This window comes from Tenrec ecaudatus, chromosome 1, assembly GCF_050624435.1.
Source record: "Tenrec ecaudatus isolate mTenEca1 chromosome 1, mTenEca1.hap1, whole genome shotgun sequence".
NCBI classification, from domain to species: domain Eukaryota; kingdom Metazoa; phylum Chordata; class Mammalia; order Afrosoricida; family Tenrecidae; genus Tenrec; species Tenrec ecaudatus.
Genome location: NC_134530.1, coordinates 201,997,617 through 202,058,564, shown reverse-complemented (window position 1 = coordinate 202,058,564; position 60,948 = coordinate 201,997,617). Strand labels below are relative to the sequence as shown.

Sequence of the window (60,948 nt, the reverse complement as noted above, 5' to 3'; positions counted from 1 at the left end):
TAATATTGACATATTATACACTTCCATAGTTAAATCGCTTAAAAAATCATTTTATTGGGGGCTCTTACAGCTCTTATAACATCCCATACATAAATTGTATCGAGCATATTTGTGCATATGTTGCCATCATCATTTCTAAAACAGTTTCTCCTTTCACCCACAGTTCTGTTATTTGTCTCCTTCTAGGAAGGGGGCTCTATAGCCTACCTTGTGCTGGGTTCTCCCTTTCTCCGCTTTACCCCATCTCCAACCATCTCCTCACCCTCATGATATCACTACTCTCACTACTGTTCCTGAGTGGTTTATCTGTCCTGAATTCCAGAGCTATTATCTGTACCAATAAGGGTTCTCCCATCTAGCCAGATTTGTAAGCTAGAACTGGGTCAAGGTAGTGGGTGGAGGGAAGAAGCATTCAGAAGCTAGAGGAATGATGTGTGATTTGTTGGTTCTATATTCCACCTTGGTTGAATAATTCCTTCCTTATAACCCTTCTATGGGGATATCCAAATGTCTACAGGTGGGTTTTGGGTCTCCACTGCAAACATCCCCATTCACATCAATATAGTTGTTTGTTTGAATTTTTGGATACCTGGCACCTGATCCTGTCAACACTTCATGATCACACCGGCCAGTGTGCATCTTCCAAGTGCGCTTATTTGCTTCCTTGATGGCTGGCTTCTTGTATAACTTCAAGCCTTTAAGGCATTTTTATATTTTTAAGTGAACAAAAATATTGAATGCATATATATATATATGAAGGGGAAATATTCATAACAATTACAATCCTTCTGCAGCTGGTCACTTTCTTCCATAGCTGGCCTTTAGAGCAACTTTCTTCCACTACCCATTCAGTAACTATGCTCTGCCCTCAGCAAGTGACTCACCCAGCCATTGTTCTTTGGCTGGTGGGGTGATCCAAACCTTCCTGGCTTGGACAGTGATAGTCATTTCAGAATTGGGGTGCTGTAGTTTACCATTGTCTTTAATCACAGGGCATGGTAATACTAAGAGACACCTTAAGGAATCTTCTGGATTACAGACATAACCATTTTTCCTCCATTATGTAATGCAAATTAATTTTTCCCTTCATTATCAGGGTCAATCACACCACTCAATACAACCACACACTTCTCTGCCGGTTGATTCAGAAGCGTGATGAGTGTGAAATGGCCAGGAGGCGTTCTTAACTTCCAGGTCAGCCCACGTCTTCAGGTTGGAGTATGCCTCTCTTTGCAACGAATACTTCTAGACCTGAGGAATATAGGGTTTCAGGGACAGGAATAAACATGTTTCAAGTGGGCAATTATTAGTGATAGTGAATGGTGCCACTTCCATTTACCCCCCTGGTTCCTAGACCAATGAGCCGTAGGTGTTGGAGAAATGTTTCCTTTTATTGGATACTCGTTTGAAGCATATGTAGCCTCCAGGAAAACATTGCTCCAACCATGTAAGGTGTTGCCACCTAGCAGGTGCTGTAATTGTGTTTTTGGAAGCCCATTCCATTGTTCTATCAAGCCAGATGCATCAGGATGTTGGGCAACATGGTAAGACCGATGAATTCCACAAGTTTAGGGCTACTGCTCAAATTCATTTACTGTGAAGTGAGTCCCTTGCTCTGAAGCAATGCTGTGCAGTGAATAAGACAATCTGTAAGTCCATGAACAGTTGTTTTAGCTGAAGTACTGCGTGCATGGAATGAAAATTGTATACAGAGAAAGTGTATATTCTCGGAAGAACAAAATGTTGCCCTTCCCATGGGGGAAGTGGGCCTATCAATTTGGCACCATGTTGCTAATTGATCTCCATGATAAATGGTCCCACATCTTGGACTTAGTGTTGGTCTCACTTCTGTCACACGAGGCACTCAGCAGTAGCCATCGTGTAATTCATCTTGGTGAGTGGAAATCCATGTTGCTGAACCCAAGCATAACTTCCCTCTGCACCACAGATGCCACTTTGTTCATGTGCCACTTTGTCAATGAAAGGAGTGTCCTGCAAAGAGGATAACTGGTTTTCAGACTTGATTGTTAAAATCCTCCTCTGCAGAGGTAACCCTCTGTTGAGCGTGCATAGAAGACACAAACATCTGAAAGCTTGTTTGGCCCATCCAGAGAAGTCTCTCCACCTTTCCCCCACGCATGCTTATCACCAATTTTCCAATCTTGCTCCTTCCCAGTCCCTGGCCATCCAGCCCACCCATTGGCCACAGCCCATGAACCAGGATTCGTCATGCATTTGGCCATTTCTACGTCCAAAAATCAGGTGTACAGTTTAATGTCCTGCCTGATGTATTTCCCGTCACCACTGTCCTTCAGAGAGATCCCATGGAGGGGCTGAAGTGCTGCTGCTGCTCACTTTTTAGTGGTGAGTGCGTGGTAGGTAGAATCATCAGTTAACCAAGTGTGAATTTCCTCTTCCTCAGTCAACCAATCAGAAAGCAATCTTCATGAGGCCACGTGGGCTGACTGGGATAAGAGCAGTAGGGTGACAGGATGCTGATCATCAGCATTTGGGCTAGTTCATGCAGCTTATTTGTACCTTTAGGTCTTGCCCTGTCTAACCCCATACATATACCACTTCCATTTAATGATGCAGCACTGCTTTATCTAACTGTAGGCTGTGGTTCAGACAACACCCGCTTCCTGATGGGCAGCCCAAAGCACCTGAAGATGTTTGGCCCGTGGTGTGGTGTTCCGTGTCCACTAAGACTCTGTACCAGGTCAAAAGCAGAGTAGATATCTTCAAAGGTTAGTAGAACTTTGCTACTAAAGGTCTGTGCTGTGATTTGCTAATAGGGACATGCTGAAGATTTCAAGTTTCCATCTCTATTTGCTACTGACAGCTCAATTACCATTGGATCAGCTGGATCGTATGGCTCGGGTAGCAGGGTGGCTTGCATGGAAGCCGGATCCTCTTGTAGAACCTTCTCTGTTCTAGACCCATAGAGAGCTGGCAGCTCGTTCAGTCACTTGATCCATAGGCCAGAGTAGCACATCCAAATGAGGGATAAGTTGCTTCCAGAACACAAAGAGGCCTACCAGGCATTGCACACCATTTTCAGCTGTGAGAGGAGCCATGACTTATCCTTGACCAGGCCACTGAACTTCTAGCAATCTCATTCAAGTGACAGGAGGCTCAACTGTTGTCAGCTTAATTACCCATGCTCTGACATGCAGATGTCAATTGTCCAGCAGTTGATAGTACTGTGCCAGAAAAGATGTCACTGGGATTTCAAATATCAATAGGATCCTCCAAGATGAATGTAGTCCAGTCGGACTTCCAGATTTCAAAGAAGGAATAGGTTTCTCACTTCTGAGGAATTAGCAACAGAAAGCCTTATAAGTAGCAGTGAAACGGTGTAGATACTGAAACCTCATGAACATTAACAGAACGCTGTCAGATACACTGACAAAAGAGGAGGCCCTGAGGCCAGAAGGCACTCAAACTATGACTGAGGAAGAGGTTCCTTCTCAATGTAGACTCAGAGCGGCATAGATGGAGGAAACGTGTGGCAGTCTGCATTTCCTAATGGGGTATAACGGAAAATGAGGAACAGCGCAAACATCTGTTAGTAATCAGGTCTTGGACTGTGTGAAGTATTAAGCTAGGTAAATTTGAAGTCATGAACAATGAAATGGAATGCATGGAGATCGTTCCCCTAGGCATTTGTGAGCTGAATTGGACTGGTATTGGCCATTTTGAATCAGATAATCGTATGGCTTAATGCATCAAAAATGACAAATTCAAAAGGAATGATGTCCCATGCATCTTCAAAAAGACCATTTCAAGGTCAGTCTTGAAGTTCAGTGCTGCCTGTGGTAGAGTAATACCTATCCCCATATAAGGGAATGTAGTTAATACAACTCTTACTCAACATTCTGCCACAGTCACTACAGCTAGTGATGAAGAAGTTGAAGAATTCTACCAACATCTTCAGTTGGAAATTTATCAAACATGAAATCAGGATGCCCTGATAATCAATGGTAATTGGAATGCAAACATTTAAAACAAAGAGGAAGGAACAGTAGGTGGACAATATGACCTTTGTGATGGAAATGAAGCTGAAGATCATGTGATAAAAGTTTGCAAAACCAGCACCTCTTCATTGCCAACAACTTTTTTCAGCAATATAAACAACAAACATGCCTGTGAACTTCTCTAGACAGAATACACAGAAATTAAATCGACTGCATTTGTGGAAAGAGACTACGGAGAAGGCCAATATCTGCGGCCAAGAGCAGACCATCAATTGCTCACATGAACTTCAGACGGAAGTTGAAGAAAATTAAAGCAAATCCCAAGTAGCCTTACTTCTCACCAACACCAACGCTTCATCTATTGGTGGTGCTATTTGGGGTCTTAACCTTGGCAACTCACACCGTGGATTAACAGCATTCTCTTGAGTAACACTGAAGACTTATCCAGACCCACAGACACCGAGTCTGAGTTCTCCTTGCCTTTAGTCTGAATCAAACTTGAGAAGAGAGTTAGAAGACTCATCTGTTTCTCTGGGACCATTCTCAGGACAAAATGTGCTGGGCTGAGCTCTTCGTTGGTGTTGTACTTGCCATATCACTGAAGACCTTTCTCCTTTTCATTGCTGGCTTCTTCAGAGATATTGACTTATGGATTCTCTTGACTGCTGTACCTCCAGGGGCTGACAAACAGGAAATAGGAAGATAAATCAGTAAGAACACAGGCTGGTAGATACAGGGCTGAATAAATCGGAGCCCAACCAATTGAATACAAGGTACATTGCCAATCTATACTAAGAGTAAGCCGCAACCCAGTGAAACCGCTCTCAACTGTTGTTAAAGCTGCTATTGAATATGAGTTGATATGCCATCCTATTGCTCTCACTATTACATGGCAACATCACAGACGATCCCATCGTGGGGTTGATCTTATCACAGAAGAATTCAGGCCCACCTAAAGTGACATAAAACCTAACCATCGTACACATGTTGTTGTTGTTAGATGTCATCCCTAGTAAGCCTGTGCAGAACAAAACGGAACAATGCTGGGTACTGCCCCATCTTCACAATTGTCTGTATGCCTGAGTCCATTGTGGCAGCCACTGTGTCCATCCATCTCTTTGAGGGCCTTCCTCTTTGGTCAGCCCCTCCACTTTATTGAGAATGCTGTCCTTCTCCAGGGACTGGTCTCTCCTGACAACATGCATGTAAGACAAGTCTCACCCTCCTTGCCTCTAAGGAGCACTCTGACCGTACTTCTTCCAAGACAGACTTGTTTGTCCTTTCAGCATTCCACCACAATTCAATGGTATCAATCCTTAATTGGTCTTTCTTCTTCTACATCCAACTCTCATTATGCAATTGAAAATACCAGGGCTTGGATCAGGCCACACTCCTCCACAAAGCAATATCCTTACTTTCCAATACTCTAAAGAGGTCTTGTGAAGCAGCCGAATGCAACCCATCTTTTGATCTCATGACTTCTCTTCCATGAGCATTGAGTTTGAATCCAAGCAAGGCAATATATTTGGCAACTTCAATGTTCTCTCCAATTGTTATGATGTTATCCATCGGTCCAGGTCTGAAGAATTTGGTCTTCTTAGCATTGATTAGTAATTCATACTGAGGGCTGCAGTCTTCGATCTTCATCAGTGATGTTTCCTGTCCTCCTCCCTGTGAGTCCACGACTTTGTGTCATCGGCAAGTTGTTAGTAAGCTTACTCTTCTCCTGATACCACATCTTCATATAATTTAGCTTCTCTGATGATTTTCTCAGAAAAGACCTGGAATAAGAATGGTGAGAAGATACAACCCTGGTGTACACCTTTCCTGGCTTTCCACCATGCAATATACCCTTGGTCTGGAGGCACAACTGCCTCTTGGCCCATTTTAACAAGGCCCATATGAACAAAGTGAACTGTTCTAGAAGTCCATTCCGTGCAAGGTTAGCCACAGTTTGTTATGATCCACACAGCTGGATGTATTGGCACAGTCAATGAAACACAAATAACTATCTTTCGGGTGTTTTCTGTTTTGAGCCAAGATCCATCTGATGTCAGCAATGGTATTCCTTGTCTAAGTCCTTTTCTGAAGCCAGCCTGAGCCTCCTGCAACTACCTGTCCATGTACTGCTGAAATGTTGTTAGATGGTCTTCAGAACAAATGTACGTGCCTGTGATAGCAATGATATCATGGCATAGTTTGAGCAGTATGTTGGACCACCTTTGTTTGAAATGGATATAAACATAAATCTCTTCTAGTCAGTTCACCAAGTAGTTGTCTTCCAAATTTGCTGGCATAAAAAAGTCAGTATGCCTGTTGCTTCATCAGCTTTTTGAAACATTTCCTTTTTTTTTTTTAAAACCATTTTATTGGGGGCTTGTACAATTCTTATCACAATCCCTACATACATTCATTGTGTCAAGCACATATGTACATTTGTTGCCATCATCATTCTCAAAACATTTGCCCTTTACTTGAGCCCTTAATATCGGCTGCTCATTTTCCCCGCTCCCTCCACATTCCACCTCCCTCATGAACCCTTCATCATTCATAAATTATTATTATTTTGTCATGTGTTACACTGTCTGACATCTCCCTCCGCCCTCTTCTCTGTTGTCCATCCCCCAGGGAGGCTATACGTAGATTCCTGTAGTCGGTTCCCCCTTTCTACCCCACATTCCCTCCAGCCTCCAGGCATCGCCACTCTCAGCACTGGTCCTGAGGGGTCATCTGTCCTGGATTCCTTGTGTTTCCAGTTGCTATTTGTACCAATGTACATCCTCTGGTCTATCCAGGTTTGTAAGGTAGAATTGGGATCATGATAGTGGGGGTGGGGGGGGAAGCATTTAAGAACTAGAGGAAAGTTATATGTTTCATTGTTGCTACCTGCACCCGGAATGACTCATTTCACCACAACCCTTCAGTAAGGGGGTTTCCAGTTGCCTACTGATGGGCTTTGAATCTCCAGTCTGCACTCACCCACATTTACAATGATATGATGTTTTGTTCGTTGATGCTTGATACCTGACCTCTTCGACAGCTCGTGGTCACACAGGCTGATGTGCTTCTTCCCTGTGGGCTTTGTTGCTTCTGAGCTCGATGGCCTCTTGTTTACCTTCAAGCCTTTAAGACCCCAGATGCTATATCTATTGATAGTCAGACACCATCAGCTTTCTTCACCACACTTGCTTATGCACACGTTTGTCTTCAGTGATCATATCAGGAAGGTGGGCACCCACTGATATGATTTTTAGTTCTTTGATGTCTGATAACTGGTCCCTTTTACACATCCTGGTCAGACAGGCTGGTGTGCTTCTTCCATGTAGGCTTTGATGTTTCTCTGCTAGATGGCCGCTTATTTCTCTTCAAGCCTTTTTTTGATCTCTAGGCGTGTCCTTCAGTCAGGTCCAATGGGCACCATGCTCTGGCCCCAGAGCCTGTCCTTTGTACGCCCTCAGGGGCTCCTTGCTCTGCTCCCACGGTTGCTCTGCCACACGCTTTTAGTGGACACGCTTTTAGTGGTTTGCCTCAGTGTCACAGGGTCAGTCTGGGGCAGTCCTGACACTAAGTCTCCAGTGTTGTCCCTCTTAGGGCCCTGGTCATCAAGGGATGACATGTCTCGTAATGGGATGAGCCATATTGTCCACTCTGTGCATTGGCTTTTCAGAGTGGGGATATCGTCCTCATGGGCCAGGATGTGCTCCACTCTCTTCATCCCTCTTCATTTGCTCCCATGGGCTCTGATCAGGCATGCCCCTCTCCCCTAGCTGCAGCTTCAGTGGAGTCCTCTAAAGTAAATTCTTCTGGGGGTGGGGCAGTTGTCCATGTAGCTAGTATGGTGGCCAAGCCGTCAGGCCCCTTCACTGGCTCCCCACTCCTTGCGGACACGCTGCATTCGTCTGGCACTGGCTTTAAATCTGGTGCCTTTTCCCTGTGGAGACACAGATAATACCTCCCCTTGGGTGGGTCAGTGCCCTATTCCCCACCACACATCCTTATTTTTTTCTTTCCCTTTTCCTGCCTCCCTGCCCCCTTTTAATTGGCTACCATATGTACCCCTGGATTTGGTCTGGCCCCTGCCATACTACCCGGACCTCGCCCCTGCTTTTTGAAACATTTAAATGGGTGTTCCCTTAATTCCTGGGGACATGTTTTGAGCTTAAGCTTTCACTGCAACTGTAACTTCTTCCTTCAGCAACATTGGCTCTTCCTTGTTCATATGCTACCTCCTGAAGTGGTGGAATGTTGACGAGTTCTTTTTGGTATAGGTACAGTGACTTTGTATATACTTTTTAAGCTTCCTGCATAAGTTTAGTTTAAGACATGCTAAGCCTGTTCTTCTTTTAAGGTTTTCTAACTCCAGGTTTTTGCACATTTCATTATAAGATTTTACTCACAGGTCACCAGTGTATGACAAACTGACAGACAAGTGGTGGATCACACACAGATACTGGTTAGACAATTAGGACAGCATCTCCATTGGAGAATACTGCCAAAGTGACACACACATAAGTAACTACAAATATATGCATATTTGTATTAGAAATGTTATTCCTGGGGAGTAGAAATGACATAGAAAATAATGTGTTAGAGGTATAGAAATTGCATGTCTATGAGCTTCTTGATATATGAGAATAGAAGAAAAGTGGTCTGATTAAGAGAGCTAGACAATTGCCCTACGTGAAGGGGTGGCCCTGGGTTAAGGTAGATGAGGCTTTATCTCCTAAAAGAACTGGTAATACCAGGAAGAGGATGTTTCCCTCCTATCGGCTCCAGGAAGCAGTACTTTGCAGCTGTAAGAAAAAACGGTCTTCGTTCTCCTTTAAAATGTGATCAATGAGTAAGATTTAGGAAGGGCAAAACTAGGCCTACGACTTTCTGGCAATATAATGAAACACTTTCAGCTACACAATCATTGGAACAAATTGACAAGGAACATTAAGTGTCTCTATTACAGTAGAAGTATAAAAACATGAGAAGAAATGTCATGCTGGAGCAGATCAATCATTTAAGCATTCCAGTAAGTGGTATAGCAAAATGTTACCCTCTGACAGCCTGACATGCATCAGCCATCAATTAATTTATCTGAACTATTCTTGATTCTATATCTTCCAACAACATCACCTTTCTGGGAAAGGCCTTTTATACGCGTATCATCCCTTTTAAGTGTGAAAAGTAACACTCATTCTAGTAATTAGAGATCAGATAAAGAGATCTGAAGTTATCGAATACTCATCCTTCAAAATGTTTTATACTTCAATCACCCACAGTCAACTTTTATCTTCTGAGGAAGTCTTTTTCCATGGGAGCCATCCTTATGCGGTCACTGGTCAAACCCATTTCATCTGCACCTCTATCGAAAAGTCCATTAGACTTTTTTTAATGTGATAATTTACTGGAACAGTATTCAAATCTGCTCTAAAATTCTTTTTGAGGTAAAAGTATTCAAAGAATTCTAGATGATAATATTCCTAGAAAGACCCAGAGATTCAGTTTTCAAAATTCCGGCTATCTTCAAAGACATTTCTCTAAATTACAGAGAAGGTATAATTAATCCACTTAAAGCTGATTGACTCAAGGGCTTTGTAAAATTGGCAAAAATCCTGCCTATAATATAAAACTGATGCATACCTTCTCAAGTTCATTTTTCACATTAATGTTTTAATCACTACTGTAATTTTCTTAGTCCATAATCCAAAGGAAAATGGACTAATTCCTAAAATAATTATCTTACATAGAATTAAAATTTTCATTTTTTAAAATAAAATAGTGTTATATTAAGTAGGGTAGATTTTATCTTAAAGAGTTAAGTGTTTCAAATAGAAAAGTTTCATTACAAATTTGCAAAACTCTCCAAATATTAAATAGGTCCAAAGAATGTCCTTATACTAAAATCAAGGTTTACTAGTTTTAAGAAAATGAATAAGTATCATGGTTGGAGGAGAGACGGGAAAACCCAGTTATCATGGTCACACAAAGAGGAATGATATTCTCTTTAAAATCTACCCCCTGCTTCTACATCTTGTTTTTCTAAGTCATTATAGACCAAACAGAAAAAAATACCTCACTGCTATTTCCATCAAGTTGATGCTGGTCCATAGTGATCTTATAGGATAGGGTAGAACTGCCTCTGTGAGTTTCCTAGACTGTAATTCTTTACAGGAGTAAAAAGCTCTGTCTTTCTTTTGCGGAGCGGCTGGTGATTTCAAACTGCTGACTCTGAGGATCGCAGCACAATGGATGACCATTACTGCCATGAGGGCCATTGCAGATAACAAGTATATGAAAAATTATATGGTTTTTCCAGAATATTTTGCCTTTTGATAAACATGATCAAAGAAATGTAAATTAAATAATTTTAAGGTTATCCTGATTCCATACTATACATATTTTTAAATAAAACCATGAACTTCATATATATCTTGTTTTAAATTTTATTTTGATAACGTCAATATGGTTTTGATTCATGTTGTTGAGTTTAATTGTCCCCAAGCAAGGAAGAATTTATTTTAGTTAATCATTAATCCACTCAATGGATAAATAAAACATCAATTATATAAAAATTACCCTATAAAGACAATTCATTCACAGGTATGTTTATCACTTCTCTGCTTATAATATGCATTGTTTGAAAAAATGAAATCAAACATTATCAATTGCTTAAATATGCTTTGTGCTGATATTTATAGTCAATTAAAAATAAATTTCTTATAATGGATGTCCTATTTATGTTAACTTACTAATTTAAAGAAGGTAAAACATTTGATTTACAGTCTGGTTATACTTAAATATACTTCTGCTGCCATAATAAGTAGATGTAACAAAGTAGGTATGAAAGATAACATAATGCATATATTCATGGATTAGAATAAAAAAGTCATAAACAAAATTTGTTTCTCTATTAAAGGTATACTGAATAAAACAGTTTATTTTTATTGTGCATTTTTCTTCTTCAAAACTATTTTATTGGGAGTTAATACAGATATCATATCATCTCACCTTTCAAGCACATTAAGCAGTATTTTCTAACTGCTACCACAGTCAGGTTTTAAGCGAGAACTAGAAAAGTACTTCATATCTTGTAAGTAGAGCGTCAGTTTTCTAAAGTAGAGGGTCAGTCCGCCAGTCATCTGACATGTTGCTGACCTGTGATGGTTAGGGCGCTCCTATGATGCTTGTAACTCTGCTCCTGGTCCTTGAAATATCCGTTGGGCTTCCCACATAGAAAGTTCCAGTGATGCTTCCTAACGAACATAAACTCAGAAGAAGTGCCTGAATTCTGAAAAAGAATGCTGATAGTGAAAAAAGTTGAACCTTAAAAATATTATAAATAGCATGGAACATTGTCTCTTATACAGCCAGAAAAAGAGCCTTTCAGGTTGTAAGCACCTAAAATACAACTGTGACAAAGCTGCCTCCACAAAATACAGTTTAACTTAATGACACAGAAGGTGTAACACATTTGAGACCTTCACCTGCTGATAAGTCATGACTTAAAATGAGAGGGAACAGATGAAATGGTTTCATTACTACTCAGAATGTGAAAAGTAAAAAGTGTGAATTTAGGAAAAATTGAGGCAGTAAAAATGCTATGGAACACTTAAATCCAGATATCTTAGGAATTAGTGAGCTCAAGTGGCCTGGTAGTGGCCATTGTTATGTGTGATGATCATCTGGCCTACTGAGCTACTCTTCCTAAAGCTTTCAGTGGCGAATCCCTCAAACTTGAAACAATTGCTGATGAGAATAAAGGGTTGCGACTCACAACTGGACCAATAGGTAACCTCCTGATAAATGGATTACAGGTTGAAGTTGTCAAGGATTTTGCCTTGTTTCGATCGCAAGCAATGCTCATGGAAGCATCTCTCAAGCAATCAAAAGTAATCTGCTACATAAGACCTCTTTAAAGTATTGAAAAGCAAGGATATTACTTTGCAGGCTAGGGTGCAACTGAACCAAGTGAGAGTATTTGCAGTCACCTCATATGCAAAGGAAAGTGGTTGAAAGTTGAATAGGGCCGTGTGAAGAAGAACCCATGCACTAGAATAGTGGTGTTGGCGAAGAATATTGAACATATCATGGACTTCCAGAAAGACAAAAATCTTTCATGTAAGAAATATGGTCAGAGTGCTCCCAATGGGCAATGATTGCAATCCTTCTTACATACTTTGGACATGTTGTCAGGATAGACCAGTTCATGGAAAATGACATTATGCTTAAAACTAGAGGGGCAGTCAAAAAAGCAAGGCCCCTAACAAGAGGGATTGGCACAGTTGCTGCAGCAGTTGGCTCCGCATCCGAACAATTGGGAAGATGGTGCAGGATTGGGCAGCTTTTCATCTTATTGTGCATAAGGTGACACATGCACTGACTGTATGGCACAAAGTAACAACAATCTTTCATAACAACAAACTAGCAACAATTATGTAAAGAAAGACAATTTGAAGTGGAATGGAATCGCATTAATTGTCAAAAAGAACATTTCAAGATCCTTGCCACTGATTTTGGATCACTTGTGTCCTTGTCTCTGGGTTTGTAAACACCCACTTCCTTTCCCCGCCTCCATTCTCCCATGTCCACCTGGGAACTTATTGTTCTCTCTTCTGGCTTGTTTATCCCGCCTATCCCTTCCAGGTAGACATGCAGCGACAACAATATGCATCATCACAAGACTGAGTACAACGAAGCAACACGAGAAAGTCTTTTAATCACTCCAAACTGCCATCTATCAAAGTATTATGACAGTCATTTATGTTAGGTTTCAGGGAAATTTTATAGAGATCAAGTTAAATTTCTTGCTTTGTCAAGAACAGGGGGAAAAGGATTACATCTATAATTATCATGTTATGTTAAAAAACACACGGAATTGTTACCAAGTTAAACAGTAAAATTTAACTATTCATTATTTTCAGTGCACATACAAGAAAGCATGTATCTAAATATTTCTGGATTCATTAATGCATTGAAAACATGGCGTATGATGTCTTTCCAGTATATGTTATATAAAGTCTTGGGGGTTACTCAGAGATCAATCAAAGTAGAATCTCAATACATCCTCCTCAATAGTAATTCAGTACTCCTAAAGAAAAGGAACTAGTGTGATAGAAGAGCCCTGAACATGTAGTGGGAAACCACTAGATTGCTCACCACAAGGTCAGTGGTTTCAACCCCCAGGTGCTCCAAGAGGGAAGGAGAAGGTTATTTAGTATCATAAAGTTTTAGTCTTAGAAATTTAAAGAACATAACTCTATGCTGTCCTGGAGGGTTGCTATGAATCAGTATCAACTGCATGGCAGTTAATGAATATAAATGGATATTCAAGTATTAGACTAAAACTAATGTAAAAATAAACCTAGTTAAATCATTATATAAAAATTAAATAAACTCATTAAAAATTCAAAGTCTCAAAATTTTAGTAGTGTATTTGAAAAACTTCTATGGTGAATATTAACGGGCCAGTGTGCACTTTGCAATACAATGTTAAATAAAATATTTTCTTGAAATATGAAATCATAGATGTTTTGAGTGGTGAAATGCATTTATTATATACATTTATTGGTTGGTGACTAAAAATTGACATGATTCAGAATGACTTAATGGCTGTGGATTTAGTTTGCTTTTTGGTTTTATTCAGAGGCAATCTGGAATCTCTAAAATGATAAGACTGACTTGCTCAAGAATGCATTACTCTTGATTTTGTGTCACATGCCTGGAAGAGCAATCTTCTTGGAGATGCCATATGCCACACCAAATTTAGGCAATTCTGTTAATACAAATTTATTACCTAATCAACAAAAGGTCGCTGGTTTGAACCAACCAAATGCTCCATGGGGGAAAGATGCAGCCATTTGCTTCTATCAACATTACAGCCTTGGGCATTTTTACTCCATGTTGTATAACAAATATGAGTCGGAATCAGAGGCAAAGAGTTCATTTTCTTGTCTTTTGGATATTGAAACATCCATGAGGTTTTGTTACCTTAATTTGATAGTCTCTGTTGACTCTTCAGTGGCATCCTTTAAAGAGATAAAAATAGGTGATGGTAGGACTTTGAGGAATCCCATGTACACATAGGATTGCTATGTATTCACACATAGGATTGTATTGTAAACATTGTAAACACATATGTATTTACACATAGGACTGTATTGTAAACATTGTAAACACATATGTATTTACACATAGGATTGTATTGTAAACATTGTAAACACATATGTATTTACACATAGGATTGCTATGCATAAACTAGATAGCAACTAACAGCAGTAATAATATGGTATAGTCACAACAAAAGATTCAAACTTTCTGAAAACTGCGAAGATATTGTAAGCCTAAGCAATGTTCCAGTCTATTGTACTTAAGATTGTCATGGGCCGAAGTAAACTCATTGTAACTAACAACAATTTGGTATATACAATCTGATAAAGACATGCAATTTTAAAAATAGGTGTGTGACTTTATAGTTAGTCTTGATTAAGAAGAGAATTTGGGGAGAAGTTCAGAGGATGAAGCAAAGCTGAAATTCAATACTTAAATTCTGAACTTTCAAGATGGAATTCATCTCTGAATGTCATCATCTCAGAGAGTTAATAAAATGAGCAGATTAAAGTAGGAGACAGGTACTAACACACGAACATAGAAGTCTGTTTGTGTGGGTTCTGGTATACTGGTGTACCACAAAGAAACTTATGAATTCTGTATATACATTGACTATCTGTTGTTTTGGGTGGAAATGTGTTTTCAACATTAAATTTAGTAAAAGTACATGAAAAATGTTTCTCTAAAGAAGTTTGGCCTGACTCACTCAAAATTACTTCTCCCATTGTCTTTTATCCCTCTCATTTAAAATGCGTGCTCTGTTTGCATGGAATTGCTAGCACTATGAATGCACATTCAATTTTCCTATTAAGGTCTACAGAGTTCTGGGTGTCCTGCTAGCTCCCACACTTGGCTGTTATCTGCAAGGGGGGAGGTTGTACTCCTCTCAGAGGAACCTCAAAAGAGAAGAAAGACTTTGGTATCTACTTCTGACAGATCAATTATTGAAAAGTCTACGGAGAACAGTTCTCACACACGTAGGGTCACTGTGAGCTGAGTCGATTCCACACCAATTATAATTGTACATATGAAAGTATAATTATATATGTAATTATATGCAAAATCTACATTTGCTACTATCATTATGTTTCCTCAGTCATTATAATTTTGCATATGCACACACACAAATCCTATTGTTGATTTTGATTTTCCAGTTGATTCTGACTCATTGATACATTACAAAGGATTTCAGAACCGATGAGTTTTACAAGAGAAATTAGCCTCATTTTTCCACCGAGGAGCCATTGGTAGGCTTGATCACTTAACTGTGGTTAGCAGACCGCCACTGATGCCACCGACATAGCTGACGGGACATCAAGGCTCCTTACCTGCCTCTTAGTCACCTTTGTTCAACTTGAGTTCCATGAACGCAGGGAGTGGCTTTTGCCTCTTTGTTACTCTGGTGGGAAACATAGTGTCTGATACATACTAGGTATCCAGTAAATGTTTGTTCAAGAGTAATTGTAATGTCTGTAAATGTGCTTCCAAGTGGGCTAGATTTCATATTAGCAATAGGGACTACTGTGGGGGAAGAAAATTATGGCAAGAAAACCGTACAAGAACACCACAGTTTGAGGTGAAATGTCCCCCGAAGTCTCTCACTATAACATGAATGTCCCTACTTCTATTTTTGAAGATTTTTTTGTGATATTAGGTGTTCATTAAGCATCAGTTAAAATGTAAATGTGTTGCCATGAGGCATAATATATCAATTCATTTACATCCAATAGCAAACAGCAGAGCTAGAGTATTTAAAAAAAGAAACTCAAAATAAGTAAAATTAGATGAAATAATATGCTCAAATAAAACCATTGCCTAGGGAGAGAAAAAAATGATAGGTCCCACAACGAAATCTAAACAAGAAACATTTGAAATGGGGTGGGACATGAAAAAGCCATCTGTGTCAACATATCACCACCTTGTGGCCTGAAGGACAAGCATCAAGCAATTAGAAGTGGAGACAGACAAGGAAGACCATTGTCTAGTAGGACAAAGGAAGTTTAGAGGAAAACCACACAACAATATCAAAATTAAAAGGATAAAATACTATCTCTCAATAGCTCAACGTGGAAAATGGCAGGTGATGATTTTTTTTACTGTGCTTTCTTGTCACCTCTTCATATTTGTTACCTTGCTGGGTTACAAGTGATCACACAGAGGCTGGCAGCCACCACCAAGTCCTCTACCTTTCCCCTAAACTTATGCAGGCTCCTCATTCATGTCAGCGTTTGAGACCCACTGTGAAATAATGCTGAGTGCGTCAACCTCCGGTTTCCGGGCTTGCTGCCAGACGCACACTTGTAGTTTTTCTCTACACCAGCATTGAGGATACATCTGTCACCCTCGACCTGGTTAGAGTTTACTTTCCTTCACTTTCTTCTTCAGTCTTGGATCATGTCCTCAGATTGGAGGGGGCGGGGGGAGGAAAAAAACAAAAAATGTCTTTAAGTATTTTCTCCCCTAACTAAAAATTAAGTTTAATATCTTTTTAGTTTAAGCTTCCCTGTAGCCTAGTACCAATTTCTATAGCTCTGTGGGAGAAATGCACAGCCGTTCATTACAACCGAAGGCCAGCTGCCCAGCGTCCATGTAGAATGTCCCAACATGCCTGCACGTTGAGAGAAAGCACTGCTTTCAGCAGCTCTCTGCATCACCTTCCAACACTCCCTCCTTTGTGAAAAGCTAGCACTTTAAGGTGAAAATAAATGTTGATTTTGACCACCTCAAAGGTGACTGCAGAGTCAGGTTGAGGCATGAATATAGAGAAGTAAACTATGGCTTCTTAACATATCAGTGAGTTAAACTTTGATATGAGGAGACTGTGTAATCTCTCCACAACGTTGTTTCCGGCCTGAACATTGGAAATAAAACCAGGGACTATCTTCATTTCCTAGGTTACTCCTTGAATAATTCTTGCAAGGCAGTTAGGACGACGTGTGTCACGGGGTCTGCCACTGTGTATATGAAAAGTCACTATGGATAAAACTAGTCATATCAACTCTTCTGTCTAATTTTCAGCTCAGAGTTATATTTTAATAGTGTGAAACTTGACATCTGGGTTTCAAAACTGCCATTATCTCTAAAGAATCTTAATGGATAATCTACTTCTTTGTAAAGGACCCCCTAAAGAGTTGGCACAGGAAATGTTGGAGCCTGTTCAGAATTTTTAAAACAGAATAAAAAAGGGCACCAATTGGAGCACCAAGGAAAGTTAAGCAGCAAGGAAATCTCAGACACACTCCCCAGCTTTCATTCAACAGTTTCCAGAGGTGGAATGTGAGCGGTTTTGTTGAACTCTGAACTGCTTGTTGAACCCCTTGTATGTGATAAGGCTCACCGAGGGCACCGGGGAGCGACTGCTGGGCTTCTGACCCAAAAGTCAGCTGTCCAGACTCACCGGTTCTCTGTCTAGGAGCAAGGTGAAACAGGTGGCTTCTGGAAACATACCTTCAGAAATGTTACAGAGCTCTTCTGCGCTGTGCTACAGGGCTGCGGTGAGTTGGAATCGACTTGATGGCAGTGGCTTGGGTTTGGTTTTTATATGATCGTGAATTTAAATATTAAAAAGAGACCCCTACATTCAAGGATATTCTGCCCAATGGAAAACATATATTTTAAACATTAACAAGTATCGGCAAAACACCTTAATTAAGAGCAGGTGCTCTAGAGCTAGAAAGTCTGAGTTCAAATTCAAGTTTCACCACCTACCCTCCACATCTATCAGCTTGCGATGATGCCTGAAATGCCCTGGGCCTTGGTTTTCTAACCTGTGAAATAGACATGGTGGTAGCATAACCATGCCACACACCAGCTATAAGGGTTCAATATGTTAATATCGAAAAGGCTTCTTCAAAGATATTTGACTTTTACATTAATGTTTTGACTTTTTAGAAAGCAAGCAGTAAAACCACAAAGAAAGAAGAGCTGGAAGTAAATTCCGGGAAGAAATAGTCTAAAATTAATTCATTAAATAAATTACAACGTTGTACAAATCTGCATTTGATAAATGTCTCAATCCAGATGATGGAGCAGTTGGTGGGCATATGGATAATGAAAGAAAACCAATAGTATGCTTTCATATGTGTATTACTTATGTTGCTAGAATAAATGTAAATTATTTTTGCCAAATGTATTACTAGTGTTTAAATTGTGTAAATGGAGGTATAATTTTATTCAATATGTATTTGCAAAACTAATAAGATAGACAAACCACTTGCCACTTTTTACTTGTGTGGCCTTGAGAAAGTTACTAAAATTACTAATCAGAATTATCATGTATATATAAACTTTATTATAATACATAATGGTTTAATAGTTGGAGCAGTACATTGACAGGAGGATTCCAGGGCCTCAGGCCAGCTTCAGAAGAGGTCTTAGAACAAGGAACATGATGGCTGATGTCATTTGGATCTTGGCTCAAAGAAGAGAAATACCAGGAAGAAGGTTTACTTGTGTTTTCTTGACTGTGCCAAGAAATTCAGATGTTTGGATCATAACTAACTCTGGGTAGCCTGGAGAAGGGTTGGAAATCCAGAGTATTTCATTGTGTTCCTGGAGAATTTGTACACAGAACAGGCAGCTGTGCAAAAAGAACAAGGGTGCACGGTTTAAAATCAGGAAAGGTGTGCATCAGGGATGTATCCTCTCACCATGCATATTCAATCTGTCTGATGATAAAAAAAGTCCTCAGAGAAGCTGGATGGTGTGAAGAGGATTGTGACATCCAGATTGAAGGAAGGGTTCTAACCAACCCGCGGTATGCAGAGGACACAATGTTACTTGCTGAAAGTGAGGAGAACTTGAAGCATGTGCTGATGAAACCAAGGGTTGCAGCCTTAAACATGGATTACAACCCAAGAAGACCAAATCCTGCCAACTAGAGCGGAGGATAACATCATGGCAGACGGAGAAAAGGCTGGATTTATCAAGGATGTTGTCTTGCTTGGATCCACAAAAAGGCTCATGGAAGCAGCAGTCAAGAGATCAAAAGATGTGTTGCATTGGGTAAATCTGCCGCAGAAAACCTCTTTAGAGTATTGAAAAGCAAAGATGTTTAAAGGGCTATGGTGCACTTGACCCAGGCCATAAGATTTCCAATTTTATCACATGCATGTGGAAGTTGGACATTGAATAAGCAAGACTAGAGAATTGATACATTTGAATTGTTGTACAGGAGAAGATTTATATTGTCGGGGGTTCTGGAGCAGTGGGTAGGAGGAAAATGAGGAGCTGATATCAAGGGCTCAGGTGGAAGGAAGGTGTTTTGAAAATGATGTTGGCAACATATGTACAAATGTACTTGACACAATAGAGGTATGTGTGGATTGTGATAAGACCTATAGGGGCCCCCAATAAAATGATTCGAATAAAAATTTAAAAAGAAAAGAAAGTCCCACGGACTGCCAAAAGGACAAGCAAGTCTGGCTGGGAAGAAATAGGGCCAGAGTGCTCCTTAGAGGCAAGGATGGCAAGACCTCACCTTACATACCTTGAATGTGATGTCAAGAGAGACCAGTACCTGGAGAAGGACATCATGTTTGGTAAAGAGGTAGCAAAGGAGGGAACAGCCCCCAAGGAGATGGACTGAACAGTGGTTGCAGCAATGGGTTCTGGCAAAGGAACCATTCTGAGTATGGCACAGTGCAGGCAGTGTGCCATGCTCCTGTGGACAGGGCCACTATGATGTGGAATAGACTCAGCGGCACCTAGCAACAACATGATAATGAGTGAAATGTAAGAAAAATGAATTAGGACTATTCAATTTTTGTCCACAAACATATGTTTCAACAGCAACAACAAAATAAATTTAATAGTAAAAAGAACATAAAAGTGGGTTGGGTGAAAGGAACATGTTGCTGGAGACCCAAAGGAAAGAAAGAATTTTACCACGGAGAAGGTAGTCAACAGTATCAGTGTTCAGAATGTTTATTAAGGACCAATTCTTCATCAGATTCGGCAGATTATAGTGTATAGATGATATTAAAAAAGACTATTAAAATGGAAATATGATTGCACAATAATTAGAGAAGTGAATGGGAGGTGAAGAAATGAAATGAAACCATTGTATACCTACTAATCATTAAAGAAATTTAGATAAAAAGAGAAAATAGTATTCTGATAACTACATACTAGAGAGAGATTTTTAGAGAGTAGAAAAGATAAAGTACTATTTTAGATGACAAAATAACCCAGTAGACAGGGAGAATTTAAAGATGCTAGGATGTTAGGATAATTGCATATCGTCTTTTTTTTGCAGATAGAAAACAATGAAGGATGAGGGGAGGGAGTATTGAAATTAAAAAGCAGAAAGCACAATTCAGCAGCAGAACATACAGTATTTTTTGTAAATACTGGGGTGGTTATAAGGAAATATGGGAACTCAAGGTTAATTTTCCCAGTTTCTCAGCAAAGTAGAAAATCTGAGAAATAAGAGTATAAAATTATTTGATGAGAGGAGGGGAGGGGAGGGGAGGTGAAAGTAAGGTGGACTCAGCATTCAAAATGAGGAAGTAAAAGTCAAAAAGACTCAGCAAATGAATAGAAGACGGAGTTAATCAAGCCACGTCCCGTTGAAACATAAAAATAATTTTTAGAAAGAGAAACAACCTATTGCTAAAGAAGCTGTTTTTTTCTGTGCCCAATAGCATTTGCACAGGGTTCCACTGTTTCCCAGGTGTCATTTTTTCTTCTTCACTTAAAAAGATGAATCTGCTACACGATTATGTTTCCTTCTCTGCACTAATGATCTCGTCTGGTTCGTCTGCTTTTAAAGTCCTCTGTGTAGATTCTACGATAAGGGTTTCTTGGCAGAATGCTTCCTTTGTGGATAGAATATGAAAAGCGGCATTGAATTTTTCTTACCAACTCCCCTGAATTTTGGTAATCACGGTGGTACTGCGCCGGGGCATTTCCTCGCTCCTCTTCACAGAGCTTTAACTTTAAAACAACATCTAAGTCCCGATCTAGCTGTTTTCACATTTTATTTTCTTCTATTGCCATCCAATGAATTGTTCAACCTCCCAGTTCCTCTTTGGGCGATTCCACTTTCATTGGCAATAAGGCTTATTAAGATGTGTGTAGTTGATTTTCATCTTCGCTTAGACCTGTTCATATCTCTTGGGTAACTCTTTGTGTACAACTCCAACTACTTTATACCGTACTGTCCTTTCTTCGTACCAGATTTGATTTTGCGCATTCTTATTCTCATATAATGGATACTTGGACTCCTTTTTATTTTCTTGTCATCGTTACTTACTTACTTACTTTTTTGTGTTTTTATGGCCTGATATTAAAATCAATTTGCAAGTTTTGAATACATATTCCATTTCTGAAAAGTTTTAATTTTCTCTTTGTTCTACCACCTTGGACATTGCCATAACAACTATCTTTTGTATAATTCATACATTTGACTCGATTCTATAAATGAATTCAGAGTTTCAAGGTCCTATTTTAATATAAATATTATACTTAGAATTTCTCATCTTCCTTCTCATTAATTTTTCTACACAAGGAATAAATTGCATTAGGGCAGTCGCAAGGTCCGTTTCCATTTCAGGAAGTTTTGGATGCTCTAAAATATGTTTTCAAACTCCACCTGGATATTAAAATTAATCCCTTTTTTTTCTGAGTCAGGCCTATAAAAGTAAACAATTTCAGAGAGCAAGTGTCTGTCAGGCAAGAGGAGGAAGATGGCAGTGGAGTGGCACGTTCCCCAGGAGGAAATTGAGAGGAAAAAGAAGCCGGTGGACCACAAAAGATCCCCGACGCTGTGGGTCTTCACGGCCAATATGGGCCGCCGCCACCCAAGGCAACATGCCTTCCAGGGAGCTGCGGGGCTACACTTGATGGACGCAACTTTGAAAGAACTGACTTGTCTGTTACAGAAAGTTTACCCAGAAGCTAGAAAGAAGGGCACAGATTTCAATTTTGCGATTGTTTTTACGGATCTGAAAAGCCCTGGCTATCAAGTAAAGGTAATTGGCAGCGCCATTTCCTGTAGGAAGAGGACTGATGACTCCATGACCCTGCAGTCACAGAAATTCCAAATAGGGGATTATCTGGACATGGCAATGACTCCTCCCAATCCGGCACCCTGACCCTTTGGGTGCAGGAGGCCATATTGAAGCTTATTGGCTGTATTTTGATGTATTTATGTAAAATAAACCTAACTCTTTGATTATTGCCATTAATCCTTTAAACTGAACAAATTGTAATGCATCTATTTTGGTTACATTTGGCTGTGTTCTGAGATGACCATTGATTCATATTCCATATTGTTTCAAGCTCTTCTGTAAAATACGAAGAAAACTACTCTTAGCATTCTGTGAAATAATGTGTGCAATAAAAAAAAGCCACAGTAAGTAATTTCTAACCAACTCTGACTTGAAGGCTCCTCTAGGATTTCCCGATTGTGCCCCCACTGACCGGCATTGAACTAACAAGACCTGCCCATAACGAACATGATATTCTCATGATAACTAGATTTTAGAATAGCACTATTTAACGTTATCTCTTTAAAGCTCCAGACATTTTGTCAGGTCCTGGGACAGGAGGGAAAGGTCCCAGATATGCATGCCTTCCAAGCAACAAGCCACGAAGAGAGGGTGGGTAGCCAGCACTACGGGAAAGAGCTACCAGAAGAGGCCAACTGGGGCTATTATAACTGCAAATCTAGGGTCAGCCTGTTCTTCAGTGAGAGGTAATATTCTTTATTAAGACATTAAGTTCAATATTCTTTTAGCTATTAGCTTACCAACTTAATAAGGCTATGAAGATTAAAAACAGATCCTCTCCTACAGGAGGTTAAATCCTTTCCCACTGAGAACACAAACCAAGGATATTTAGCCCTTCTATTTAAGGAGCATGAACGCATATTAGGAAAGGGTCCTTTGAAATGTACTCCCTAAATTCTTTTTTGGAATTGTTAACCTCATTTTAATGAGTGCAGTTTCAATCAAGGAACCCTGGTGGAGCAGCAGACAGCTGCTAATCGAAGAGTTGGCAGTTCAAGCGCGCGCGGAGGCTCCACGGGAGAAAGCAAGCGCTGGAGAGCTGCGGCCCTAAGGCACGCAGCCTAGAAAGCCCGGGCGCAGATCTCCTTGACTGCATGTGGGCACTGTGATGGGAATTAACTCCCTGGAAACCAACTACTTCAAGATCAGAATGAACAGGAGCACCGATTCTCTTAGTTAGTGAACAAGAGAGCGAGCATGGGGAAAAATCAATTTGGTGATCACAACAGTAAAGAGTAACCATTCTGAAAATTAAAGTCCATTTTTTATAGCTATTTATTATCCTTACTCCAAGAAGAACATTTCTACCTAAAGAGGAGGTAAACCACAACTGAACTATGGAAAGAGCCATGCTAGAGCAATTTTTAAAAAAGAGACCTGTAATGAATAGTTCATTATCATTCTTAATCAGGCAGTTTAACAGCAAGGAGGTATCTAGTCTTTATACTCCATCCTTCTATTTTGCCAAAGGAAAAAAAGAGCAAATTGTAACCTCTGGAGGTTATGTTTTCAGAAAACATGATGAGTTTAACGATGACTTTAAGGTCTTTTTTACTCTCACTTGCTGCCATCAAGTCAATGCTGACTTGTAGAGAATCCCTGTGAGTTTCCAAGACTGCACCTGTATGGAATAGAAAGCCCACTTTCTCTCCTGCAGCTGCTGCTGGTTTCAAACTGCCAACCATGTGGATCACAGCCCAACCCATAACCACTACACCAAGAGGGTACCAGCTTTTCATAAGCCAGGAAATTCACTCAGCGTTTTGTCCCTCCTCATAAAGGTTAAAATAAACCCTGCCAGGCATATGCATTCATAATCACCTGCAGCATCCTGATAGTCATTCACATAAACGTCAAGAAACAGAACAGATTTTTCAGAGAGATAATACTAGCAGGGTTTGATCATTTTATGCTATCCACATGTCTGAAAAGTCAACTGGGACGGGTTGATATCCCACATTGTTCAAAGATGCCTGAAATTATATTTGCCTTTGAACTAGTTTGTCATTTCGACCATTAAAGTGGCTGATGAGGCACCATAGAAACAGAAGAAGTAGATTCAAAGCATTGGACAGTGTTTTTAATAATATGCAAATAATACATGTTATTCTATAGATAAAACAGTCCTTTTGATCTGACAGTATACCCGCTCATTATTTCTCAACCAAACACTAGGTTGTTATGCGAAAACATCATTGAATAGCAATGGAGGATGGCAGCATCAATAGAGGGCAACTACATCATTACTGAAGTCCCAAATTATATAATTACATAACTCCCAAACCACTGAGAGGACCAGGCAAGTTGGCATATAACCATCAGAGCCAATGCTACCCTAGCCTCAAACCTCTGCGTTTATTATATCCAGATATATGTCATTACTACACAGACTATTGGAGAATAGACAACTTTTAATTGACGAAAGTGCAAAATGTCCAATAAGTGATAGTCAATAAGTGAGGAGAAAGAGATCAAAACTTATCAGGAGATAGTCAATAACTGAGGAGAAGTTATATAGTTAATAATTAAACAGTGATCATATAGCATACAATAGTTTCCCTTTGTCTCTGGCATATTATTCAGCATAATGTTTTCAAGGCTCACCCATGTTATAGTATGTATTTGGACCTAGTTTCTCTTTACAGTAAAGTAACATTCCTTTGCACATCTGTACATTCCATTTGTTCATAGGTACTTGGGTTGTATGATCATATTTGATAAAATATCTAAGTATGCTTAGAGATCATGCATTAGTGATTATCAAGGTAAATCAGAGGGTTAAAATTATAGGTATTTCTCAAGATGCACCAAGGATTGTTAAGGATGCTGAAACAAAAATCAGAAATGAATAGTGGCGATAGTTGTACACCATGGAGGAAATAAATATTGTGACTGAATTGCACATATAAAAAATGTTTAGGGCAAAGAATGTACAGATGTGCTTTATACAATTGATGTATGTATATGTATGGACTGTGATAAGAGTTGTATGAGCCCCTAATAAAACGTTTAAAAAAATGTTTGACATGGTAAATGTTCTGTGATATATAGAGAGACAGATAGGGATATCAGCAGAATTAAAACAAAAAGCAAATTTTAAAAGGAAATCAAAACACAAGCCATGAGACACGTGTTAACAAGATCTGATAGGGAGCAACAGAAAACATATATTTGTGTCTCCGATAATAGTAATACTCTAGAAAACCACACTCTCTGCCATGGAGTCAAATCAGACCCACAGAGATCCTATAGGGCAGAATAGAGCTGTCCCTGTGGGTTTCCAAGATGGTAAATTTTCACAGGACTAGAAAGCCGCCTCTTTCTCCCAAGGAGCAACTGATGGTTTAGAACTGCTGGTCGTGTGGTTTGTAGCCCACTGTAACCACTATGCCCCCAGGGCTGCGTAAGAAAAATCAAACAAATAAATAAGTAATTAAGCGTTTAGAGTTCTGCTAATCTAGGAATCTGCAGAGATCAGAAAGATCCTTGAAATTCAATAGCTCTATATTTCATGGGGTAGGGATGTATGCAGACATAAATGGAAAATAATTTAAATCCTAACTAATTTTTACAATACAAGCTGCAGTTCAGTAGTTTTGAGAATCAAATAAAGGAACTAAATTTTAAAAGGATCCTAAGAAGTTCCCTAGGTTTGGGGGCCTGTATGTATAGTCTTCAGAAAGTAAAAAGTAAGCTATTCAACAAAGAAATAACATATAAATATATGTGAAGAAAATGATGAGATATTTCATGGGATCAAAACTTTTCCCAACAGAAGCTGATACCAAGGACTCAAGTAGAAAGAAAGTGTTTTGAAAATGATTTTGGCAACAAATATACAAATATACTTGACACACTGGATGGATGGATGGATTGTGATAAAAGTTGTATGAGCCCCCAATAAAATGATTTAAAAACAAACCAAAAAACCCAAACACCCAAAAAAGTAAAATAAATGTGCTCCTTGAATTACACAAAGCAAACAACTCTTCCCATTTTGTGAGAAAGGGTCACTTTACTTTTAAGAGTAAAATAATTTAAACAGACATCCAATTTCCATCTATGTATCTATGTATCTATCTATGTATGTATCTATCTCTCTATCTATCTATCTCTCAATGTGACGGCGCAGAACAAAGCAGTGGTTTTGTTATTGTTATACCTAGCCCTGGTGATTTAATGGCTATGAGTTGGCTTCGATCCACAATATCTAGAGTTCCAAATCACTAGAAGCTTCTTGGGAGAAGTCTGGCCTTTCTACTCCTGTGAGTCAGCATTGACTAAATGGCAACGAGTTTTAGAGCATGTCTCATGAGTCAGAGCCAACTCAACAGCACCTAACAAAGTAATAACATCTAAGTTAAAAGGATGATTGTGTGGGCTAGTTTAGGTGAAGCAACAATCTTTGGGGGAACTTTTGTAACATATGTAATAGTTGTTAAGCCATCTAGTGGCCATTCAGATAATAATTACTATGAAAAGCCCAGTCCTTGTGTGGACATTCGCCTTCCTGTGAAGGTTCACTGTAGACCTGAAAAGTATCCATGAATTTTGATGTGTTTTAAATCCTTGTATCCTTTCCTAATAAAATGCATATGTGCTTCATCTAATACATGGGTGATACTATAAAGCAAATACAGATGGTGAAAATCAGCTAGACAAAACTTTTTCTTGAAACTTATTTATACAGTTATCGGATTAAAGGGTGGCAGACCATGTTAGTTTCTGTTCTTCTGGTACTGGATTAAGTAGATGGAATATTTTTTAAAGAGAGGTTTTACAAAGAAGATGTAGGCATTTTTGAACTGGATTACCTATCCTGCAGGAAAATGGTAATTATCATGGAGGCGAGGCTACTGTTCTTTCAGGTTCCTCAAAGCAAGGACTCCCAGCTCACACTCACAATGGGGACTGCATTCCTCGCACAACCCCGAGAGTGGGTGACACTCTCTCTCATTGTCTCACTTTGTAGTCTTGAGTTCTTGAAACCCAAGTACAAACTCTTGTATTTTTGTAACATAACTCTTTACATGGCATTCATTGTGCTGGACCTCAGTGTGACTTTACTTCCCAGGGATTTTATGACCAGACATTTTGAATGACAGCTTTCGTCGCACCGCTTCCTCCTCTCGTACGCAACACAGTGTTGCCTCAGAAGACGTTCACCTGTCAGGCTGTGAAATGTGCTGCAGCCATGATCACAGGGACCTTCTGAAGTTTCCTGCCGTGAGTTTCTCTCAGTCGCCTTGCACCTCTCTCGCATCAGCTTGTCAAGCTGCAGCTGCTGACAAATGCTGCTGTCGTTCCATCGAATTCACTGCTGGCAGGAACAAACCAGCTGGCCAAGAGTGAATCAAATATGCTGTTTCTCGAAATGGTATTATCCTCAAGGAATCCCACTTTCAATATAGATACTACCAGAGTTAGCAGAAACTAGACTTGACCCATTAAGTCATTTGCAAACTAGTATTATTCTAATACTCGACCCAAAACAATTGGTAATGTCAGAGAATGAAATTTCATACATCTTGAGAACTGCTTGTTATTGGAATTCTAGACTGACATTTGGCTCCTTCGTTTACAAAGTGTCCCCTTTAGCATTCATTTTTAGCTCTTTTTCTACCTTTTTCTTTGCTTTCTTCATGTATGATGTCTTTAATATAACACAACCCGTGTGATGTTTGACCACTAGTGTTTAAAGCATCAGATTTATCCTTGATATGATCATTAAATTCAGATGAACTCCATGTGTATATTTTGTCTTTAAAGTTGCTAAAAAAAGGTATTTCCAATGAATATGTAATTTAATTTCCAAAATGAAGGTCGGAAAGTACGCTGACCTTTTCCTTGAACTTAGAGTAGCTAAAGTAAAATGAAGAAATGACTCTCTAAAAGAGCTGAACAGAAAATCTCCAAGCGTGGACTAATATAAGTACTAATCCATGGATCTATGAATGGATTTGGGGTTCATATTTAATTATAGCCCCACTCTTAAGAAGAGTCAGTCCTTCTGACATGACCCTGCTGGATACTTGCCCTCATGAAGAGATCACAGAAGGTATGGGAGTTACAGGCAAATGTGATGAAGAAACTAGATGGTGCCCAACTTCGTAAAGAATAGCATCTTCAGTCTTAAAGGCTTGTCTTCAAATAAGTAGCCATAAGTAGCCATCCAAGTGAGACCTCAGCTAAGCCCACGTGGAAGCAGCACCAATCCAAAGGAGGGAAGGTATCAGAGAGTAAATTGTGAGCTACTGGTTTGCAGAAAGCAATGAATGATAGTGGAAACCCAAAATCCATTTGTAGGATCTACACATAGATGAAGCCTCTGATGATTTCCCTCTGCCCATAGTGCCAGGGTGTGAATAGTGGTTATCAGACAGAGAGTGTGGCTATATTACAATGCAACATCTCATTTGAATGGTTAAAACTTAACCTCTGATTCGATGGCAATTTTGAGATATCTAAAAAATAGTAATTAAAAAAAAGAGGGAGAAGAGGAAATACGTGTGGAGGAAACCTCTGGCTAATTCCCTCTGAACACAGAGCAGGGATGGGAGTCACCTGGCTTTCGTAAAGAATGCCTTGGGAAGTGGATTACGACAGTTATATGAAGGTTAAAATCTAACACCTTATCATTTTATCTTCCTTTTAACCCATTTTAAAATTGCTCTACTTTTTAAATATTTTCTGCCTTGTTTTCAAATGAGGCTTTTATCTGCTTCACTTTGTTATTCTTGTTTAGTGTTTGTTTTGTTTTTTCTGTAGGTAAATGAGTCTATAGAGACAGTAACTGAATGGACCCTTGTACGTCTGGCAGGGGAGATTGGGGGTGTGTTAGACTGATTTACTAGAGAAACCAATCAAGGGAAAGGATAATTATATAGCAAAAAAATCCCTGTCCAACTCAAATCCACAAGTCCAATATTAGTCCCTCTTCAGACTCATGCAGTCATTTGCAATGATACAGATGGTAGGAAGATCACAGTCGATGAATGCTAAGTCATGTGGATCCAAGGTCAGCAGCAAACATAGTAGGCCAGTAAGCCGGAAGGCGAAGGCTGAGGGAGAGAGAGGCCAGCCTCCAAAGGGCTCTGTATCTTGGTCGCACCTCCAAGAGAGATCATCACTAGGAGACCTGATTGACAGGCTGAACTCCACCCCTACACTTTTATATATCTTCAAGTTTCCATGAAATTATGTGACTACCACAGGGGGAAATGGGGAGCTAATAATTATGAGTATAAGATTGAACAAAATGTTCTAAAACTGATCATAGTGATGAGTGTACAACTAATTCTTCTTGATTTGATCAAACTATTGAATTTTATGACATATGAATTATTTGCCAATAAAACTGCTGGGGAGAGGGGAAGAAAAATAGAATTAATAGGTCATAGAATTTTGACACACCCACAATAGTATTTCAAGATAAATGCTGCAGTACAATGCTGTCATGGTAGGATAAAATTCATATATCTAGACTGGCTAATATATTATTCAAGTTTACACATCAAGCATCTATGTCAAAGATGAAGTAACTGAGCAGTTCATGCAACTTTCTTGATGGAAAACAAATTCCCTGGTGGCAAAATGGTTGCAGGTTGAGCTGTGATCCCAAGGTTGGCCAGTTAAAATCACCAGTGGCTCTGTGGGAATAATCGAGCAGCCCGGGCTCTCTCCTCCCACAAAGAGGTACAACCTAGCACACTCATGGGGGCAGTTCGAGCCCTTGCAATCGGCCAGTATTGAGTCGGGATCGACTCAATGTCAGTAAGTCTTTTTTTGTTGTTTTGTGTTTCTAGTCTGAAGTTGATCAAGTATGCAATCAAGAGAGAGAAGTACTTGTAACTGAAATGTGAAAAATGGAAACAAAAAGGGACTGGTAGTTGGAAAATATGGCCTTGGTCTTACATCAAAGCCAGAGAATTCTGCATGACAAACAATTTCTTCTTTGCACATTTCTCCCCCAAGAAACATTTATACACGTGGACCTCACAGGAATGGCATACATAGAAATTAAATAGACTGTATTCGTGGAAAGAAACCATGGAAAATTTCCATTTCAATACCAATCAGTTCGAGGTTGGGGGTTGGCTGTGAAACACGTCAACTATTTCCATGTAAGTTCAAGTTCAGGCTGAAGAAAAAAATTGAAATCATGAAAGCCAGACGAAAACCTTAATTTAGATACTCAAATAGATTTAACACAACTGCAATAAAGGGCCGTGGAGGGCCACATGTGGCCTCCTCTGGTCAACGAGGCCTCTATGGTCAGATGAGCTCCGTGGTCTCAGGTTGGATAAGGAGCGGACACCCATAGTCTCAGCCCTGCTCCTCGGAGTCTATGATATATCTAATCTCGGCAGCCTTCTCCACTTCAGACAGAAATCCTGAACTTGATTTTCCAAGGTCCTTCCGGTTTCTTCCTCCGGTTTCTGCTTTACTGACGGCTCATCCTTGGAGCCAGGGGAATGGTAACAAAGTTGATGAATCCCTCAGTGGTGCACATGCCCTATGGTCATAGTCCCACCCAATCATTTGGTTGAAGTTACAGAGACTTAGGGAGAAGAGCCATATAAAGAAATTTCACTCCACCGCAACATTAAAACTATTAACATATATTAGACTACTCGTGGGATAACATCAAAGACATGGAGAAGGCAAATGTCGCTGAAAAGAAGAAAAATAAAAGATGAAGTAAAGGATATCAGGGAAGACTGTGAAGAAATGATAAAGTAAAAGAGCTTAATCAATTTCAAAATGTGGATTGAGAAGATTAAAGTATACATAATGAAGTATACACATATCTAGAGTTAGAAAACAAGAAGGAAAGAACATCCTTAGCATTTCTGAAGCTGAAAGAACTGAATAAAAAGTTAAGCTTTAAGCTGCAATGTTGAGGGATTCTATAGGCAGAGCATTGGACAATGCTGGAAGACCCAAAAGCAGGTGGGAGAGATAAACCATCACCACATCAAAAAGATGTATTCAAAGATCATCCTTTCAAAAGGTAGCATGTGGTCAGTAATCCAAGGTATTTCTGTTAGGCTGAGTTTTCTAGAGAAAACAGTGACATTCTCATATCTATAAGAAAGAACTTTATATCAAGAAGGTGGCTGAGCTCAGTCCAACACAAGTCCATCAGTCAGATGCTAGCTGGAGATGCAGTTTCAGGCTGCTGAATCAGAAAGGTGAAGTAATCAGTGGGGAGATCACAGGCTTGTGGATGCAGGATCATGTGGATCCAACGTTGGCAGGAACCTGGCAGGGTGTTCACATCTGCCCCGGTCCAAAAGTCACATTAGTTGCCCTTGGGGCCACACAGAACTCAGAGAGAGAGAAAGAGAGAGGCTAACAGGGGCAAGAGAGGGCTCAGTTCTCAGTCTGCCCCACCCCCAAGGGGGATTCACCAGGGTACACCCTGATGGAGAGGTTAAACTCTATTTCTACTTCCACATAAGTATATCGAGTTGACAAAAATATCTAACCATCAAAGCATTGAAGGAATGAGTCCAAGTCCCTCTGAAGACATTGGCAAAAAAAAAAAAAACTCAATTATAAAATACCAATTAAGGTCTTTCAACAAACCAAGGCACTGATGGGGGAGCACATATTTTCTATGCCAAGAAATTTGGAAGACAGGTAACTAGCCACCATGGAATGAGAGATATCATAGATGTCAGGGATACATTGGCTGAAAGCAGAGAATATCAGGAAAATCTTTGCCTATTGACAGTTCAAAAGCATCCAACTGTGTGGATTTTACAGGAAGTCCAGGATATCATAGAGTGTTATGAATGTGGGCATTCTGAACTAGTAGTACTCACGTGGAAGCCGTACCTGGGTCAAAAAGCAGTATTCTGACACAACAAGGCCATTCTATGAGGCTCAAAATCAGAAAAAGGTGCACAGTTACAGCAATTTCTCCTTAATCACATGTTTTAAATTGATCAATAAAAAGAAACCTTGGTAAAGGATATTTGTTTACTTAACGGAAATAATATTTGTCTTACATGAATAGGAGTATGTCTGTTAGCATTAAGAATTCAATAAAGACACCCCCCCTGTACCTTCCCAGTAGCCATTTTATTGGGAATTTTGCCAAAAGAAGGCAATAAATATAAAATTTGAAAACAAGAAGCATTTTTCATTCTTTGCGAATAATGTAATGTTCTTCTTAGCAAAACTTAATGGCTTTTGTAGACAAACACACATGCTAGAAAAACATATATATATATATACATGTACATATATAAATAATTAGAACTAGTATTCTAGTTACAAATAATGAGAGAGACAAACTGCACAACAAATTAGTTATCATGTATGCCATGTAGAAATAAAAGATAGCAAGACAATGTAATGGGATTTAAATATACTATACACTTCAGCAAAAAAACTTCTTTAGAACCAAAATTGTGCTGTCTAGTGGCAGGTGATCACACATAGCTGTGAGACATTTGAAAGTAACAAATTCAGCCTACGATGGGCATTCAGTGCAATCCACTCACTGGGTTTCTAAAAGTAAAATTTTAAATGAAAAATAAATTTTAAATTGATATATTTAATAAGATTTTGGATACATTTAAGTATAAATACATTTTAAATAATTGTACTTTAAGTTTTGAATAGTTAAATCTGTTTCCTTGAATTCTTTAAATTATGGCTACTAGAAATGATAAATTTATTTATGTTTCTCACATCTGTGGCTAGCATCTCATTTATTTTGGAGAGCACTTATCTAGAACTAAACAGCACACAGTAAATATTATTGAAAGATATAACTTCATTAATAAAATATTAGAGTCAAATCCAATCTCTAATTGTCTACTTAGCATAAAATTAGCAAGTATAAGCTAATTTATATCATTCTCCCCAAAATGTCAATCAGACTTTAAAGATTAACTCTATAATGTATGTGTTCATTTAGAACTTTTCATATATGATTGGTGTCAGGAAATCTTTTTAATGCAAAGTAATGAGAATATAAATCCAGATGATATAAGTAATAAGTTTATAATATTCCTTAGAAGTGTAATGATACAAAGCAAACCAACTTGTTAATGGATGAAAACACCAAAGTAGACTTGAGAATATATATATATATATATATATATATATATATATATATATATGAATAGATAAACTATTCGTACATCATCATAATGTCAAATAACTGGAAAAAGTTAATTTTTAAAAATTTAGTTGGAATAATGAACTTAATTATTTAATGCAGAATAAAACATAAGCTAAAATTTTATATATTGTGTTGAAATAAATCCAAATCATTAAATATTCCAATAAACCCAAGATTTCATTCAATTATTTAAAAGTAAATATAAGAAAATTTTCACCTGATATCAAGAGAAGATATGTATTTTAAGAAAAAGAGGTAGATCATTACTGAAAATAGACTGCAAGTTTCTTACAAAGCCAAACATAACGATAATGTACCCCATTGCCATCGGGTCAACTGAATCAAACGACCCTGTGGAACATGGTATCACTGCTCCATAGAGTATTTGAAACTAAATCCTTACAGGAGCAAGCAGCCTCATATTTCTCCCACAGAGCAGTTGGGAGGTTTGAACTACCAACCTGCAGTTGGTAGACCAACGCATAACCCATTGCACTATCAGAGCTCCTAAGTCATAGCATAGCATCCAGTAATCACACTCCTAAATGTTTATCTAGTGATTATGCTTCAAAATATTTTCCCAAATGAGTTGTAAACATACATACACAAACAAAAAAATCTTCAGAAAAATGTGTATAGTGGCAGTATTCGTAATTACCAAAACCTCCAGGTAACCAAGATACCCTTCTATGGGCAAATGTATCAAATTGTCATATTCATACAATAGAAAGGAAACCAAAAGCTTTCATTTTTATACTAAGTAAAAGAAGCCAGTCTGAAAAAAATCTACATACTATATAATACCCACCGTGGCATTCTGGGTAAGCACCGGGCTGTTAACTACAAGGTGAGTCGCTCAAAACCTCAGCCTCTTTGCAGGAGAAAGACGGGTCTTATTACTCCAGTAAGGAGCTGAAATCTCGGAAGCCCACGGGGAGTAGTTTGAACCACAGATGTTGCAGTAAATCTTACCGGACAGAGCCGCCATGAGTATGAGAAATGGGAACAATTTCATGTTTTAGCCTGAAGTTCCATTTGCAAGTGAACTATATTGTAGTGTAAGAATGTGCCCTATAGGATAGTCATATAGGTAGATGATGATAGATAGACATGATATAACAGTTTCAGCACTTTTTAAAAACTGAAAACAAAAACAACTAATAACAAATAAGCTATACTAACTGCCCACTTATCGAAAGAACCATCCAATGCCACTCTCCTCCAGGTGCGCCCAGGGAATGAGGCGCTGGAATGCCTTTCTGCGACTGGGGGCGCTTCAAGGAGCTTTATTAATTGCAGCTCAATGGTCTGTGAAGTTGACACTCTGAACGGTTGCCAAGAGAAATTAAAGACATAAATGAGCATCTTTAATTCAAAACAACCACAGTAACGAAGAAAATTTTAAGAAATCTTTTGTCACAGATGTATTCCATATTTAATGATATCAACCAACACTTGTTCAAAAAAGTCAAAGACAGCAAAAAACCAAGTGCTTAGTTAGCTTAGTAAACTAACTAGTTTATTATTCAGAAACAGAATAGTTTTTATCTTGATGACTTTTTAAAAATAAATGCTCTGTTTTACAATAGCGCAGGCATAGTTTTCTTGTATTTATAAAACATGCATGTTCTTCTGTTCTTCTTAGATAACATATGGAATATAGGTCTGGGTGAGAACACAACAAGTCCATTTATGTTTCAAAAGTGAACGATGTTTGTGATAATTCAAAGAAAAGAAAAAAGAGAAACTTAAGATTTTTTCTATGTCTCAATCGGAGGCTTTCCTACATGGACATTTATCATTCAAACACATCACTCTTGTACTTAAGTGCAATTTTCTTGTCCACAGAGACTAATGTGAATTAGTAGACCAACTGCTGGGGTAAACTAGATCAAGTCAGCCTACAAAATCTGCTAAATTGGAGAGGCAGTGTGAACTTTGCTGATGTTTCCATAATTAAAGTTAGATCAAAATAAGGTCTACTCTAACTGTGCACTAGAAAAGATAATGCGTCTCTTTGAGGAAAAGAGCATTTGGGTTTGCTTTTTTCATTCCTTTGCATAAACTTTTAATGCATATTTTCAGCGATTTCGCCTTACCCCACTCCCCTTAACTGGCAACACAGTTGACTTGTGCTTTCATGTTTTCAATCAGACACATTGGTAACCAGTGGGCTCTTGGAGCAGAAAGTGAAGTACAACTACGGGTGTAGCAGAAAACTTTCCCTCAGTGTAAACGACGTGCAGTTTTACTTTCCTATGTTTTATTCTATTGTTAAAGTTATTGTGTTGTTTTCATTAATGTTCTATATTTTACCTATCTGGGTTCTAATATCTATTGCAATGGCTACAGATAAAATACATTATGAAAGGGTTTAGGAAGGAAGTTAACGCGTTGTAATGCTAGTGAGAAATGCTCAGGGTTGAGTTGTTTATCAGGACACGTTACTAAGTTCTTTCAGGTCTGCTAATGAATGTTTAAAGAGACATGGCACTCTGCTGTAAACATCACTGGGAAGATATTCAGCTTAAGCTCTCTAGGTAAGCAAGCCCAACTTCCTAAAGTGCCCAGAGACACCTCACTCCAGTAAGCCTCTCTTTGAAGGCACTCAGTTCTACCTCTGTGGCTCAACAAGCCTAACTCCCCCAATTAAGTTCCCAAGAGGCTTTCACATCTTCAAGCCAGTGTCCTGCAGAAAAGCACGTGGCTTTACTGCTCCATGGGTGGGGATGGCCCTCTGTTCCATGCTCTAGCTCCTGGTACTGAGCTGATCCTCTGATGTTATAGCTGTTTTCTGGATCTAAGAGATTCCTGGGCTCTCAGATCCAGAGGATATGATCTACTCCTGGCTCATTTTATACACAGGCTAGCATTCCAAAGCATGCTGTACACTTTATTCACTGGTGGATCTTATCAGTATCTTCCCCCACCGTCTTACCAGACCCATGCAGGAAAAGGTCATTTGGGGAGAGAGAGTAAACTACTTTGACTAGAAGAGTCACATTAAATAATTCACTGCCCTTGAAGCTGTATCAAAGCAGTCTGAGATATTGAATATACAATTAAACAATGACCAAACCATATCTGATGACAGAACTCTGACCTACAATCTCCACCACATCCAGTACAGAAAGCCAAACCATAACCTCTGCAGCAGTGGCTCAGGTCATCAGGACCTAACCAAGACTGGCAGCTTGTTTACCTTCAAGCCTTTAAGACCCCAGATGCTATATCTTTTGATAGCCAGGCACCATCACCGTTATTCACCATATTTGCTTATGCACCCACTTTATCTTCATTAGTTGTGTCAGGAAGGTGAGCATCATAGAATGCTGATTTTATAGAAGAAAGTATTCTTGCATTATGGAAGTACTTGAGTGGAGGCCCAATGTCCATCTGCTACCTTATTACTAAACCTATACATATATGCATATATATATATATAGATCTATTTCCACATCCTCATATATAAGTATATTTGCATATGTACATGCCTCTATTTAGACCTCTATACATTCCCTTTTCCTCCTAGCTCTATCCTCTATTTCCTTTGACTTTCCTATTGTCCCACTATGATGCTCAGTCTTCATTTGGGTTTCAGTAATTTATCTTGGGTACACTAGCTCAGAAGCAACAAAGCCCACATGGCATAAGCACACCAGCCTGTGTGATCATGAGGTACCAAAGGGATCAGTTATTTGGCATCAAAGAACAAAAAGTCATATTATTGTGTGCTCACCTCCATGATATGATCACTGAAGACAAATGGGTACATAAGCAAATGTGGTGAAGAAAGCTGATGGTGTCCAGCTATCAAAAGATATAGCATCTGGGGTCTTAAAGGCTTGAAGGTAAACAAACATAATTTCTCTTGGTTACACTAGCTCAGAAGCAACAAAGCCCACATGGAAGAAGCATACCAGCCTGTGTGATCACGAGGTGTCAAAGGGATCAGGTATCAGACATCATCAGAACAAAAAATCATATCATAGTGAATGAGAGGGGGGTGCAGAGTGGAGACCCAAAGCCCATTTGTAGGCCACCAGACATCCCTTTACAGGAGACGAGCCAGTCAGGGTGCAATGTAGCAACCATTAAACATATAACTTTCCTCTAGTTCCTAAATGCTTCCTCTCTCCCACTATCATGATCCTAATTTTACCTTACAAATCTGGATGCTTCCTCCCCCAACTACCATGATCCGAATTCTACCTTGCAGGACTGGATAGGGTAGAGGTTGTACACTGGTGCATATGGGAGCTGGAGGCACAGGGAATCCAGGGTGGACGATGCCTTCAGGACCAGGGGTGTGAGGGGTGATGCTGGGAGAGTGGAGGGTGGGTAGGTTGGAAAGGGGGAACTGATTACAAAGATCCACATGTGACCTCCTCCATGGGAGATGGACGGCAGAGAAGTGGGTGAAGGGAGACTCTGGATAGGGCAAGATATGACAACATAACAATCTATAAATTATCAAAGGCTCATGTGGGAGGGGGGAGCAGGGAGGGAGGGGAAAAAAAGAGGACCTGATGCAGAGGGCTTAAGTGAAGAGCAAATGCTTTGAGAGTGATTAGGGCAAAGAATGTACGGATGTGCTTTATACAAATGATGTATGTATATGCATGCATTGTGATAAGAGCTGTATGAGCCCCTAATAAAATGTTTTTTAAAAACGAAAGAAAAACTACAAAACAACAAATCTGGCTAGACCAGAGGCTATACACTGGTACAGACAGGAAACAGAAGCACAGGGAATCAGGCCAGATGATCCCTTCAGGACCAGTGGTGTGAGTGGTGATACTGGGAGGGTCAAAGGATGGTGGGTTGGAAAGGGAGAACCGATTACAAGGATCAACATATAACCTCCTCCCTGTGGGACGGACAACAGAAAAGTGGGTGAAGGGAGACGTCATACAGGACAAGATATGACAAAATAATAATTTACAAATGTATAAATTATCAAGGGTTCATGAGGAAGGGGGGAGCACAGAGGAGAAAATGAGGAGCTGATGCCAGGGGCTTAGGTGGAGAGCAAATGTTTTGAGAGTGATGAGGGCAATGAATGTACAAATGTGCTTTACACAATTGATGTATGTATGGATTGTGATAAGAGTTGTATGAACCTCTAATAAAATGATTTTTAAAAAAAGACTGGCAGCTCAGGAGCAAACAAACAAGGACAAATATGTCCTCAAGCCAGTCACACTGGATGCCTTGTTCTAATTAGTGCACCTCCAGCTTTAACTTGCCAATGACCTCCAAGCATAGCATATTTAAACCATCTCATTTTTCCACTGGGAAATTTTCCTATTCCGTTTTCTACCAATAAGTTACTCTAATTGCAAGTAAAGGTGGCTATTTCCCTGTCACAGCAAACTCTGAATAAAAAGCAACCATTCTCATTTGGCTGGCTTTTGCTAATTTCTACCACAGATGTATACTTTTGTCGCCAACTTTATAATGCTGCAAGACACTGGTTTTCCCTGAAAGATTATTTTAAACAAAATTTCCAGCAGGTAGGTAAACTTCTAGGATACTTACATTAACCAAACACTGCCCTCGAGCCAATGCCAACTCTTAAGGACCCCAAAGGCCGGGGTAGTCTGGACCCAGGGGCTTCAGACACTGTTGACAGGAGTAGAAAGTCCTCTCTTTCTCCTGAGGGGCGCCTGAAGGTTTCTGAACTGCTCACCTTGTGGATTGCAGCCCAGTGTGTAACCACTATGCAATACATCCTCCTAATAATTCAATTTGCATTTGCTTTCAAGTAATTACTGCACATTGGTCAATAATCCATTGCACATTCCAACCAGAATTAGTTGCTCTTTGTCCTAAAGGCAGCCTGGGCATTCCAAAATGATTTTCAGTTAATTGACTATCTGAAGATTGCTGGTCTATACCCATACAATGGTTATACAGAATAGAGGTCTAGCAACCTGCTTCCATTGACATGAGTTAAAATTAAAACTTGCAGCAGATTTTGCTTTAGTTTTGTGTTCCTCTTCTAGAGATTAATTGTCAGAAAAAGTAAATATGTAAACAAATAACCTGATACAATATAATAAGAAAACCTGAGAGAGAAAAACATTCTCTTTACCTAGTTCAAAATGAATGTTGGGACAAATGGATAAACAATATAATAATCTTTTGAATTACGTTTATTATCATTTGTGAACTGTGAAGAATATTAACAACTAAAATGTATTTATTGATTATTTTTATGGCATGAAAATCTAATACTTTTTAAAGGTATTCTTCTCAGAGGAATGTCACAGAATTTAAAAGGCAATCTAAGAACTAGGAAAATCAAAATTCTGAAAACTGGATGAAATGTATGTCCAATGTATATAAAATAATATGGATATGAATGAAAATTAATGGTTTCGTCACCTTGATAACAAAGGTGTGCTTTACACAAGCCAGGGCATTTTCAATCACTTCATATGCATATGAAAATTGGACAATGAATAACAAAAGATACTCAAGTAATGCATTTGAATTATGATGCTGAGAATATTGAAAATACAATGGACTAACAAAAGAACCAAAAAAAATATCTGTTTTGGAAGAAGTAGAACAGGAATGCTCCTTAGAAGTGAGGATGGGAAGATTCTGTCTCACATGTTGGATGTGTTGTCTAGAGAATCCAGTCTCTGGGAAAGGATATATTTAATAGCAAAGAGGAAGTGACAAAGAGGAAATGCTCATTCAACATGGATTGACTAAGTAGCTACAACCAATGGGCTCAAACATAGCAATTATTAGAATGGAGCAGGAGAGGTGGTATTTCTGTCTGCTGAGTCTGTTATGGGTCAAAACCAACTCAACATCGCCTAACAACAACACAAAACAATGATGTAACATACCATTAGGAAATATATCTTTGGAGAAGTTTTGGGTAGAAAAACACAAATGATTTTTTCTGAAGTAACACAGATTTTTATTAGGGGGAAATATATAATTTTCTAAATAGAAACAGAATTGGTAGTATTAAGAAAACAAATAAATAATTTTTCACTTAGATATAAAATACAATTGAGCTATATATATATATACACACACACATATATATATATATATATATATATTGGGCTTTTAAATGCTAATCATTTGGTAAAAATATCTTAACATATATTTAGCAGGATGTTTCCATGGGAAGTTCAACGGCAGTTCTGTTAACTTGTGGGAGGTGGTCTAATAAATTTTTAAAATTCTGGATGAAGCTAAAAAAAATCTATTTAACAAGATTCTTAGAGTCTTTTTTATCCATATGAACCTACTGCTGATACAAATTCATATTTTCCCAAAGGTATTGGGCGGCAATACGCTTTGTGTTCTGGAGAATTTCACTGATCAGTGTTCTGTGCACTACTTTGGGAAATGTTTCTCTTGAGTATTTTAAGTTTGAAATGTTTCCAATGTGCTTTTCAATTTAAGGGAGTAAAAATATCCCCTTATTTTATGAAACTATTATTATAACATCTTATGTAAGTATAGTACTAATTAGTTTCAAAGTACTTTCATCGCCATTATCTCATTCTAACTTCACAATATTGTTATAAGGCGGGCATAATGATCATAATTTTATGAACAAAAATTGGAACAGAGATAATTTAAGAGACTTGCCCAAGGTCGAGTGGTTAGTTAGTAATAGAAATTGGGTTAGAATTGCCAATTTTTTAGGAACTCAGAAAAAAGCTCTTTTTCTTCTTAACTAAGTTTCTATAGCATTGATTCATTAATACTTATCTATACACTACCTGGATATAAATTAGATAGGTGATTTCTGAAGCCTAGTAAGAAAGAAGAGATTTAGTCTTATCAGTCTATATTTCAAAGTTTCCTCTTCCACTCCTCGCTGACTCTGTGATCCCGGTCAAATTTCTTGAGCTCTTTGACCTTATTGGTTTTGACCTTATTAGTTTTCTTATTAGTAAATTGGTCAGAAAGCATAGGTTCACAGTGCCTTTTTGAAAATCTTTGGGGCCAAGATGTATTTCTTAATTCAAACTATTTGTATTATTGAAATCTAATTCACCCCATGTTCCATAGATCATGTCATGCCCACAGCAGTTCTCATAACAAAATGCATTTTCTAACACTAAATATATGGACCTACTTATTGTTGATTGAATTATGAAAATTGTAGAAAACCTATTATCTGACTATTTTGTGCATTAATGATGTACATCTATCTGCCAGTAACATAAAGTGCAAGGTGAGGCCAGTGGCGGCGATGATGGTGAAAGGTAGGTCAGCTTAGGTGGGCTGTGGTTCTCAGTAGTCTTAGGGGGTTAGGGGGTTGAGTAATGATGTATCTTTTTTCATCTTGTGACCCATGCGGTCATCAGCCATTTTCACATGATGCCAATTTTATATAATGAGCTGGACATCAGGAACTAACCATGTGAAAAGTGAGAAGTCTGTGGATGCACATTAAATGTGTTCATTAAATATTGTAACTGACTCAATGCCAAAACAGCTGAAATATTTGCATAAGTAAAATTTGCCATAAAACAAATGAAAGCACATTTTAATTTTCAGAATTTCTTGGATTTCACAATTATAAATACTTGGTTAAGTGGTTGAGTACCTTTCATACTGAATTCGTATAGAATTGTGTGATAATATGAATAATAAACATCAAATCAGTGTGTGACACACATAAAGAATGCAGTGAATGCTTGCTTTGATTGGTATAATTGGATTAACAAGTAAAATCATATTTTTTACATTTAAAAATCAATCTGTCTTCATTTATAAACCATGGCATTAAGAAATTACCTAAAACTCTCAGCATTACATTTTCTGAACTCTTCTGGTGCCAAAACGAATATACTTTCTTATCATAAACTCATTATTGATATATAAAAGGGAAGAGAAAAATCATAATGATACGAGTATTAAATGAAAGCTAGTCTTCAACTTTATAAAAATATATTGATTTAATTTCAAGAGAAACTTACATAATGTAATTTTCTTTGTGCTCATTATAAGCAATTAGATCACAAACTCATTTATAGGTGTATATAAGTATAGTGCCTAGTAAAAAGAAGCTCTTAATATATATTACAAAACAAATTGATGAAGAATAAACTCCATATCTGGGGGATATGTATAGATATTCACATCATGTCTATCAGTCTTGTTGCTCTTATGTAATTGATTTTGATAATCATCAATGCTTTCAAAAACTGCACTTTAGGCTAGGTGCTATAGAGAATTAAAAATATAAACTATATATTACATATAATATACTGTATGCTAAATACATGTAGTTATGCTAATATATATATATATACTATCACAGCCAACATAACACATACTTACGTATGAAATATAGATCCTTAAAACCTTAGTCACCAGACAGTTATTTCCAGGATACCATTCTGGAAATCATACAATGAGAAGTCTATCCTATATTTCAGTCAGTGGACACATTGGTGACTCAGTGGTAGAATTCTTTTTTTCTCATTCAGTGGACATGAGTTCAATTCCCAGACACTGTACCTCAGGCATAGCCAACACCCATCTGTCAATGGAAGCTTGTATGTTGCTATAAACAAATTTCAGAGGAACTTTCAGGCTAAAATGAACTAGGAAGAAAGGCCAAGTAAAACCCTTCAGATTACAGTAGTCTGATTCACAACCAAGCATGGGGATAGGGTTTCATTTCATTGTGAATGAGGTCAAATGGCTCAGGGTCAACTCAAGGCACATAATGACAATTCATGTAGGCCAATCAAAGGATAAGAAAACTATTGCTTACTCAAAAATAACTGTGCTTTGACTAGTGAATTAAAAATAATAATTAAAGAACATGTTTAAAGAATTATAAAACACTCATTAAAAGAAGTTCATATTGGAGTTTGGCTCAGATATGTTATGTCATTGAGGGTCATCCTCTTGAATTTAGGTTAAAAATTTTTTTTCTGTTTGTGGTATATGAAACCCAGGATTAATGAACCTGTAGGGACAACAAATAGGATAAGGGTTTCTGTTTTTCTGCTAAGGATTTTTTGGGTGAGTACAGTGGGGGGGAGGGGATGGAGAGGGAGTAAAAGAGAACTAATGTCAAGAAGCCCAGGAAGGAAGACGATGTTTGGAAACTGAGTGTGGTAGCAATTGTACAATACTTCTTGATGTGATTGAACTATGGAATAATAATATGTATCTATATATTCACACACACACATATATATATACATATATATTCCCAATTTTAAAAAGACCATATTTACTTCTGAAGAACAAAAAATTATCTTAATTGTCATAACAAAACAGACATGTAAGAAATGCTGGTCATTATTTTTTGTTAAGTATATGTAGTATATATGGAAATAATATGTGAATGGGTGTGAAACTCACATATATAATTTTATATAAAATATTTTTTTCTCTGGAACAACCCTATTCAATATTATTTACATTTTAAATTTTCACGAACAGATGAAAACAATACCTTTATTGTGAATGCATGTCCATATGAAAATTAGATAAAAATAATTTGATTTTAAAATGCATTGTGGATATATATATCACATACATTTTACCAAGAATCCCAGAATCTCTCCAGAATTATACCGGTGGTTCTTAGTTAGGTTAATGTTCTTGACTTTCCTAGTGAGTAAGCAAAATTAGACTCACATCTAAGGACCCTGAGCATAAACAGTCTTTTTCAATCACGTTTGGTATTCTCACTTCTTTTAAAAGTTGTAGCGTCCATGGACTACATAACAAATCAGAAACTATGCTGCCTTTCAAATCAATCAACTCACCACACATAGCTTTGGGCTTGTTTGTTTGTTTACTAGTACAGTATGCTTAAATTCTCACAAAACGAGTGATAGGAACATGGCTAGAGTCAGTGGACATCAGTACCTTCAACATACATGAACTAGCACTTATTTCATTTTGCTACGGGCACTTGAATTCTATTTTCCCTCAAGAATGCTCACTCTCCATGAGTTGACTTCTCTGAGTTCTCCAGTTTTACTGGGCATTGCTGCGCCTGCTAAGATCTATGGGAACATAAATTCTTTCTAGCGAGGCTCTTGGGATGCACTCAAATAAAGAGGGACCAGGATGGGTAAGATATACCTTGACTTAGAGTTAACAGAATATATCTGAAGAGAGATATGAAGAATATATTCACAGCATCATATAGCAGGTCATATCTCTTCTCATCCCAGACGTGCTACTACATATAAATTTTACTTAAATTGTTGGCTGGAAAGTATAAAGCATTTTTTCATACCCCAGTTGGTGAATTGAGGTAAGCATTGGACTGCCACAGGGACGGTCAGCTGCTCTACGGGAGAGAGATGAAGCAGCCCGTTTCTGCGGAGATTTGCAGTCTCAAAAAGTACGTGGAACGGTGCTGCTTAGTGCTATGGTATCCCTATGAGTTAGCATCACCTTGACAGGAGTATTGGGTATGTTGCTAAAAGAAGAAAATATTCTAAAATTAATTGTGGTGATGATTATACAACACTTCTTAATATGATTAGACGATTGGACTGTGTGATATGTGAATTATATATCAATAAATTTTTTAAAAATAGGAAAAAGGAATCTATGCTTTAGAAAACTGTTTGTTTCAGGAGATGGGAAGAAACTGCAAATGGTGCACCAGAGTTTATGCTGTGTTTTGCCTTTTCTGAACTTAGACAAGGCAAAGGCCTGCATTTTCCCACTCACACGTTTTGAATAGGGTTTAAGAAAGTGTACCATTAACTCCTGTGGTAATATATCAAATTATAGCCTTTAAATGGGACTTATCAGAAATGCCTTCAGTTTTCACTTTTATTATTGTTGTCCTGCCCATAAGTCAGCTCTGACCTCTAGCAACCACATGTACAGCAGAAACACACACTCAGGGCCCAGCACCCACACCACAGTCATTTTATGTAAGCTCAAGATTGCAGTCACTATATCACTCTATCTCATTCGTGGTCTTCCCTTTTCCCGCGGGCTCTCTGCTTTACCAGGCTCGGTGTCTCTCTCCGGGGATTAGAATATACAGATAACACATGCAAAGTCTCACCATCCTCACTTCTGGTTGTGCTTCTCCCCAAACCAAACCGTTGTTCTTCTGGAAGCCCATGTCCTTTCAATATCCTTCACCCATGCCACAATTGAAAATCATCAATTATCCTGCGATCTTACCTATTCCCTGTCCAATGCTAGGATGGACCCGAGACGATTGAGAATACCATGGTCCGAACCAGTTGCACATTATTCTTCAAAGTGACATTCAGGCTCTTCAGCGCTTTAAATGCATCCTGTGCAGCAGATTTTCCCAATGCAATACACTCTTTGATTTCATTACCGCTACTTCCATGAGCATTGATTGTGGGTCCAATTAAAATGTAACCCTTGGAAATGCTTTCACTCATTTTTCTTTTATGGTGATATTGTCTATTGCTCCAGTTTTGAGGCTTTTGGCAGTCTTCAGATTAGTTGCAATCCACAGTGACAGCTGGGGTCTTTTATTTACATCCTGTCCTGTGCTTTCAGCAAGCAACGTCATGTCACCTGCAAATCGCATGTTGTAAATAAGTCTTTCCAGAATCCTCAGATCTCATTTAGTCCAATTTTTCAGATGATTTGCTAAGGATACAGGTTGAATAATTATGGTGAAAGATACAGCACTTACACCTTTCCTGATTTTATACAACGAATGTTTCCTTGCGCTCTTTAAATGACTGCCTCTTGTTCTGTGCACTGGTTCTGTAAGAGCATAATGAAGTGTTTTAAATTCCCATTCTTCTAAGTGCTATTTATAGTTTGTTATGCCCCACCTAGTCAAACGTCTCTACATAGTGAATAAAAGGCAGTTAGCATCTTTCTGGTTTTCTTTTTTTTCTGCCGAGATTCATCTGATGTCAACAATTCTACCCCTCATGCCATGTCATCTACTGAATATAACGTGCATTCTAGCAGTTCCATGTAGATGTACTGCTGCAGTCATTGTTTTAATCCCTTCATCAAAATGCTACTTGTACATGATGCTAAGTCTGTTCAATAAAATGTATTCAATAATATTGTTAAATAATTTCTTTGGAAGTTTCCTTTAGCACTGTAAAAATCACATCCACATACCACTTCCTCCAACAAATATATCTGGAGCAACCAAAATGAATGATCATAACACCCATGCATTGTTGCAAGTTGAGGCAACGTTTCGCTATGTTAAATACACGGTTTCCATGATTCAGAGATAACCAGACAGCAACAAGCGGCAGTACCCACGCTTTTGCCATAATATCTTATCTCTAATTGATGGTGATCATTCTTGAGATGTGACTTGCCTACTCTAGTGTTTTCAAAAGCAGACTTCTCTCTGACACACACCTAGCTCCAATGGCGTAGTGACCTCTGTTCCTGGTGGCTCTATGCTCCACTGCAGACCCCTGACTAGAATCGGACTAGTCTGCACAGTGTCTTCCTAGCCTTTGTGGAGAGGACCACCGTTCGCATGAAATGAAAAAGATGATTCTGCTGACATTTTTTTGTCGGGCAGAGTAAGAAGAAGCTGAATGATGTTCTTTCAAGCAAACAAAGGGTTACAAGAAAATAGTAAGAAATCCTGTATATAACATGATGCAGAGGAAGAAACTCTGGGAGGATAGCAGTGATATTTTTATTAAGTCATGGTTTCCAAATGAATTCAATGGCTTCTCTGACATTCTGAACAGTTGCATGGATTATATTACTTATTGAAATCTCCTCTCAACATAAAAAATAATGCTACTTTGAGGGTGTTTCTGGTATTTGCAAAGAAAAAAGTGAATAAAGTCAAGATTCTGTTTCTATAACAATGTATTGTATTTATAAAGCAGCATTTTTAAATGCTAACAATATAAGCATGAAGAAGTGGTGGAGACCATATGTCTGAGATTTGATGCAGCCTCTCATTCTATTTAGAAATACTGTTAAATAATAATTTTATTAAAAATGATTAGTGAGAAAGTAAATACAAGATGGTTTAATCAATATTAATTATACAATTTATAAGTACATAGATAAACATGTGAGGAAAATTATGAAAGTGTCAAAAATGGTTGCTTATAAATGCCGACATACATGATACAGTATTAGCATTCTCCCGTACTTACCAAGTAAGCACATTTTTCTTTTTAAAATTAATAAACTATGATTATCAACATTTAATTTAATCACTGGTAATATATAATGCTTATTTTAGTGGGTTTTGTTCCTAAGCAAGCTATTAGAAACTTCAAAGTATGTCAGACTACTGAAGTATTTATGAAAAATCAGAGTGAATGAAAGCATTAATATTATTCTATGTAAATTTTTTCCTCTGTATTCCTTTACAGAAACATAGCATAGCAGTGTATCTCGCAGCAAGTTAGATTATAAAGTGTTCTTTAAACAATTATTAAGAAAATATGATAATTATTTGAATTGTCTTTTTTTCTTTTAATTAAGAAATGAAGTGTGCAAGGAATATGATCACTTTTATACTGAAAAGGTATTCAATTCCAATTACGCATGTGAGCACCATGTCATGAATTAAACTCTAACTGTTGAAATTGTCTTTTGGAAAAAAGAAATGCATCATCTGGCTTGTTAAATACTTCTGCTGATTTTTATCAGTGGATATCTGCTCCCTAGAAAACCAATAAAAAAGCTTAGCATCAATTTCTTTCAAAAATTTAAATTTAAAAACACAATAAACTAAATATGCAAAGCAGTATAAAATTGATGTTTGATAAAAGGAAGAAAGTTCCTCCTGACAGTACTCTTTGGCCTACGGCCATGACCATGGTTGTGAGTGGTCATTCCCTGAGTGACTCCATCCCTAGTCTTGGTGACCCAGGACGCAGAGAACTGCTCCATACCATTTTCAAGGCTGTAAGCTTTTGGAAGCAAATTACCAAACCTGTCTTCCAAGGAGCTTCTGGACGGGTGTGAACTGTCAAGCATTCAACTAGTAGTCAAGTGTTTAATCATAACATTGAGAGATTAAAAAAGGGGTCACAAGGAAGTGATGAGTCAACCAGTGTCCATTGTAGCACCAATGAAACACACACTATTCCTCTGGTTCTTGGAGACTTCCGCACCCCCCAATATCATGACCCCAGTCCTTCCTTTCATTTCTGCTACACTGGAGCATGTACACTGTTACAGATAAGAGCTCATGACACTCGGAATCCAGGTCAAATACACTCCTCAGGATCAGATATAGGAGTAGAGACACCTGGAGGTTAGGAAGTAGGTGGGGAGAGGAGAGGAAGGAGGAATTGATCACAATGATCGATGCATAAGTGCTGCGCCCCCTCACCGAGAGGGATGAACATCAAAAACGTAGGTGAAAGAAGACAGCGGTCCATGTAAAATATAAAAACAATAATAATTTTTAATTTATCAAGGAGGGAGGAAAAAAGAGGAGCTAATACCCAGGTTTCAAATACTAAGTCAATATTTGTAAAATGATGATGGCAACAAATGTACAAATATGCTTGATACAATTGATGCATATGGATTATTATAAGAGCTATAAAAGCTCCCAATAAAATGATCTTTAAAAATAAAATAAAAGTAACAATAAACAAATGTGCATGAGTATAAACATTCCCTTACACCTCAAATAATCTAAGTATATTCTACAAAATAGTTTTAGATGCCATATCAGCTTTCTTCACCACATTTGCTTGTTCACCTGCTTTGGTTTCAGTGGTTGTGTCAGGAGGGTGAGCATCATAGAATGCAAATTTAATGAAAGAAAATATTCATGCATTGACGGAGTGCCTCAACAGTGCTTTAAATGCTATACCACTAGCTAAATTTAATCATAAAATCAATAGAACTACCATATACCCCATAGGGAAAATTTATAATGTCCTTCAATAAAATAATAACTGTGTCTTTAATGTGAAGCGGGGACATATATAAGCCATAGATATATGAATAGGTTTTGTACTCACACTTAATCATTTCTCCAATCTAAGAACAGCAAGTTCTTATGAAATGACACTGCCTATCCCCATGAGGAGATCAGTAAAGACAAGAGTGCTGTAGTGAAAAAGCAGCGAGTGACCAGCTATAAGTATAGAGTCTGCGATCATAAAGGCTCGTCTTAAAACAACCATCATCTAAAGAGGATACAGCCACACAGAAGAAGCACACCCACATGTGTGATCCAAGAATTATAAATAATAAAAAATCAAACCAGAAGGAGGGAATGATAGTAAAGTTTAAATTCTCAACACCTGGTTTGCAGAAGGCAAAAGATGACCGTAAAAACCTTAGACCCATTTTCAAGGTCCGTGATGTAGATTAAGTCTCTGGCGAGTCCCTTCCACTTGGACCAGAGATGGGAAAGACTTTGTTGTTAGACAAGCTGGATTCCTGAAATTGCTGTTAGATCAAAACGTGACACCTTGTCATTGATATCCCTCTTAACCCAAGGTATAATTGCTCCTGTATTCAGTACTTTCTGCTTTGGTATCTACTGAGGTTGTTCTTTGTCCTGTTGTGTCATTGTTGTTGGACCATTTGTTTGTATTCTGTCTTGCTTTTGCATGATTTTCTGTGTATAAAACTTATATTCGGCAAACCTAAAGAGATAATTGGGTTAATAAATTCAAAAGGACATAACAGGGGAGGCTGGCAGGAAATGGGGAGCTAACAGTAATGAATAAGAGGAAGAAGAAACATCCAGGAATGACTGCAGTGATGCTTACACAATTGTCGTTACTGTGATTGAACTATTGAAATGTATGATACATGAATTGTATTTTGGTGAAATTGCTAAACATTAACCAACTAATTAAATTTTTTTTACAAATTTAAAATATTGAAAATCTAGCTATTATGAATAAGATTTTATATTTTCTGTAAGGAAGGATTGAAGCTGTTGAAGAAGTTTGAACTAAGCATTAGATTTTTAAGGTTATCTTTATCATTTAATTATGCCAAATAACAAAAAATTGTGTGCAAAAACTCATACATCCATTATCTTAAATATTTTGGGATAAATGTTAATATATACATATTATTTAAAAAGTGACTTTAGAAAAAACTGGGATTACATGGTCATCCTGCTAAACTTTTATATAGATTCCATCAAAAGTACAAGACAAAAATGTGCTCATTTAGTATTAATAAGTTACATATATGCATGTGTACACATTCACATGCATCCTATATGCATACACATGAAAATTCAAATACATCTTATAAATGCATGTGTATGATGCATATACATAATGCATTTAAAAGTTTTTTGTATGTATTTACATACTTACAGATAAACAGATATGCAAAACTAAGTTGATATTGAGAAGAATGAAAAAATTTTCTGTACATTTTCAAAATGCATTGATCTACTAATACAAAGTGAAAAAAAGTGCATGCCACATGTTATTTAGCATTTCTCATCTGTATAATTTAGCCTACAAATAAAATGTTATTCTGATGCTCATGTGAGTTATCATTTATATACAGCATCCTTTAACTTTTTTTAAAATGTTAAAAAGCTTGAAGCAACATGTGTTTGTAGAAAACCTCAATGTGTGTAAACTGAAGTAGTTATCAGAAGTAGACAATGTGTTAGAGTACAGAGTCCTTAACATGTTCACCGTAGGGATGAATACATTCCAGAGGAGAGCAAAGATTAAAGAGGCTCCATAATTGTTTGAGAGATGATAAATTTATGGAAACGGTTGAATAGTTTTTTGAGCCTAAAGAACTATTCTGTTGTCTTCATGTGTATTAGATACCATCCTGAATATCAATGGTGTTTAGAAGCTGTTTAAGTCGATGTTAAACTTAAAATGTAAATTTATGCAGCAATTAGGGAATCATTTGTGTGAAAATGCAGCAAATTTGAGATAATATAAAACTGCTACAAGCTTTTAGACAGGGTGAGAACCTCACAGACTCATAATAAACTGTCGAATGAAGTGTTGTTTTGTTATGGACGCTCTCTATTAATGTGGATGGGGTGAGAAGCAATTTATTATCCTTGTTAAATATATCAAGTTTCATACTTTCTTAATCAGATACTCCTCTGGTTATAATTAGAATTCAATCTTTCCAAACTGTAAGCCACAATGTACTATCATACAAAGTAGTAGACTATAAATTTAAACGATAAAAGGGCACTTAGTTCTTTGTCACTTTACACAGTTACGTAAATAGCACTCCACTGCTAAATATACCAGCTCCATACAATGAGGATGTACTAACAAAGTAATAAAAATGTGTACCTTAATATAAAATTTAAGTAAATGTGTGCTATAACATGATGCCAGAGGTTTTTCAACCGTTATTTCTGTGATGATAGCAGGTAAAATCCAAACTAGATGGGAGGGGAGTCTAACCCCAAATATTCCTGACAGCATTGTTCCTAATGTGCAGCCTGCAGACCAGTGCAGGACTGGGACACACTCTGGTGCATGGCAAGACAAAGACAGATGACAGACTTGGAGAGTACCCATTTTAAAAGCCCCAATTTCAAGATGACATGGTTGAGACATCCAAGGAAATCGCTATTTTTACCCATGATTGTTAATTTGGATTTTTTAAAAACTTAATAGACCTTGAGTCTTCAGTGAATCTGGAAGAAAAAATAATTTCGGAAGCACATTGTGTTGCCTATCTAAAATATAGAGATAGATTTTCCCACCAATATGACAGAGTGCTGTCGTAAGCAATAGATATACCTGCCCAGACAACCATATAGCGAAATACAACAATGGCAATGTGTGTCACACAGAAGATGAGGAATTAAGGATTTTCAACAATATAAGATCCAAAGAATACCAGAGCGTATCAAGTCTGGGATTCTATTCTTGGTCTTTTTGACCAAACATTCTGTAATCCTTATGTGTGGAGAAAGCTGTAAATTAATGAGACTTTTTCTACATAATATCTGAAGAGAGTATTTATGGTCAAAACATATAATACATCTGGTGCTAACATAAAATTTCCTGTCTAAGCTGGAATATCATACTGTTTTATGAGGCTTCTACCTGTTTGTAGCAGAGCCCCTAGATCTGCAATTTCTCAAGGTTCACAGAGAAAAGTGAGACTTCCTGGGGAGATTTGCAACTTCAATATGTTTGCCAAAGGTTTGCTACTAATTACTTATAGTCCTGGAGATGCTTCACTGCCTGTTTACATGGCCTGTTGCTTGCAGCCCGTTTTCTATCGGAGCTCTTTGTGCTTCACATGCTGTGATGATGGGGTGTATTGAATATGACTCCCTTCGATGAGAGGGAGAGCTCTGTGAACAAGCCAGCACATCTTTGTTGGTTTTCTTTTTCTAGGCTATTAAGTGTCTTCCCTAACTTGTAGAGTTCATCATTTTCCTGCACTTAAATTTCCCCCCCATGTCAGTTCCATTTACCAAAAGTATAACCTAGTTTTTGATCAATAGGAAAATGCATCATTTAATCTTTTAAAAAGAGCTACTATTGTAGTAATTGTAAAATACTGTTTGACCTGATTGAACCATTGGAAAATATGATATCTGTATTCACTCCCTATTAATAATAAAATTAAAAATAGTTATTATTATTTAATTGTATATTCTAATTGCTATCATAAAGAATAGCACCTTGGGTCTTAAAAACCCATCTCAAAACAAGCAGCCATTTAAGTGAGATGTCAACTAAGTCCTCACAAAAGAAGCACAGCAGACTATGAGATTAAAATATTATAAATAATAAAATTCCAAACTTCGTGGCAGAGACAAGTGAGTTATTCTAGCATTCCATCATTTTCCTGAACATGTCAATTGGTATTCTGTTAATTACATGTCCTCCAAATTTGCCCTGTGCAGTCCTTCCATGACATGTTAACTACAGCTCTGCCCTTTACTTCTATGAAGGGTCTTTATATTGACTTCAATGCTTTTATTTGTTTCTTTCATTAAAAAATGCCCTCTTTCATTAGAGTGACAAATGGTTGGGGTTGAAACTATACCTTCAACATTTCTATAAAGTGTGCCAAGATTTCAAAGAGCATGAACTCACTTCAACACCAGTTTTTGAAGTGTTGGAAATGGTAGTGGTCTATGTGGACATTAATTTTTCCTGAACCCATCTGTGAAATATTTCCTGTTTATGGGACTCCCAAAATTTATAGAGTGGCTTGGGATTCTGAAAATAAAATTTGTATGGGTGAAGTAACTAACCCATTTTAATGCAATATGATATAGACTTGAATGCTCCAAGATAACGAAATAGCTGTTAAGAAAAATTTCACAGAGAAAACTCATTTGAGTGGGTAATTGAATCATTTAATAGGATCGTAATAAAAGACAAGACATTTAAATTCTGAACACCCAGTTTGCTAAAGTCTATGGATGGTGACGGAAGCACAAATTTCATTTACAGCATTCGCACAAAGATGAAGCCACTGTCCAGAGAGATAGCCTATCAGACAGAGAGTCTCATGAAGCCAATTATGACAGATCCAGTTAGATTAAAATGTTAACACTTGATCATTTCATCTCCCTTTTGGCCCATTTTAAATTCGTTCCAGTTTTTATTATCTTATGCTTTATTCTCTTTTTTTTAATTTAAAGACCATGTTATTTGGGGCTCTTACAGCTCATAACAATCCATACATCAATTGTATCAAGCATATTTGTACATATGTTGCCATCATTATTTTATAGACATTTACTTTCTATTGAGCCGTTGGAATCAGATCCTCTTTTTCCCTCCCTCCCACCCCACCCTCGTGATCCCTTGATAAATTATAAATGATTACTGTTTTCATATCTTACAACAACCAGTCTCCCCTCGCCCATGTTCCTGTTGTTCATCCCCTGGAGGCGTGTGTGATTGGTTACATGTTGATCATCTCAATCTGTTACCCCTTCCTTCCCTCTTCTCCCCACTTCCCTCACCACCCACCTTCTAGTATCACTACTCCCATTCCTGTTCCTGGATTCTGTGTGTCCTGGGCTTTTATCTCTTATCTGCACCTGTGCACATACTCCAGTCTAGTTCGCAGTGAAAGGCAGTATTGGAGTCATGACAATGAGGAAGCCTCAAGGAACTCATGGAATATTGTGTTTCATTGGTGATTTACTGCACTCCAATTGACTTATCCCTTCCCTGTGATCTCTCTATGAGGGGATGTCCCATTATCAACAGATGGGATTTGGGTCTCTGTCCCAACCCCCTATTTCTCAACAATATAGTTGTTTGTTATTTGTTTGGGGGCTTTCTGATGCTTGCTACCCGGTCCCAGTGACACCTCATGATCGCAATGGAGACTGATGTGCTTCTTCCGTGTTGGCTTGTTGCTTCTCTGCTAGATAGCCGTTTGTTTAACTTCAAGCCTTTAAGACCCCAGGTGCTATGTGTTTTCATAGCTGTGCACAATCTATTTCTTCACCACATTTGCTTGTGCACCAGTTTTATCTTCAGGGTTTGTGCCAGGAGGGTGAGCATCACAGAATGCCAGGTTGTTAGAGCAAAGTGTTCTTGCATTGAGGGAGGGAAAAAACAGAGGCATGAACAGAAGCCCGAAGTCTGTCCACTACCTCAGTGTGTTGCCATATAAATATATGTACATAGGCTAATACCTCTATTTTTATGAACTAATGTATTTGCATAAGTGCACACCTATGCTTATATCTCTATCCACAGCCTTACTTCCTGGATCATTCCTGTTTCCTTTTACCCTCCTCCCGCCCCACCATCACATTCACTCTACTCCTGCCTCTTAGTAATTCCCCTTAGCTAGGTTGCTTGCTTCAACACCCCCAGAATCTCTACATCTTCCTTGTTGTTGATTTTAATTCCCTAGTTGTTCCCCAGCCTATGGCGTTGGTTCCTGTTTTATTTTGTTGATTGTGGGTTTCTATCTTATTCTTTGTCTCTTGATTTTGTCTAGTATGTTTTTTCTCTATATGAAACCCAAGATAGAAAAATCTACAGATTCAGTAACTTGATTAATAATTACCTAGAGACATGGCAGGGAGGTTGGGAAGTAATGGGAAGTTAACAATGAGATGAGAAAAAAAAAGCTCAAATATTGATGTAGTGATGATTACATAACTTTTCACAATATGATTGAACTACTGGATTGCATAATATGTGAATTATGCAGCAACATAGTTTTAATATATTACATAAAATGTACATAAATATTACCAACCCACTTCATAACTGCTCTCTATTATTTTCAGTCTTTACTCCATTAATAAATTTCCATTTTGGGTTTAAGAATTTAATTTCAGATTTTTGCATCATATATGTTTATATCTGTCTATGTCATAAGTATTTCACTGTTACTATCATTTTTAACCTTTTAAGTTTTTTCTGAAATATATTCCAATTAGTTAAAATAGGTTACAAATGCATTTTTAAGTCACTTTCAAATCTCAAAAAATTCAATGTTATAAGAAACAGTATTAGACACTTTTTGGATAAGGAGATTAAGATAAAAGACTACAGTATAACAAAAAAATGAATGATGGTGATCTTTTCTTTGTAGTTAACTCCATTGATCTACCTCTAATGCTGTTTTATTTCCAATAAAATGGCATAAAAATTATTTGGCTATGTGGAAGATTAGTAAAGCATACCCTGTTATTTGTATTTAGGGTTCTTGTTGGCTCCCAAATCTGTTTCAATTGCTTCTACCTTCTCTATACAATAGAGCACCCAGTGATGCTAACAAAATACTTTAAAAAGGTCATATCCAAAATTCACTGTGTTTTTCTCTTCCAGATAGTATACATTGTGCTATACTAAGCAATAATGTCTCTCTCTATAGAGTTAAATATTATGATAATTAGAACTTACAATAATTTACTTTTGTTATATTTTCTTTAACTTAACTTTTTCATGCTTCTGTCATGAAAGGTATTTAAATTTTATTGTTAACTAGTATAATAAAGATGTTGCAAAACATAGGATTGTGAAACTTTTACACAGATTTGTACTAAAAATATATACCATTAGTATATAAAAATTAATAAATATAATAGAGATGAATGAAATTGATCTGTTTTATTTCTTGACATTCAGACGATAATTTTATTAGTGTTTGCAAATAAGATAATATCAATGTGATTAGTGAACAAAAGGTGAATTAAGAAACTCAGAATATATCCATACAGACTTAATAAAATTTGCATTTTGTAGCAACCTCTCTGGAAATTAAAAATTTTAATTCTAAAAATTTTACAAAATCTATACATTGTACCTAAAATTGATTCTATACAATATTTTCAGGTAGCTGTCTTTTAAGCACAGATATACAAGGAAACTTCAGTCTGCTAAGGAATTCAGTAATCAGTTTTTTTTCACTCCAGGATACATTTCGTCTTGTGACTCTGAATTAATATTTGATTTTCTGCTGAATATAAATTATTCTGTGAGTCCTTTTAAAAGTGAATCAATTTATTTTCAGCATAGTCAACTCTATCTGAACCCAAACCAGCAAAGACTGGTGATGAGTTCAAAGATATTTTCCAGAAAAGCTTTGCTAATGTTCTTTTTAATAATACTTGACTTTTTTTTCTTTTTATAATACTTGACCTCTTTTTTTTGTTTCTGTTTTAATCATTTTATTGGGGGCTCATACAACTCATCACAGTCCATACATCCATCCATCGTGTCAAGCATGTTTGTACCTTTGTTGCCCTCATCATTCTCAAAACATTTGCTTTCTACTTGAGCCCTTGGTATCAGCTCCTCATTTCCCCCTTCCTCCCTGCCCATTTTTCCCCTTCCTCCCCGCCCCACCTCACAAACCCTTGATAATATATAAATTATTATTATTGTGTCATGTCTTACTCTATCCGATGTTTCCCTTCACCCACTTTTCTGTTGTCCGTCCCACAGGGAGGGGGCTATGTGTAGATCCTTGTGATCAGTTTTCCCTTGGTGTTTGAATCTTTTAAAATTTGTTTTATTAGGGGCTCATACAACTTTTATCACAATCAATCCATACATCAATTGTTTAAAGCACATTTGAACATTCATTTCCCTCATCATTTTTGAAACATTTGTACTCCACCTAAGCCCCTGGCATCAGTTCCTCATATTTCCCTTTCCTCCCCCTCCCTCATGAACCCCTGATAATTTATAAATTATTATTTTGTCATATCTTGACCTATCTGATGTCTCCCTCACCCACTCTTCTGTTGTTCGTCTTGACCTTTCTTAATGATGAAAAATGATAATACAAAAAATAACTCAAATGGTTTCATGAGTTCCTTATCTAATCAGTTAAAAGTATAAAATATTTCTGGACACATGCTAAGCATTCTATTTTTCTTTTAAAAAACTTACTTTTATTATATAATCAGTCTTGCTATATCTATTCTACTCTATTCTGTTAAGAGATAAAGTGGCAAACATGAAAAATAATTTGTTAAGAAAAATAATAAAATGACCTCAAGATTGGAGGGAGGCTACGTAACAACTGGGGATAGGTAGTGACACAGATTTGCTTGCTGAAAGTGAGGAGGAATTGAAGCACTTGCTGATGCAGACCAAGGATTTCAACGTTCAGTATAGAATATGACTCGGTGTAAAGAAATACACAATCTTCATAATTTGAACAATAGGCAACATAAAAATAAACAGCAAAAAATGGAAAATGCCAAGGATTTTGTCATGCTTGGATCCAAATGCTCATGAAAGCAGTAGGCAAAAATCAAAAACGAGTTGCACTATGTAAGTCTGCTGCTGAACAAGACCTCCTTAGAGTATTGAAAAGCAAGGATGTTACCTTAAGGACTAAGATGTGCCTACCACAGGCCAGAATACTTTCAATTGCCTCATATGCATGTGAAATTTAGACATTTAATAAAGAGGACTGAAGAAGAATTTATGCATTTGAATTTCGGTGCTAAAGAAGAATATAGAAAGTACCATAGACTGCTAAAAAGACAGGCGGATTTATCTTGGAAGAAGGACAGCCAGAGTACTCCTTATAGGCAAGCATGGTGAGACTTCATCTTATATACTTTGGATATGCGTCAACAAAGACCAGTCCCTGGAGAAGGACATTATGTTTGGTAAAATGGCATTAGAGAGGGAAGGTCCTCAATGGACCTTGAATTGTCTTGACTGTATTACTGTAACAATGTGCTCAATCATACAAATAATTGCAAGGACGGGTCGTAACTGACTCGATGGCACCTAACAACAACAACAATAAAATGTCAAAGCACAGCTCAATCTGAACTATTTCTCCGTAGCATTAGTATTAGGTTCATCCAAATAGCTTCCATTGTGAAAAAAAACCAACTATATTTATTAAGGATGTAGTGTATGATGATATAAGATTAGATGTTTGGTGTGTTTTTGTATTTGAAGTTTTATATGAGTTTTATTAAAATTCATTACTAATAAGTTCAAGTTGTCTCTCCCCTTACCGTTACAGGAGACCAATAAAAGATCCTTCTACTGGATCCCAGATGAGTGAAAGGCTGGCACTCTCCTACCAGGCCGAGCACTAAACTGCCCAGAGACTTTGATTTAAATGCATCCTATGGTTTCCTTGCTCATGAATAAAATTGTTTTGTTTGGTGTTTTTCAGCCAGTTCTCTTAAAACTTTGCATTAACATTTCTATGTCTTGCTCCATCTCAGCAAAACACTGACAATGTACAAAAATTTAAAGCACATCTACCCCTTAGCAAGAAATTAGAAGTGGGCTACAAGTAGTTATAAACCACAGCCCAACAAACTGAAAAGTGCATATTCAACTTCATTGTCTACCGAAAAAATAATTTGGGAAGCTGGCCTATAGAAAGAAGAACATGACATCAGGATTGGAGGTAAGCACACTAACAACCTGAGATATCCAGATAATATAATTTAGTTTGTTGTGTTGAAGTCAAGAAGATGATATCTTTCTTAATAAAGATGAAAGACTTTAACCTTCTGTGAGGACTACAATTCAATCTAAAGAAAGCAACAATCTTCATCAGTAGGTTAAAAGACAACATCATAATAAATGGAGAAAAGACTGATGTTGTCCAGGATTTTGTTGTTGCTTTTTTTTTATCAATAATCAACACATATGGAAGCAGCAGTCAAGAAATCAATCAACATAATGCATTAGGCAAATATACTGTGCAAGACTTTGAAAGTATTGAAGGCAAAAATGTTCTTTTCAGGATGAAAGCATGCCTGACTCAAGCCATAGAATTTTCGGCTACCTCATATGCAGCACAACTGATGCATATTAGTTATGATATTGACAAAGAATATTGAAAGTACCATGCGCTGAAAAACAAACAAACAACCCTCATTCAGAAGAAGTACAGTTAGGATACTCTTTAGAAACAAGGATGAGGAGACTTTATACCTTGGACTTTAGACAGGGTGTCAGGAGAAACAAGTCCCTGGAAAGGGGAGTCATGTTTGGTAAAACAGTTTCCATGGAAAGAAAATACCCACTCTGAGGTGGATGGAAAGTGTGGCTGAGACAATCGGCTCATACCTGAAAAAATATGACGACGTTTCAGGATCAAGCAGTGTGCAATTCTATTACACATAGGGCAATTACCAATCTGACCAACTCAATGTACCTACCAACAACAAAACTATTAAGTTGTGTTCCCTTTGCTACAGTTATTTTGTAGCTGATATTAGATGCTGCCGAGTAGGCTCCCCACTCACACTAACCCCATACTTAGTAGGGCAAAATGCTGCCCTCTAATTTTACTCAGGATTAGTTGGAAATATGACTCTTGTGATCCACAGGATTCAATTGACTGAATTTTGTAGTAGACCAACTTTCTACCTTGACTTAGCACAAAAATTCCATTGAATTCTGTTCCGCATCATAGCAACACAGAACCCTCCCCTGATACATGGCCGTGGCTGTGCATTTGCTGCATTGGCCAGAGACAAACTAAGTCTATTCCCTGGCAGGTGAGGTTTCTAAGACTGAATCACCAATGGCTCATTGTTTGACATTAGGGAGGCTGCAGGCTTTATGGAGATTTAGTTTCTTTGACTGAAAAATAAAGGTATTATTATTGTTGTTCCACCACTTGTGTGTCAGTTTGTCATACTGTGGTCTCTTATGTGTTTCTGTGATTCTGGAAGCTATGTCACCAGTATTTCAAGTGCCAGTAGGTTCACCCAAAACAGACTCTGAACAAGGAATCAGCTGCTTACTTGTAAGGAAGTAACCACGCAAAACCTTATGTATAGCTTCGAAACCTTTGACACTGAAGGCCCAATGAATGGAAGCAGAAAATTGTTAGAGATCTTGTCATAGGATGAGCCCTTGAGGCAGAAGATACTGGAAATATGACTGCTCTCCGGTGGGGAGCTGCTTTCTCAAAATGGAGTCAGTCAACCATGGTGACTGGAATGGAGAAATGTCTGTGGGAGAGAGGATACTTTGGTATTTTCATTGGCTGATGGCACACACCTTAAGGTAAGAATAAACAGTTGCAAAAATCTACCAATAATCAAAATTTTCAATAAACAAAGTATGATTATAGAAAAATAGGAAGTCATCAAACATGAAATGGAACGCATAAAGTTTGATCAACTAGGTGTTAGTGGGCTAAACGGAACTGGCATTGACCATTTTTAAATCAGAAACTCATATGGTTTACTATGCGAAGAATGACAATATGAAGAGGAAGGAGGCTGTATTCATTGTTATAAAGTGACATTGCAAGATCTGGGATTACAGCTATGCGCCAATAAGGAAATCCAATAGATACAACTATTATTCAGATTTATTCA

General features: G+C 37.8%; 1 pseudogene; it reads left to right on the top strand.

Annotated features, from left to right (window-relative positions):
• Positions 1-21,763: 21,763 nt before the first annotated feature.
• Positions 21,764-22,171, top strand: LOC142439301 (histone deacetylase complex subunit SAP18 pseudogene; annotated as a pseudogene).
• Positions 22,172-60,948: the final 38,777 nt, after the last annotated feature.